Source organism: Prunus avium, chromosome 2 (genome assembly GCF_965620075.1).
Source record: "Prunus avium chromosome 2, drPruAviu1.hap1.1, whole genome shotgun sequence".
NCBI classification, from domain to species: Eukaryota; Viridiplantae; Streptophyta; class Magnoliopsida; order Rosales; family Rosaceae; genus Prunus; species Prunus avium.
This window is the reverse complement of record NC_142285.1, coordinates 5,919,133-5,981,325: the sequence shown is the minus strand read 5'-3', so window position 1 is coordinate 5,981,325 and position 62,193 is coordinate 5,919,133. Positions and strand designations below refer to the sequence as shown.

Genomic DNA, 62,193 nt, shown 5'->3' with positions numbered 1-62,193 from the left:
CAAGCAGGATATCCGCCACCGTTGTTGCTTGGAGGTCTGGGTCTATTGGGTTTGGTATTGGGATTGTAAATAGAATTACAACTGGGACTGGGATAATAATTATAATCATCATAGGGATAAAGAGCGGCAGGATATCCGCCACCGTTGTTGCATGGGGGTATGGGTCCATTGGGATTGAGATAATAACTATAATCATCATAGTGACCAAGAGGAATAGGTGGCTGTGGGCGATTCATTTGGGCATTCAAGATAGCAGAACGCGCGGAGGGATTTAGCATTGTGGGATCAGTTGGAGAGGGGGAGAGGCTCGAAAGGTAAGAGATAGCAGCTAGGTTATATATGAATTAGTTTGTCTTCATTTGCCCACTTATATAGATGATCGAAGTGAAGGGAAGAATACTAATAATGATAATAATGACAGCTTGTTTGCGAAGCTACCCATGCCCTCCGTCCGAATGTGAATTGTTTTCCTTAGTGCTACACTTTGGATTCAGTCAACATATAATATAATATAATATAATTGTGAGAATGTGAAGGTAAAGAGTCCCACATTGGAAAGTTAGAAAACCTTTCAAGGGCTTATAAGGAGTTGGGCTACTCCCCCCATTGCCAATTGGTTTTGGGGTGGAACCTCAACTTCCTTCATGGTATCAGAGCAAGGCTTCACGTGTTGGGCTCAATGGCCACACGTACTCCCACGTCACCCAATATGTGTTGTCCACGTGTTAGGCTTGAAGTTTGCCACACGTGCGGGGGCATGTTGAGAGTGTTTGTCCCACATTGAAATGTTAAGGGACCTAGCCTGGGTTTCTAAGGAGTTGGGCTACTCCCCCCATTGCCAATTGGTTTTGGGGTGGAACCTCAACTTCCTTCAATAATATTCCCAGGTTCTTTCCGAGTCAGTGTTGTCAACAAGTGCACGTATTTCCTTGTTCAAATGGGATAAGAACCTTGTTTCACTACCATAACTAGTGCTTTAAGGAAGAACCCTATAAGATAAGAACCTTGTTTCACTACCATCAGTAGTGCATATAAGGAACAGCCCTGTTCAAATGGATAAGAACCTTGTTTCACTAGCAGAAGTAGTGCTTTAGGAATTTTCCGAATTCAGATAAGAACCTTGTTCTTTCCAAAGCCTTTAAAGACCAGAAGGTTGATAAATGGAGCATTTCAGCTTTTGAGTGTGCTTGACCAGATTCCTATTAATCGTTTTCGAATGGGGCCAAGAAATACCACATTTGTGTACTACAGATTTACTATATGATGTATGAACTATAACTTGTACTAGTGATGCCAATTACAAAATTTTATCTTCTTAGATGTTGATTGTATATGCATCTCTTATCGTATATATCATGTGGTATTAAATTGAGGTACAAAGTCAAATGAGACCTAAATAACCACTTCATCCATTTACTTTATCATGATGCTTTGCTCCTTCTCTTTGTTAACAACTCGTAACTTTGATTTAACTAATCTGGTTGGGTTGTGATTCTCCAAAAGGGGATGGACTAGAGTTATATCGGTTAAATAGATCTACAATTCTTATTCTTCTTTTATCTTTATCAAACAGGGAGAGGAAATTTAACCACAAGGTGCGGTGCGGTTGACAAACTACCACACCTCTAGCTGGCGAGCTACCTAGTGCTTCAATGGTAAGGGTTCGAAAGCTGTTGGAAGAATTTTGTGGCTAGAGGCAAACCGAACCCCAAGCAGGAATTAATCCCATGAAAAAGGAAAACTAAGCGGCGACATCAAATGGTTAGGTGAATAAGAGGCTAAATCGGATTACTAGTGGCGAATTCATTGTCCTAGTGCTTTTATCAATTTGAATTTCTCATCCTTGTGTTTCGTGACTTTCTACTTATTTTGTCTTTTAATTTCGTTGTAATTAAATCATTCTTTCAAAAACTCCTTTGTGTTTACGTGAGTATGCTACGTGTTTAATTTCTTGTTTATATAATTAGAGTAGTTAAAGTATTTTGTGAAGTAAATTAGGTTAGACTAATTGGAAGTTGAACTCAATCCTCGTGGGAATGACCTCGTATTTGCCATACTATATTACGATTGACCTTGTGCACTTGCAAGTACAATTTGTGTTTAGACTAATCTTTATAATCTCCATTTTTCAGGTTATATAAAATTCACAACATCTCTCATCAACCTTAGCGGCTTGGTCCAGTTAACTCTCCAATTTCGTAGTAGCGATCTAGAAAGACTCGTCGAAATCTATCGCACAAGCCACTTCAGGCCCATGGTTGTCGTCACCACTTCAGGCACTTGTCCCTCGCACTCCTCTAAAGGTCCAAGCCCTATAATTGTCCTAATCTCCTAATAATTGTGTAGATCGAAACCCTAGCATCCTACCTTTCGAAAGGTTTGATTTGAAAGTCACCTAATCTCTCAATACCCTTCTATATCTTGCTAGTGAATTCGAGATTAGTCTATTTGTGTTTCTGGTATGTTCTTTGTCTCCCTGATTTGAGATTTTCTATCTCTCTTGATTTGTCTGGTTTGTTTACATTTTTTTTTTTTTTTCTGATTTCTTTTTGGATTTTCTGATTTGGTTCTCAGGAGATGAGGAGGAAGCTTGGGATCAACTAGTTACTGAGATTGGGGGACATATAACAACTTTATGAAACAATTGAGCATACAAGGTCGGTTTGCAAAGCTAGATTGACTGGCTTTTTCAAGTTTTTCTCAATTTTTTCTTCTTGGTCTTTATTGGTTTTGTAAATAATAAATGTCTGTTGAACAGACTTAGAAAATGGAGAGATTATCTGTTGAAATTAATTGCGCTTTGCTTTTATTTGGTTTTTTCCACCACCATTATGAAGAGACTCAAAAAATGAAGAGATTGCTAAGGGAATTAGGAGAACAAGTGTTGGAGCGACAATTTTGCCAAAATATTGCAAAATGTTTTAAGTTACTTTCATTTCATGGTTAGAATTTCATATTGTACTGATTCTTCTTTCGGAGAAATTTTTGTCCCTACTCTAAGTCTTGCTTTGGCTTCTTATGCTTATGCAGTCACTTCGCCGGTCGTGCTAGGAAACCGATTGTGAAATGGACGGAGGTTGCACATTTCATTCACTCTCTCTTCCTTTACTTTTATTGCAGTATAATACCATGATATTCTTGTTACTATTGTTACCATAAGGTGTCCTTGATTAATCATTTTTAGAGCCCTACTCTGTTGCAATTGTCTTAGGTGCAAAGTTGGTTGCAGAATAGAGCGCAAGAGTTGCCAAACGTATCCAAAATATCTCTGAGCAATAGGGAATTCGCCCTTCGAATAAGGCACTCGGAAGTTCTGAAGTACCTAAAGGTGCTTCTCATAACCTCTTATTGCTTTTATGTCTAGGCTGTAGTAATATGCAAGCTTGTAAGGCTTTTTGCAAACTGGTTAAATCTGATTAAATCTGATTGTGAAACAACCTGTTTAAATCGAATTAAACATAAAATCAGTGAATAACTAAAATAGCATTATTAAGTTTGTATCTGATGTGGCAGGTGCTTAAACAAACTGTTCTTTAAACCACACTGTCTCAAGCTTCATTTGTAAAGATTGATGTTAATTTTACAAGCCAAGAAGAGACATGTTGTTGCTGATACTGCTACAGGGGAGGGGAATACAACATGGAAAATGTGCAAGAAGACAGAGCTAACTCACACACTCAAGAACAAATTGATGTTCATATCGAATTGGTAGAATTTGTGAGCAATCACATGTAGCTTCATTATTTAGATTAATGTTATCGATGTGGTAGGAAGTATATGTGGTAGGAATAAAGATTGGTTAACTATGTAATAACTATTGAAACTTCAAGTTTTATGAAAGAAACAATTTTTGAGTGTATATATTAATTAATAAAGCATTATGGTTAGTTTTCTAGTAAAAATAGTTGTATAGAATCATAGGAAACAAAAAAACTAAAATATAACAACCTAGGAATTTATTAGACAACTAAACTAAATTGTAATCAACGATGGTTTTATTTTAAAAACCATCGTCTTTACATACAATCAACGATGATTTTTAACCAAAAACCGTTGTCTTTACATACATTTTTTAACAAAAAACCATCATCTTTCTATACAATGAAGGACGGTTTTAAATAAAAACCGTCGTATTTTGCCTACAATTAACGACGATTTTAACATAAATGTCGTCCTTACCTCTAAACAACGACAATTTTTTGTCACAAACCGTCGTCTATATAACAAAATGACAGTTCTTTCAAAAAACGGTTGTCTTTACATCTAATAGACGACAATTCTTTCAAAAAACTTGTCATCTTTACATCTAATAAACGATGGTTTTGAGTAAAAGCGTCATCTTTACAGATAATAGACGACGGGGATTTACTGTCGTGGTTTTATGCATCAAAAGATGTCGGTCAATTTCACGATGGTTGAAAAACCGGATACACGACGGTGGATTACCGTCGTATATTGCGATTTTTGTAGTAGTGATTTTAAGCACTAGAATTAGGACAGCTATTAACTACATTCAAAATTGAGTTTTTTATAATGGTTGAAAAATAGATGAGTTCTTTTTTCTTTTTCTTTTTTTATAATCGAAAGAGATTTCATTAAAGCCCGATAAAGGCAGGCAAAAGAGCAACAAGGGACAAACAAACTAAACCACAAACCAGCAGACACCAACAGCAAAGAGCCCAGACCATATCTACCAAGCCAGGTAAAGACTCAAGGAGGGGCTGGGAGACCATCTCTCGACAAGATAGAAACCAGGGAGAGGTGGGGGTGTATTAACCCAATTGCAAAAGCACAACCTCCTTTTGGCTAGCTTGTCAGCGGCATCAGCAGCACTGTTAGCATCACGACGGACGCAATTCCAAAAAATAGATGAATTTATGTCTAGAATATAAGAATTATAAGGCCTATCTATGAACCCTAGTTGAGCGTCAGATGCAGCATCAACTCTTATTTTAGTGTAGATATTTTAGTACATACATATTCAACTGCATGCAGGCATGCAGCGAGAGATTGTCATTGGTTTGGTTCACAGGCAGGCACTCTTCTTCCTGCTCAGTAGTACCGGTTGCCAAGTGTATTAAATCCTTTCACCTTGCCCTGGTTCCCCTTGATTTCGTTGTCCTCGTCCTCATCGTCCTCGTCCTCATCATCCTCGTCCTCGTCCTCGTCCTCGTCCTCGCCCTCTTCCTCGCCCTCGTCCTCGTCCTCTTCCTCGCCCTCGTCCTCGTCCTCGTCCTCGTCCTCGTCCTCGTCCTCGTCCTCGTCGTCGTCCTCATCATTGTCCTCGTGGTGCTTATTCCCGTAGTTGTTCAATCCCTGCTTCTCCTCCGAAGTCACTAGTGCTCGTCCTTGAGTTCTCTGCTTCTCCTCCCAAGTGAATTCATTCACTAGTGCTCGTCCTTGAGTTCCGCCTCCCCTAGTTTCATTCTCTAGTGATCTTCCGCGGATAACGACAACTTTCTTCCCAGCACCAGCAGGATTTTTGCTACCCTTGTTGCTTGTTGAGCTGCATCTCTTGGGCTTACGATTCGATTTGAGCTTGGGCTTAGGACATTTGTGATTGGGATTAGGATTATAATTGGGATTGGGATTGGGATTATAATAATTATTGGGATTGTGATTATAATTATAGCTGGGATTGGGATTGGGATTGGGATTATAATTATAGCTGGGATTGGGATTATGATTATAGTTGGGATTGGGATTACTATACCAATCCCAACGAGGAGGAGGCCGCAATATAAAAACACGGTTCGGTTCAACACGGTTCCGTTCCAACCCATTCAAGTAACCGAGAAGGTAAGACATCTCCATTATGGGATATCAGTTGGATTGGAGAGGGATATACTCAAAAGGGAAGAGCTAGCTAGGTTACGAGTTAATTAGCCTTCATTTGCTCACTTATATAGATTATCAAAGTGAAGGGAAGGGTTCGACCAACAAAAAAGTGAAGGGAAGAATATCACTAGCTTGTTTCCCGAACTTACTTATATGCCCTCCGAATGTGAATATATATATGATAAATACGAATGTGAATATATATTATTTCTTGATAAGTTCGAATGTGAATTGTTTCCTTCGTGATAGAGTTTGGATTCTGTTTCCGTCAACATATAATATAATATTACCTGTATTTTGTTTGGACGAATCTACTTCTTCAGCCTTCTGAAGGAAGTATAATATGCCCACTTTATATGAGATAACCAAGATCAGGAGGAATATCATTGATCAATCCTTAGCTTAATCACCAAATTAATAAATATATTGGTACCACTGTGACAAATTTTACTTTAGAAAACAACACATTTTGCATCCACAAAAGTGAAAACAAATGTTGTTAGTATATTAGGCATCATTTTTATAAATAATAAAACTAAGTGGTAGTTTGCGTTTTCGGGGCTAGAATCGCTTGTATTGAAAATTGTACTTTCTTATCTAGTTTGGTAAAGAAAGTGGAATGTGTGCCACTCAACGTACGTGATTTGAAGAAGCGGCTAAAGGGATGATTATGATTTCCGCTTTCATGGAAACCAAATAAGGAACCGGTGGAGTTTGATGAATTTTTATGAAACACCCATAATACCCTTATTAATTTTTCTAATTTATCTCATCACTACAACAAAAAAAAGGCTAATAGGCATCAGGGAAAAATGATGCATTTTACTATTACATATCGATGCCTCTTAAGGTGATACTAAAGGGACGGTGTAAAAGGCGTCAGGAACCAATGCCTTTTACAGAAACAACATCCGCTTCTTCAACCAAAATGATGTCTTATGAGCTTCAGTTGTTGACTTTCATCCAAATTATGTTGATTTTCGATGTCTTTGACTACAACAACAACGGTTCTCTATATACCACTGAAACTATTTCACTAATTACTTTTGATTGGAAGGAATATCACGTACTTAGTGGAAGTGCTTAAAGTAATGGTTGCGTGTTTGCTGAATAGTTATAGAGTCTGCATGTCTTAAGTTGTTGAGTAATTGTATGTAGGAGTCAAGTTGGTCTCTTCCATAGTGGAGATGTCTTAGGAAAGTGTTTTCCTTTTTTTAGGACCTTTCTTAATGAGAGGGGTGATAACATATTAAACTCACACACACTACACGGATATTAGAACTCAAACTCATGACCTTTTCTGAGAGAGCAAATGCTCCAAACCACAGCACTAGTGAGTCTTTGCAGTGTTTTCCTATTTATATGCTTTAAGTTAGAGTCTTTGTTTGTATAAATTTCACTGGATTTTCATTAACGGATATAAAATATTATCCCATATTGTTAGTTTGTCTAACTTGGAGGTTATTGGGCTCCCTCGATGCAGCCCATATCATTGCTCTTCCACTTCTTTGTTTGTCTCTAAATCATTAGCTTCAATCACAATTTACCATTTAGAAAAGTAATTTATTAATTAATTGATACAGACGTATATTTACATTGAAGGCTAGGTGAACAAGGAATCCACGTAAACAAAACAAACAACCAAATAAATCAAGTAACAACTCCAAAAAAAGAAAAAAAGAAAAATTCATGAAAAAACGCTGCATCTCAATCAACATGAATGAAATGCACTCATGTTCACACACTGGACGGCATAAAAAAAAGCATTCTTGTTCACACCTTCAATTGGCTAGTTATTCTCACATGTTGTCAATCAAGTCGTCAGTTATTAAAAACACTCAACTTAACAATTTTCTTTCCCTTTTTCTCTGATTTTTTCGGGAACCAAACAGAAGATAGAGCTACAGAGAAGGTTTTGGCTCATCAGATTTCTAGTGGCACTCGTTCGATCTCTATTTAATTTTGACTTCCCGAATTCCAATCTCATGACTTCAAATACAATTGATGAATACGATTTAAATAAATAAATAAATAAATACAGAAAACAGTTTCTAAAATAATAAAAAGCACAACTACAACACAAAACTCCGAGACTACACATTTTGAAAAATTCAAATTTCAAGCATGTCTTTGAAAATCTTAGATAGATACCAAAAAGAGAGAGCCTATTATCGTAACCAAAATCAACAAGGCCCGATGTCTATGGGTGTGCAAGTGGGACGAAATCTGAAAATATTCACTCATGTAAAGATAATAGATTTTTTTGCGCTAGTTTGGCGATGTTCTCTAAGTGGGTTGAAAGCATTTTTGCTGACATTTGGCAAAGATAGTTAACTATAAGTACTGATAAGGATGCCAATGGCGTCTAGCCCAATGAAAAAATATATTGATTTATAGACAAATGATCTAAGGTTCGAAATGTCGTGGCACCTTGTAACCTTGTTAGTGTGTGAGTGCGCATGAAAAACTTCCCATCCAAACTCCCAAACAAGCCATATGTGAAATGGTATTTAGCTATCAAAAACTACAACTATTATTGATTCAAGTCGCCAAAATTTAGAATTAGATATGTGCCATGCACGTGGTTTAGTATACATCGATCTTCGGATGCACGCTTGAAAGCTGTCCTTTTGTCTAAGGTAGAGACTCATGGCCAGCATTTAGCGTACAAAACAGAATTCCAAAGGATTCCACAATAAACAAGACAAATCCGATGGGTGTCATGTGAACTCAAATTTGACTACCATCCCCAATCAATGGGCTATAGTATTGCTATAGCACTAGCACAAAAACAAAACCAAGTTGATAAATAGCAGATTGGGGCCTTTGTTTATGTTTAACTACAAACTGTAGCTCAGATTTCATTTGGGTTATTTTTCTTCAAGTCTTCAAGCAAGGAGATATTGTCAAAGGGTTCAATAATTATATACACCCCAAAAACCTAGACCATTGAAAGGCCTAGAGTAGAAAAACTTGGGTGAAACAAGGATATTATTGTTTTGCTATTCTGGCCAATCACAGCATACCAAGTGGAAAAGTTATTATGTATGGCATATCGTAATTGGTCGAAAATATCAAAACAGTGCTATCACATATTTATTATGATCAAAACCAGATAAACTGCTAAATGATAGCTGAAAGCTAATAATATTGCATGGCAGCTTTTGACCCCATTTCAACTTTTGACAACATCCAGGCTTCATTCAATTTTCAGTTGTCACGCCCTAAAGTCAGGACACGTGACATCGACATGTACCTCGAGGATTCCAAAAATATAATACATAAATTCCAAGGGTTATACTCCCAGAATTCTCGAAATATGCTAAGCCCTTTTATTTAAATTAAAATGGGTTGGATCAGAGTTTTTAACTACAGTGAAAAAGTAAATAAAATATTATTCAAAATGTATATTTGAGAATTAAACCAACCCCAAAGGTCAAGGAATAGTACCAACAACCTCAGAAGTTATTTTACTATCCAATAATGAAAATATAACAACCATCCAGAATTTATATTTATACAGCTGAAGTAAATTATGATCAGCTGTGAGGAATAATGGTTCACAACTTGACAAACGATGTGAGACACGACTTAGATGTTGACAAGTGAGGAAGTCACACCAAGACATCACCCATGAGTGGAATCTACAACAAAAGTAGGGGTAAGCATCATATACATTCATTTGCCTAGCAGGGGGCTCCCGATCAGGTTTGAAAATAAATAACAAACATAATAATAATAATAATATAATGAGATCTTGATTTGAGATCTCGATTTGATTTAGAAAACAGTGAAAGAATATGCACAAACACAAACCGTATCCATTTATTGTGGATCCAAAACAAATTGGCATGCTCAAGCACTTTCGCAAACATTTTTCGAAGCTCATGTATCTGCTTGTCTGACAACCAATCCTTATAGGCCAACTACCCTTACCAGAATTCATAAATAAATCCAACTCACTTGATACAGTAGCGAGAGTCTCCATTTCTACAGTTACATCTCGTCGACTATACCTCACCTGTAGGGTATTGGTAAAGTCTGTTTGCATAACCCCTCTGAAGGTTTAGGGGATCGAAACCCAGGGAAGTCGCTATGTCCCCATCACCCTCTGGTCATCGAGGATAATGTCTGTAGGCGTATACCCTTCGAACTTTGGAGAACCAAAGTCAAGCATCCATAAAACCAAGCATATATGGCAATCACAACCAGTGCAGTTTTCGCACACAACAATACGTACTATATCATACATACACAAAATACAAGTTTGAGAATGAGTCCCCCAACCTAGTATCCAAGCCAAACACAAGCCTCACCAACACCACGATCAAACTCTGGTGTCACGGTATCTGCAATCCCTAGTCCAAAAGTAAAAAGAAGAAAAAGTCTCGACAGCCTTCACATGTAAACAATAGTTAACAGTAGCTTTTTTATTATTTTTTTTAAAACAAAATTATGCTGCCACATGTCACTTCACGATTGGTCCAATTTTGTAAATTACTTAAAAATTCATCCAAGCTCCGAAAAATACCACATGCTCGTAGCGACGTACACTATGTGTCTGTCCAAAAATCATAATTTTCCCACTTCAATTTCTTGAACACTTTTGAAAAATCACAAACAAAATGTAAGGGCATTTTAGTTCAAATTGAAATTAAACACTCTTACATCCAATACTTATACACCCAACCAACTTCATTAAATGTGCACCTTATGTGATATTTTGAGAACATTTATCCAAAAAATTTAGGTTGTTACATCAGCCGTTTCTTTGATTCTACTCAACCTTTACACAAGTGATTGGTTTTTGGGAAGCAGAGTTCGCAAATTGCTACACCACCTAATATTAAGGCCTAAAGAGTCAGGTCAAAAAGAAAAGACTGGTATTGGCAATGGTGAAGAGAAGGGAGTATTTTTAAGAAGCAAAAGAGGTGATAGCAGGATATATATGCACTATGGTGGGTGATAGCAGGATATATGTACTATGCAGACGGCTGCAGGTATGGCTTTCAAGTAAAAGGTTTGGTTATTATGTAAGTGTTTTGAATGTACAATGATAAACTAATTAAACAATTAGGTACATAATTGCATAGAATGACATTCAATTATATAGTTGGTTGAAGACAAAGTAAAGAATGATTCTATAATTTAATTGTTGGTTTTACCTTGAATAATATTAACTTATCTGAATTGTGATTTTTTGGTAGAAAGAACTATGTGTGGCTTGATTCCTTAGTAAGGGTACATAGGCAACCAAGGCTAACCTAGGTGCAGCCACAAGTTGATTTTGCTAATTGGTGTGTGATTTATACCTTGTGCTTGCTGAATGCTTGGGAAATAACTGTGTTTGTTGTGCAGGTAGATTTTTGGGTTTTGAGCCAGTTTCAAGGGAGGCTTTGCCAATTTTCCTGTAGAAGTGAAGCCCTGTTTTGGAATTAGGGCAAGAATAGTATTTTTGTAGTTTGGACTGACACATGCCTGGTGTCGGATAAGGAGAGGATTTGTCACGAATTCCAAGGGGGAATTTGGGGCGGGTCCTTTCACTCCGAATTTGGCTTGGGGAAAAGGGGTTGTGCAAATTTGGCTGGGGTGTGGAAGGCATCGCCTTTTGGGGATAAATTTGGGCAGTGCACGTATAGTCATGCAATTGCACATATAGTCATACAAATTCTTATCATCTTTGCCCAAATTCTAATCATTAGCTCCCTTATATATTACTATGCAATGCAATGTGGCGTTACACTCGAGTTTAATTCTTCTCCCCACACATTAAAGTAATTTACCCTATTTTCTGACACACAAAAAAGGCTTATTTGTTGAAATACCCCTTGTGGTTTTCAGTTTGCCCCCTGACGTTTTAAATGACTCAATCTCCCCACTAAACTTCCATTCCGTGACCAAAGTTGTCTTATTCTGTTAGGGCCAGTTTGGCATTGCTGTGCTGTGAAAATAATCGCTGTCAGATTTGCTGTGAGAGAAATCAGCTGTGAGAGAAAGCAGTTTGGCGTTTGGTAAACTTTTTGTTATAAGTGTTGTTTGTACAATAATCAGTTTCTGAGTGTTTGGTAAATTTGTTTGTAAAAGTGCTGTGAGCTATGTATAATGACTAAAAAGGGCATTATGCTGAAATGACTTTTCTGTTCAAGTGTTTGGTAAAAGGAAAAGCACTTTCACTTTAGCTTATATAATTTTTTTAAAATTAAATATGTTTCCATCACACCCTAAAAATTATTTTAATTATAAAATAAATAAAGTATTCCATTAAAAATAAATATATTGTCAATAATATGGTTATAACAAAAATTAAACTAGTCCTAAACAAGCAATCATATACATTTCTAAGCAGATGAACTCATTAAACTTGCGGCTATATTATTTCTCAATGCCTCCATTTCTTGTGTTACAGGACCATCTTCTTGTTGTGCATCAACCTCTCTCTCAATCTCTTCATCTTGAGTACCATTTAGGTCATCTTCACTTTCATCAAAATGACAATCACGTTTGGCATGTCTTCTTATATAGTTATGAAGTGCCATGGTTGCAGTAACTATTTTGACTTGTTTTGCAAAAGGATAACTAGGCATGTCTCGTAAAATACTCCATCTCTTTTTCCATACTTCAAAAGTGCGTTGAATAACACTTCTAAGGGAAGAGTGTGCATGATTGAATACCTCTTTATGACCAATCGGTTGAACACCCCTACGAAAATCAGGAAGATGATATCTTTCACCTTTATATGGTCCTAAGTAGCCTCTCATTTGTGGGTATCCCGCATCTACTAGATAATATTTTCCTAACACAAAATTTTATAGATTATTCACAATGTAAAAAACTGAAATATAAATTATATGAATTTTTTTTCTTTAGATAGAAATAGTACCATTTGGAGGTTTAGGAAAATTCAAACTTTGATCACGTAAAGCTGATAGAAATATCCTTGTGTCATGGGCCGTGCCTTCCCATCCGGCACATGCAAATATAAATTGCATGTCAAAATTGCATGCAGCCATCACATTTTGGGTAGGTATCCCTTTTCTACCAATAAATGGTATTTGATTAGAAGGAGATACTACAGCTTGCACATGAACACCATCTATAGCACCAATACAATCCTACAAGTGATAAAAAGACAAACATAATATTAATTATAACATAATAAAACATAGACAAATATTTAATAGTATATGCAATAGTTACCTTGAAATGAGGCATATATCTAGAATCCTGTAGGATTTCCTTTGGAGTGTTGTTAAACGCATTTTCCAATGGTTTAATTACATCCACAGCCAAACGACATACAACATCAAGTAAGATACTAAAATATCTGCTCACAGTCTCACCAGAATGTTGAAAGCGATCTTGTGCTTGCCTATTTGCAGAACCATGTCCTAAGATGTTCAAGAACATCCCTAACATCTCAGCAGCACTCATTCTTCTTGAACCCTTTAATCCATAATTGTTTTGCAATTCATCACACAATCTTAGAAATACATATTTGTCCATCCTAAACATATCATGGCAACGACTTTCATTTCCTTGTAATACTCCCATCAACCAAATATTTCCTGTTTGATGGTCATTCATACACGGGGTCTTATGAATATATTTCACGTAATAAAGTTCAATAAGACGAGCAGTGACACATATAATTTGGTTGATCTCCTCCTCGTCTTCTAGAATGGACATGTTCTAAAATAACCTGCAAATGTGTTTATTTCCTTCAAATATCATTTTCACTATGCATGCATGTTTTAAATATCACTCACAAATTCAAATAAATGATCATCCAACATTAACTCAAATATCATTCACAAATTCAAATAAATTAACAACATAACAACGAAATATAAATTAAAGTCACTAAACTATCAAATTCTAGTTTTCAGCTAACTCATGATTAAGGAATTGAAGCTTGAGGTCAGGATCTTCCATGACAACAAACATCTCTCTCTTCTCTTGAGCACAAAACAATTTAGTTGCAAACCACCACAACTTGCTACCACGTTCTGCCCCAGGTAAAGTTGCAACATCTTTCATCACTTCAGCAATACTAGTTCCTTGTGAAACTATATTAGCCATTGATGATGTTCCAGTACTCCTACTCTCAACCACCTCAACAAGACGTTCAATTTGTAGTGATAATTTTGTAGCACCTCCCATTTTCCCCCCTCCTTTACCTTTCTTCTCATTATTATCTTGAATTTCAAGTGATTGATTAGTTCTCTTTTTTGGCACATTGTTTGTAGTTTGAGTGGTTTCAATTGGCACAGCCTCATTTGAATCACCATTAACTTCAAGTTGGTTGACATCATCATCACTTTCAATTGGAAGTACACCAGATGAAGGTGCCCAAGAATGCTTACCAGTGGCTGTGACATTCAAAAACATCATATCTAACTTATCCTCCATCTCAGGACTAATACCCTCAAATTGGAATCTTGCATATTTGGGTTCTGCCTGCATTATGACATATACAAATATTATAATGAATTTTTAAACATAGTTTAAAAAAAATGGATATCTATACTATATCAAAAACAAGAACAAAAAATTAAAATACCTTAATTTTATCTTGCCACCATTCATCAGATGCATCAACGGTATTCTTAGCGACATTCCACCCAAGACCAGTTTCCTTCCCTTTTAGATCTTTCCATAATTTCCATTCTTTTTTTAGTAAATCCCACTTGTTTTTCAATTGTAATTTTTCATACGGTCTTCCTATCTCTTTACTAATATTTGTAACCAACCTTGCCCATCCAACTTTATTAAAGTGAGTACCGGGACGATTGCCTAGATCCACCTCCTTGATACAAAGGTCAATGAAGATGGCTATAGTTTGAGCATTCCACAATGCTGACAATTTTCTGGATCCACTTGCAACATTTTCAGTTGTGGTGAAGTTACTATTCTTCTTTGACATCTTATTGCAACAAAGACATTATATATAAGCACAAAAGAAAATAATAGGAATACAAGCGAATTACAAAACAAACCAAACTAGCCACAACTCAAATGCAGTGCATAGATGTTTATCTAATCTAAACAGTGCATAGATGGTTCAAACTAGCAAAAAGATAAAATTAAGGAGAACTATGAATACAACTTTGCTAATAAAAATTAAAGAGGAAAGTTTCATACTGTGAAATATGTAGGAATTTTAGGAATCACAATCTTGAATTACTCAGGAGATAGACCCTGTCATATAATTAAAGTAAAAATTGGGTAAACCACATTGTCAAAAGAAATCTTATAATAAACTGACAAGTAAATGTATTCCAGCAATAAAAGTTCCCAAAACAGTGACCACATTTTGGAAAGCATGCTCTGTGTGAAACGGCGCACTGATATAAATTATAATCCAAAAGTCTCATACTCTCCTTCAATCATTTTGTTTTTTAGGATACGAAATACATAGTATTTCATAAATATCCAAGTTCTTATTTACACTGCTAGTATTTCATAAATATCCAAGTTCTTATTTACACTGCTAGTATTTCATAAATATCCAAAACTCTTATATAATTAACAGTATTAACAAGAAATAGAAAGCCTCTTGAACTGTGGCAACACTTGACTTTCTTTATCTCTATCTCTAAACTAATAAAAAGAATTCACCTAACCAACTTGCAACCCAATAAGATACCAAATAACAATGGCTCATACAAATGCTTTTTTTCTGTGAAAACCTTCGAGGCTTTTGTATTGACTCTGCTCAAACCAAGATTTTAATGCTGGCTTATTTCAGAATGGATAAAAATAACAGAATGCAGAAATGCCACAGCTCAAAGCTGCAATCTAGGATTGAACTGTTGTATATCACATTGTGGTAATCAAAATGGGCACATTGTATACAGAATGATATATTTTATTCCATTTCTTTATATCAACCATAACCAAAACGTAGGTGATAGCTAGATTTATGGGAGCTAATTAAAAATCTGATAGAGCTCGATACATTATCTCTTCCCTATCAATGAAACGCTCCAGCAACTCTTTCTCTTGCAAGACCCAAAATTCATCTAGAACCCAAAATTCCAAAATGAAAACATAACCAATGAATCAATGATAGTTTTTCAGCATACATATATTAGGGAGACAAACAAAACAAGACCATAACAAAATCTGTCATATTAACACGAATGCAAGCATTTCAGACCCTTACAGTGAAATATAAAAAGATTTAAAACCACTGAGAGGGGTTTAGAGCTTTATTCTCTGCTCAAACCAAGATTTTAATGCTGGCTTATTTCAGAATGGATAAAAATAATAGAATGCAGAAATGCCACAGCTCAAAGCTACAATCTAGGATTGAACTGTTGTATCACATTGTGGTAATCAAAATGGGCACATTGTATACAGAATGATATATTTTATTCCATTTCTTTATATCAACCATAACCAAAACGTAGGTGATAGCTAGATTTATGGGAGCTAATTAAAAATCTGATAGAGCTCGATACATTATCTCTTCCCCATCAATGAAACGCTCCAGCAACTCTTTCTTTTGCAAGACCCAAAATTCATCTAGAACCCAAAATTCCAAAATGAAAACATAACATAGGTGATGTGCATTGTTGCTGTTGGTTTTCTATATCACGTATTGGCATGAGAATGACATTTTTCCATTTGGGAAGATAGTTAAAACCCTAGAAATTAAAGAGAAAGAGGGAAGATTGAAATTGAAAAAAAATAAACATAATATGCGTCTCTTACCTGAGTCTTGTGGCTCAGCAGTGAGCTTCAATGGATCCAACAACAAAAAACCGTAGGCAGAATGGAAGAGAAGGAGAAGAGTGGGCTCTGTGAAGAGATTGTGTGAAGAAGCAACGTGATGTGAGGGAAGGAGGAAGAGAGAGCGTGAAAATAGATTGGGGTATTTTCGGAAGTTGTAAAATTCATTAAAACCCAGCGCTCTCTCAAATCTGATTACCGTATAATCAGAAAATGAAAGCAGGTCATTAGCTGCTTTCATTTATTGCTTTCTCTCACAGCAATTTTTAACAATAAGTGATTTTCTTATAGGTTACCAAACGGGCTGGGCTTCCCGAAATTTTTTAAAAATCACTTATTACCCCAAATAAGCAATGCCAAACGGGTACTTAGTTTTTAGATAAAAATCATTAAATCCGCTAATGTGGCATAGGTATTTTGATAATTTTAACTATTAAAAATTGAAATATAAAAATAAATATAAAAAAATTACTTGAAATTATTCAAAATCAAATATGTAAAATAATAAAATAACATAAAAATAAATAATAAATAAAAAAATAATTAACACAACCCCAAAGTTCTACATCATCTTCTTCAGCTCCATCGCACCACCACCCCACTGTACACCTAACCACATCAGCAGCCGCCCACACCTCCCACCCCACCCACAACCACCAAACTCATCTTCCCACACAAACCCAATCGTCTCCTCTCCCTCTCCCCCTCTCTCTCTCTCTCTCTCTAAAGCTCTCCTTCTTCTTCAACCCCTCTCGCTCCCTGTCTAAACTTTTGGTTTCCAGTATCAGAAACCAAGAAAATAAATTTCCAAAATGAATTACCGTATTTTTCATCAAGAACAACGAAACCATCACCAACCCAAGTATTCAAAGAAAAGCAAACGAATTTTGAAACATGGCTGAAAGTGGCCCATCTTCTGTTGAGAGTATTTGTCCCACATTGAAATGTTAAGAGACCTAGCCTGGGTTTATAAGGAGTTGGGCTACTCCCCCCATTGCCAATTGGTTTTGGGGTGGAACCTCAACTTCCTTCATGGTATCAGAGCCAGGTTGCGGGCCCGTACTTGCCACGTGATGGGTGGGTCCCCATTTGGCCCCGCGCGATGGGTGAGTCCCCGTTTGGCTCCACGTAGGCCAAAAGTGCCACGTGATGGGTGGGTCCCCGTTTGGCCCCGTGCGATGGGTGAGTCCCTACATGGCTCCACGTGGTTGCCGATGTGGATCTCCACGTGTGACCCATAAAAATGGGGTCTCACGTGCGGGGGAGTGTTGGAACTCATTGTTGTCCCACATCGGCCAGAGGGCCAAAGAGAAAGTAGTTTAAATAGAAATACCCCTCTCTAACTAACACCGAGGCCTTTTGTGATAAAACTCCACACCTGAGGATTGTGCAGTTGTTGGAGTGGGCCCTCGGCCCGTTAACCTGGAAAATTTGACATGGTATCAGAGCAATCGATCCTCGGTTGTCTCTAAATTTTCATATCAAAATTTCTCCTCCCCTCCTCTTCAAGGGGGGGAGGGGGAGTGAAAAAGGATATGTTTTTTATTCTCATGGAGATTTTGCCTCTTTCTTGACTTCGACATACCCTTCTCTTTAGAGGGAGAAGAGAATTGAAGAGAAGTTTCTGTGTCCTTTAGCCGTGTTCACAGGGTTTCTGTGTCCTTTAGCCGTGTTCACAGGGTTTCTATGTTCCTTAGCCGTGTTCGCAGGGTTTCTGTGTCCTTTAGCCGTGTTCACAGGGTTTCTGTGTCCTTTAGCCGTGTTCACAGGGTTTCTGTGTCCTTTAACCGAATTCACAGGGTTTCTGTGTTCTTAGCCGTGTTCACAGGGTTTCTGTGTTCTTTACATTCCTCGTATCGTATCCCTCATATCCTCGTATCATATCCTTGTATCCTAAATCAAATTCCTCGTATCCTCGTATTGTATTCCTCATACCGCCTTGTTCAGATTCAGATCTTCATACCCACATCCTCATATACTTTTATCCCGAAACCCTAAACACATCTTTTTTCTCTTATTTTTAAATCATTCCGCTGCCATGGATATCGTTTCCCAACCCAAATCCGAATCCGAATCCGAATCCCAACCTTCCAACCGGAATCCAAATCCAAATCCAAATCTGAATCCGAATATGAATCCCAACCTTCCAACCTGAATCCGAATCCGAATTTGAATCCCAACCTTCCAACCTGAATCCGAATTCATACATCAAATTCCTCAAATCAAGTTCCTAAATCAAATGGTCGATCGCCAGTGGAAAGCGACCCGCCCCCCCCCCCCCCTTTAGTTCTTTGAACACGGAGAATCTGCTTCAAAACTACCGATCGCCAGTGGAAAGCGACTGGTAGCCAAAGAAGCTGTTTCAAACCGACCGACTGCCAAAATCCAGCGACTGGTCACCAGAGGAAAACGATCAGTTCTCTCCACGCTGTCAAAATCAAGAGGAGGAAATTGAACCGTCTTATGAGATTTTTTCCGCTTCAGTCATCTCCCTGCCATCACACTTAGGAGGAGAAAATTGAGGAGTTTGTGCCCGCTCTGGAGAATTCTTTAGCTCCAGTACCACACCAATCACCTGCTGAGGACGTCATTCAGAAGGCACAGAGCCTGCATATCAGATTCTAAAAAAAGGAAGAATCGTGGTAAACCTCCAGTTCACTACGAAGAAGATCTTAATGCAAATGGAAAATATCCCATCAACAATTATGTATCCCTCAACAGATTATCAGAGTCACGGGTACACTTTGTGAAGCAGTTAGCCGACATACCTGTTCCCAATAGTGTAATTGAAGCACTAGAAGACCAAAAAATGGAAAGAAGTCAAGAATGAAGAAATTTGAGCTCTCCAGAAGAATGGCACATGGGCACAGTGTGTCTCATAGGAATGCAGTTGATCGAATCTTAAGGTACTTAAAGTTAACCCTTGGAAAAGGATTAATGTTCTCAAAAAAATTTCATGGATTATCGACTTGGGTGCTACGAATTTCTTGACTCACTTACCAAGTTGGGCATTTGTGACGTATATGCACCAACTTGAGGAGGAGTGTTGAAGTGAGTCTCCTAATTAATCAAGGAGATTTATTTCCTTGATTAATTAGGGGATTTACTTTCCTATTTTATAGATTTATTTCCTTTGGTTAATTAAGGGATTTACTTTCCTATTTTATAGAGTTGTCAAATCATTGTATAATTAGGAGATACTTTCCTAATCCTTTACTGGATCTAATTCCTTGTAAAGCTCTCATGTAAACTCTTATATATACCTCCTTATGGAGAAGAATAAAAATAAGAATCTGAACATATTCAAAACCATATTCATATTTTAGCATCTTCATCCCCAAAACTCCTGCAACCCTCAACCACCAACAACATTGACCCAACGACAACAGCCACAAATATTATAATTAATCAAAACCCATCAAACTCTTCCTCAAACCCACCAATTCTATCCCCTTCAGCTCTCTCCCAATCTCCTCAAATCTCATCCCCTATTTTGCCCAATATATCTCTCCCTCAAAACCAACATATTACACCCACTGTTGGACTAGATTACACACAAAGTGAGGGACGAAGAAGATCACCGATCAGGCTTGGCCATTTTATAAATGGATTAAACCTCTAAGGTTTCGGTTCAGGCTGACGGACGAAGAGCTCATCAACCACTACCTGAAGCTCAAGATCAACGGTCGTAATTCCGAGGTGGGGCGACTAGATCTCACAATTCAAGACTTTCTTTTTGGTTTTTTTTTATAATTTTACATATTTGATTTTGAATAATTTCAAGCCTTTTTTTTATATTCAATTTGACTTTTTTAATTTTTAATAGTTAAAATTAACATCATAACCATGCCACATAAGCAGTTTAATGGTTTTTAATTTGAAAACTAACGGAATGGGGCAACCTTGGTCACGGAATGAAAGTTCAAGGGGGAGATTGAGTCATTTAAAATGTCAAGGGGCAAACTGAGAAGATTTGGAAACCACATGGGGCATTTCAACAAATAAGCCAAAAAAAGAAAGTAATTTACACTATTTCCTTGTCGAAATTGATTTATTTTAATTAATCAATCATCTGGTAATTAATATTACGTTCAAGGTATGTGTTGAGCTATTTTGTTTCATTGGGTAATTACTATTTAAACATGTCTTTTACTTTCTAAATACTAGCCCCTTGCCACACGCTCACGCGTGTGCCAATTGGTTTTCAGTTTTTAGTTTTTAGAATTAAGAAAAGAAAAAATGAGTAGTTATTTTCCATAAAAATAGGATCAATTATTTGATTTTGTTTTTAATTTTAATTTTGTTTAATATGAAAAAATGTGAATTTACCATATTATCCTCATTTAATTAATAATTTCAATTCTTATTGTTTGAAGTAACCAAGGGCATTTTATGGTATTTTGAATGTTTCACCATTCTCTGTCTTTTGCTTTATATATATAGATCATCCTGCATTCACGAAGTAAAGGAACCGTTTAAATAGTATCTCACTATTTAAATTTAGAAACATATTTGAATTTGAATTGAGATTTCAATTTAAATATTTGATTTTGAGTTGCCGACCCCTCTCAAGCTATTCCCTGTAGTAAAAAAAACCAAAAAACAAGCTTATGATGCATGGTCTCATTTTAAGAAAATTAATCTTTAGTAGGCCCGACTCATTGGCCCCGCCATAAGCCCGAAAATGTTAGGTCCATTAGTAAGGCCTGGGCTTTGTATATTTGACATAGGACATTTCCGACCCGGCCCGTAACTCTTTAGGGTTGAAAAGGCCCTAAGCCCGGCCCGATAACTTCGTAAAACCTAATTGAACTCATCTTCTTTCCAGCCGCCTCTTCACTGTTCTATCGTCTTCTCTTCTTATATTCATTGTTGTTTTTTCGGTACTTGCTTTGCTCTCTCATCACAGTATCAGGTATATCTCATCTTTCGTCTGTATCTGAGTTATGATTTTTTCTCTGATTTTGCCTGTATAATTATTGATGCCCTCTCCATTTGCTATTTGATGTTCCTTCTTTCTAGTTTTTCAGTTTTTTTAGTATTTAAATCCTATTTGCATTTGTTCTCTGTGGTTCGACATGTTATATTCATTGTTTAGGGCTATCTAGCACAGGTAAAAGAATTGCCTTTACTGTTTTTTTTGTAATATTTGCCTTCATTGTTGTTTATATTCTCATGGATTTTCCGAAGCTTTTTTCGGCTCAAAACTTGCATAATTTGGATGTGGATGTTCTGTATTGGAAGATAAGGAATTTCTCTCTTTTATTTTCTTTCTCTAGTGCGAGAGAGACCTCGACCTTCTTTGTTTGCCGCCGTCTCTTCCTCTAGTCGTCAGCTCAACTTCGCAACCATGGTATTTCTCTATCCAATTCTCTGTTTGTTTCCTGTGAAACTGAAATGAAAATGAAAAAGAAAAAGAAAAGTTTGTTTGTTTATGGTTCTGATCTGTTACATTTGGTTTTTTCTATCCTAGATCATCCCAGAGAAGAACAGGAGAGAAATCTCCAAATACCTATTCCAAGGTACACACAAAAAGCTTGGATTTTTATTTATTCTCAATGAAATTTGGTTCTTCGTTTCCATTTTTTTGTTAAAATTTATTGAATTTAATTTCAACAGAGGGAGTGTGCTATGCAAAGAAGGACTATAACTTGGCAAAGCACCCAGAAATCGATGTGCCAAATCTGCAGGTGATTAAGCTGATGCAGAGCTTCAAATCCAAGGAGTATGTGAGAGAAACTTTCGCTTGGATGCACTACTACTGGTACCTGACCAATGATGGTATTGAGTTTTTGAGGAACTACCTCAACCTTCCATCTGAGATTGTCCCTGCAACTTTGAAGAAGCAGGCCAAGCCTCCTGGTCGCCCCTTGGGCCCATCTGGTGACCGCCCACGGTAAATGATTTATTTCATCGTCTTTATTGGTTATTGGATCTTTTGATTTTTGTAACTGGGATTGTTTCTTTGAGTGTTTTTCGAACTGCGTTTGATTATTTGAATAACTTATGGTAGCGACTTGTAACTGTGGCCTTATTTGAAGGAGTTCTGTGGTTCTTTGTTCTAATTGTAAATGGCTATTCAAATAGGTGGTTTGTGTTATTTGGTTTAGCTGATAAGTTGGTATGCACATGTAATTTGTACAGGAAGTCATTAATTTGGTAAACTGCTTCAACAATCATTTTGTTTTTGGAGTTCTGAAAGAAACTGCAAGACGGTTTGAAATTAGATTTTTTTGAATACTGTAATTGATTGAAATGTGGTTTGGTTGATGGAATGTTTGAGAAGTTTGTTAGAAAGCTTGGATTTTATTTGGGTTTAATTTAAAGTTCTAGAGTATGTGATATTGATCATTTAGGACGAAGTTATTTAACTGATTTGTGTAAGTAAACTGTGACAGATATGTGCTTCCTTTTCTAGTTCGGTTGTTCAACCCTTTGATTGGTTGGAATGTAATGTGGATGTTTTGATAATGTGAACAGTGGCCCACCTCGCTTTGATGGAGGAGAACGCAGATTTGGTGACAGGGATGGGTACCGTTCTGGTCCTCGTGCACCAGGGGGTGATTTTGGTGACAAGGGTGGAGCACCTGCTGACTACAGACCTTCTTTCGGGGTAATATTTCTGTTGTCAAGTAGTTTGTTTTATATTTCTCATTTAGGTACTATGTCTTTTTACCATTTATTGGGTTGGAGATCAATTGCCTTTCGATGATATTCTATTCTTCTTTGCATTTTGCAATTGTATTCTATCTGATCCCATGTACCTTTGTTACTGAGGACTTGACAAACTTATATATACTGCCCACTTAAATGTGTTGTATGATTAGAAGATTTCCTCACTTTGGAAAAATGATGCATTTGTTAACTCGTTATGCTTCTTTCTCCTGAAATATCAGGGTAGTAGGCCTGGCTTTGGTCGTGGTGCTGGTGGATCTGGTGGAGCTGGTGGTTTTGGTGCTGGCCCAGCAAGCTCTGATCTCTCCTAAGGAAATGGTTTACTTAGACACCGTTTGGTTTCCTAAGTTTGCATTTAAGAGCGGATGACATTCTGTATTATGAGACAATAGCAGTTTTGTTTGCCCAGCAGTCTTGGGATTGTATTAGATGTTTGTTTTCATTCTATATGGTATTTTGAATCGCACTTTGCAAAATTTATTTTATCTGTCATCTATATATGTCGTTGAGAAATTTTGTAGATGTTTAATAATTATTTTCTTGCGTTTTTTGACACTCATTTTTGTGCGACCTTCAGTAGCTTGTCATAGTTTAGCTTGGCATTAGCTTGATCATTTTTGGACCTTATGCATCATGGTTTAGCTTTAATAAGGATAAATACCAATGAGCACTGATGTGCTTAGCACGATGACAGGCGGTGCGGCCTCCTTTATCCTTACTCTTTATATGCACCTATCTTTAGGCCTTTAATGTGTTGACATGTAGTAGAAAACAGTCTTAATTTGCAGATGAGTGATGTCAAGTTCGAACATTCATGGCACTTTGGCAATGTATTTGTGAGAAAATGGTCACGCTTCATCCTAACTTTACCCACACAAAAAAGAAGCTTGAGGCTAAAGAGATTCATTTTCCTTAATTTTGTGAAGTAATCAATTGGTGGATATTTTGATAAGGGCGATTTCCAATATCATGTCCACAATTTGGAGGCTTTGGTGGCGGCTGATACCAATATCATGTTCGCCAAAGTCAGAGAGTCTCTTGACCTTCATTTCGGTAACAAGCCCGAGTTTTTCTTGGATGGACTCAAGCTCCTGAAAAGTTCGACAGTGATGGCAACTTGGTTGATGCACAGGACAAGGAGAGGTTGAAGGAAATTCTTCTGACTTCGCAGGAATTCACTTTGAGGCTTCAAACAAAGTGATGAGAGGCGCTCTTTCGTGTTTCGAACCACTGACTTCTAGGGCACAATAGAGGTTGCAGGTTTCAAGGTGCTTAAGTTGTTGTATTGCAAGAGTTTGAGGGGTTTTTTTTGGTCCACAAGAGATTTATTTGTTTATGGCTTTGGACTGCCTCTAGAGTTGGAACTTAGACCTAATTGATTTGTGTTATTATCTATTGTGACCCAAAAAGCAGACCAGTTCTCTTTATCGAAGAAGCTCACAGAAAATGGTTGCTGTGTACCACTTGTCCAATATCTACAAAATATGCACAAGGTCTCCCTGGACAGTCTTTGATCCCACAAAATATATTGCAACTTAACCACTTATAAGAAGCATTTCCAGCCTCCAGTAGAAAATTTCGAACAGAAAAATCATTGCGAATCTTTATGTAATTCATGAATTTTCCATTGCACTTGAGATATGTTGAAAGTCTATTGACTCAGCAGCAGACAGTTGAAGGCTGATGTTCTGTCTCAAATGATGATGAAGTGAAAGAGCCATACCATGTATGAACATGCTTGGTCTGTTCCTAGAAGTTCAAATTCGAATCATATAAATAAATTGATGGAAATAGGATTCTAAATGAACCATATTAAATCTTGCTGAAAAATTAATCTACATAGACCCTTTTAGAGAAAGGCATTTACATTGAAGTAAGCAGTTAAGGTGACATCTATGATTGCAGCATCAGCATCAACTCGGAAATCATGCATGGTTGCCTACACACGTTGTTTTGTCCTCCAGACATGGGATAATTTCTCAAGTCTGCAAGTACACATCTCAAGTCTCATGAAATAGAACTTTGCAGCTAAAGGAATGATTTGTGGGACGTCAAAAAGGAGAAAATCATTTGCACATAAGATATTATAAATGCAATATGTATGCCAATTACCATAAGAATACCTCAATCATGTTGGAAGACACTACTTCTGGAAATAAGGAATTAGGCTCTAAGAACAGGTTAACTGATTCTTAGTTGATACTTACCCTCTAGATATGTAATATGCCTTCAACTTATAGTCCTATTTCTGTATCTTTGTAAATTGTGCATATGTACAAAATTTATTCGTTTAAAAAAAAAATGAGAAACACAACTTTCAGTAAAAAAATAATAGAACAATAGCAAAGTATCCACCATTAGCAAGCCAAAACAAAGTATCTCGTTGGTGCGCGATCTGTAAATTCCTACGTAAATTCATACCGGTGGCAGCTGTCAGTTGGGTGCCATGCGTAAGTCCTTCCGGCTCAAGGTTGTGGGTACGCCCTAGTGCTAGTGGTGAGAGTAGCCAATCTCCCCCTCAACTTTTTTTCATCAAAATGAGAAAACCATTACTGAACAACTCAAACACCAAATGAGCAAAACAGAAGCATTCCATCAAAAAGATCTAAATTACAGCTGCTTACCTATTTGAATAGATGACAGAGAAAGAAAACTCCCTGAACCCTCTTCCACAACTGATCCACACTACCTCTCACTTCATATCATCAAAGACCCTCCTATGCCTATTACACCAAACAGCCCAGTAAATTGTCATTACATCATATCTCCCAAAACCGTAGTCCACTTCTTTCCTCTAAAAAATTTAAGCTTCACAAACAACAATGCATTACACAAAGCAGGGTTAATCCAGCTCAATCTTACCTCCTTAACCCGCCGCAACCATATAGATAAAGCTGCTAGGCAATGAAGCAGCAGACGGACCAGGCAGATAGGGAAAATAAATTCCTTCATTGTTGAAGAACAATGGGATGAATGAACACTTTTGAAAAATTGTATGAAATAAGATGGCTCCCATCCTTACTTTTTATTCCGTGTGGCCGACTCCTTTTAACAGTACAAAAACAAAAAGAGAATAATTAATTACATAATAGAGTCATAAAGGCCCCAGTTGATGCTGCTATTAATCTAAAGTCTCATATAAAATCAACCAATATGCTCTGGATCACATTTTCTATTCTGAACTCAGTTCCTTTGCAGTTGAACAAAATCTTTTGGTATGTAATGTAAGTACATGTCATTCTATACTATATACACTAACCACCCACAAGAAATTGTTTTTGTTACTACTGTTTTTATATATAGAAAGTACCACCAAATAGGAGAACTATCCTACAAACGTGCAAAGCATGTCTTAGACTATCATTAGGAAAGAAAAAATATTACATTCCACAAAACCAAGGACAAGTTATCTACTGGATAAGCTAGACCAAAAATGCTGTACACTCCGTGCCTGTATGTAGGAATGTGTCAATTGAATATTGCAGGTGAACCTTTACGTTTCTCCACGTCGTGACAATTGTTTTTGTAGAAAAACAAAAGGCTATATACCAGTTAAAGCAGTTATTTGAAGTACATACCTTTGTTTGATTTGAGAGTTGAGAGTGAAATATTGAAAAGCAATATCATTTATGTCGAGGCAAGGAATGTGAGATATGTTGGCCCAATCTTGTCCAATCTTTCTTATTCTCACACCTTTTCTACAGGCCAGAACAGTTGGAGATTCTCATAAACGAAAGGAATGGCGGGAAACCCTCTTCTGGCAGGAATTGGATACTGTCACACTCACTAATATAGAGCTCTTGAAGAGAAGTGAGGTGTCCAAGTCCCTTTCCGTCCAAAGATTTCAGACTTGAAAGTCCCCAGATGTGAAGAGAGTGAAGAGTGGGAGTAGCTGTTCCTTGAGCAACGTCTCCAAGAAATCGTCACTTCCCCTGCCACCAATTGAAAAGTGTTGAAGGGAGAAGAGGCCTTGCAAACCCCAGTACTCTCCCACTGAAGCCCCAGTCTGTCAAAATTTTGAATGCAGAAATAAACCGCCTTCTGCAAATGACACTAAATTTGGAAGTTCAGTCATCTCCAGTGCTGTGAGGGTGTGAATGCATTGGGAAAAAGACACCAGTTCTGGACAGTCATTGATAGACAAGGTACTGAGATGACTGAGATTCTCATCAACTCCTTCTTCAATGGAAAGGGATTCTAGATTCTCACACTCCCAAATTATAAGAACCGAGAGTTTAGGGAAAAGGCTCAACGGGAACGACCTCATTGAATCACAGCTATTTTGTACACACAAAAACTCGAGTGATGTCAATTTGACCAACATCTCGTGAGGTGGAATTCTAATCTCCTACATTGGTATGTCACTTTTGGACACAACGCAATAATGTCATAAGCTTCTGAGAAATTGTCGGTGAACTTCAAATTCGGCGTTTGAGACATACAAGCTAAAAGTGACAGTGATTAGAGGTCCCCAACATTGATACCTGCCCATAAAACAAGACAGAATCAAAGAATGGCATGGCCAACCGTTATCCCAAGTGATTAGAGGTCCCCAACTTTAAATTGTCGGTAAATGACAACCGTTATTCCAATTGCTAATGGCAAAGTTTAAGACCCTCCAGAAATTAAAGGCAAAGAAAAGATCATGCACAGAGCTTTACCTTCATGTGTTTTCTGATACATAATGTGTTCAGGTTCAGCATCCGATTGTGAAATCCTGTTTCTTCTCACCACTATTCAATATGGATGTTAACCAAAGTGCTTTCTGTTTCCATACCTCAGCTCAGCAAGATACTTCCAAATGCAAAGAAAAAGAAATTAGAAGGTGTTGCAATCATCAGGAAATCTGAAAAGAAAATATTATTGCGAAAACTCTTCGAGAAGAAATCATGTGGAATACTTTTAATATATGTACGCATGCATTTACTGGATTCTCATATTTGAAAACACCTCTGAAAGTTCAAAAGAGCACCAAATAAACAACAATAGAGGAATGTGTCAATCCAGATACTCCAGGTGAACCTTTCCATCTCCCCTGGTTGTGACAATTGCTTTTGTAGAAAAACAAAAGTCTATGAACAATGGTAAACCCTACCTTGGAAATGACACGTAAAGGAACCTTGCAAATGAAAAGCTTTCCAAGAGAAGGTGCTGTCCTGCAAAAAGAGTATTAATTATTCAGCATTTGAGACTTACTATAGGATATAAGTTGTGAAGAAATTGAGTAAATAGAGGGAGAGAATTTATTGAGCAAAATAATAATAGAAATCAGATTGAGTTTTTGTGTGTTTTTCTGGAAAATGATTTTGATCAGAAAATAGCATATGAGACCAGTATAAAATTTTGATCCAATGGCTGAAATTATGGGAATGCGAGCTTCAATCTCCTGAATGCATACAATCTCTTGAAATGTTTCCTAGCTCAATAGTAACTGAAGATTCGATTATTGACAGAGTATGCCTACGGTGTGGTTATAAGCCAAAAATGAATATGAATTATAAAATAATAAAAAAGTGATGAACAACAGAAAGCATGATCTGGGAAGAAGCATTCGATCAAAATTCTATGTATTTTGGCAACTGCAAAAGTGAATTGGATGCAAAATTGATGGCAAATTTAGGGCAATTCAACAAATTTGGGGACATAAAAATAGTTAAATTAAAATGTGTATTTCGGTTTATTTGGACAGTGAATTTCAGTTTTTGTAATGAATTAGAAGAAAAGCAGTTACAGCGGTTATTTGAAGTAGATACCTGACCTGAGTTTGATTTGAGAGTTGAGAGTGAGATATCGAAACGCACTATGTGAGAGAGAGAGAGAGAGAGAGAGAGAGAGAGAGAGAGAGAGCTCATATCATATGATGATGACTTCATCATTTATTCGGATGCTAGGAATGTGAGATATGCTGGCCCAATGATCTCGTCCCGTCTTATTCTGATACCTTTTCTCCAGGGCAGAACAATTGGAGATGCTCAGATAAGAAAGAGATGGCGGCAGACCCTCTTCTGGCAGGAATTGGAGACTCGGACAGTCATAAATATATAGCTCTTGAAGAGAAGTGAGGTGTTGAAGTGTCTCTCCTGGCAGGAATTGGAGATTGTCACACCCTCCGATATTTAGACTTCGAAGAAAAGTAAGGTGTGCAAGTCCCTTTCCATCCAAAGATTTCAGAGTTGAAAGTTCAGTGATCCAGAGAGTGCGAAGAGTGGTAGGGAGCAGCTGTTGCTTGAGCAACGTCTCCATGATTTCATCACTTCCCCTGCCACCAATTGAAAAACGTTCAAGGGAGACAAGTGCTTGCAAACCCCAGTTACAGTAGTCTCCCACTGATGAAGATGAAGCCCTCAGTCTCTCACAATTCTGAATGCTAAAATATCGGAGGTTGGGAGGCAAACCCCCATCTTCTGCAATTGACTCCAGATTTGGAAGATGGCGTATATGCAAACTTCCAAGGGCTGTGAGGGTGTGAATGCGTTTAGGTAATGACTTCAACTTCTTACACTCATCAACTTGCAGACAAGTCAGGTTAGGAGTGGGCAATCCTCCCTGGGGAAAACACACCAGATTTCGACAACCAGAGACCCACATTCTATTTAGATGACTGAGAACCGCTCCTTCTTCAATCAAGCAAAGCGATATCAGATTGTCACAACAACCAATTTCAAGTGTCGTCAATTTGGGAAAAATGCCCAAGGGGAAGGACCTCATTGAATGACAGCTTTTATGTATCCTCAAAGAGTCGAGCGATGTTAATTTGGCCAACATCTCTTGAGGTAGGAATTCTAATATCCTACAACCGACTATTGTAAGTGATGTCAACGAAGTGGGTAGGCCATCTTCAGGGAACGATGACAGCATTGGACAATTCAAGAGAATCAATTTTTGAAGACGATTGATGTTGGGCAAGCACTGTATGCCATTAAAACAACTAATGTCAAGTACGGACAGGAGCTTTGTCTCTAGTAATGATAACAGACCAGCTTTGTCTCTAATATTCAATTCTTCAAGAGAATTGTAGTTGAGACTAGTACTACTACTAGTAGTCGCAGTGGCCCTTTGATCATGCAAAACCCCACACCCAGCCACTCTAAGCTTCTTCAAGCAAGGCAGATCACAAGGCAAGCTTCCTCTCAACTTCGGACACTGTTCTAGAATCAGCTCCTGGAGACGAGGACAGGCTAGACCTCCACTTCCACTTGGTACCCATTCCTCCCACTCTGCCATCCCCCGAAACTCCAGCTTCTCCAGTGATTGAAATGGCTGAATTAGAGACGCTCCATTTCTGCCATAGAACTCAACACTAATTATCTTAACAAAGTTCATCCTTTCTATATAAAGCTCTTTGAGAGCAGGTAACCCCCCAACTGGTGGCAGCGACCAACAATATTTACAATCGCTAAGACGCATGACTTGTATGTTAGAGAAGCATGAGTCTCCTAACCAATTCGGGAAGTTGGTTCCACCGTAGAATTGGATGGTCAGTTTCTCCAAACTAATTGAAGGCTGGAGCTTGTCAAGTACATCTCTCACTTTTTCGGAATCATTCGAGTCTTCATCGCCCCATCCGAACTTTAACTCCTTCAGATCCTTCTTATTCTTCAAATTGGCATGCACGGCATCCTTAGCATCAACTACATTTTGCAGATTTAGAATTGAAAGTTTTCCTCGAAGATGTGGAAGCTCCCCCAACTCCCCAATGGTCGACCCAGTAGATTTCCCCACAACAAAAGCAGTCAAAGTTCTCAAACTTTTTAGTCTACTCATTTGCGATGGCATCTCTGTAATTTTAGTTCCACTCACATCAAGATGATACAAACTAATCAATTCTGTAACATCGACGGGCAATTTAGTAAGAGATATACAATCTTCCAACATTAAGCTCTGTAAATTTATCAATTTTCTCATGTCAGCAGGGAATTCAACGAGTGAGTAACAGCTTGACAATCGTAACGTCTGCAAATTGTACAAACTGCAAAGTACACCAGGTAACCTTTCAATTGCAGTATGAGAGAGATCCAAATAGCGCAAGTGAATAAGATTTTTAATAGAATCAGGTAGCTGAGTGACATTCTTATAACATGACAATGATAACACCCGTAAACATTTGTGTGACGACAACAAATCTTGTACAACCTTTTTACTTAGATTATACTCTTGATAAGAGTAATATGGATTTAAGGAGGTAGGTAGAAAGGTACGTAAACACTTAGCCCCCTTTAATGGCTCAAATTTAAGAGCAACATCAAAATCTTCCCTAGCATATGACAAATGGCGAACTCTTTCTACTTCATGTGATTCCCTCCCTTCCCACCTGGAACAAAATCCTTTAGACATGAACACAGCCAAGTCATTGATGAGATCATGCATAACGAAACTTGATTTCCCCGATGTTTGAAACAATGATCGGGATAACAGTTCATCAAAATATTCCTTAGCCACTTCTTCCATGTTGTACCCATTCTCCGCTTGGGGAATTAAACCTTCCGCCATCCAAAGAAAAACAACGTCTTCTACCTTGAATTCATAGTCTTTTGGAAAAATTGAACAATAAATAAAGCATCGCTTTAACTTAGCTGGAAGATAATGATAACTCAATCCTAGAGCAGGAAGAATGTCACTTTTCTCGGAAGGTAACTCCCAAATGCTGTTGTTTAGTACTCTGTTCCAAACCTCGGAGTCTAGCCTGGAACGTAACAAACCGCCAAGTGTTTGTGCAGCTAAAGGCAACCCATTGCACTTTCGTGCAATTTTCTTGCCGATTTCTTCCAAGCTTGGATATGCACTACAGCTTACATTTCGAAACGCATGTTTTGCAAGTAACAACCAACAATGTTCATGTGACAATGGTTCCAAGGGTTGAGTGGGAACATTTTGCATAAAAGATGCTACATTTTTGTTCCGTGTTGTTACGATAACTTTACTTCCCCTTGCCCCTGAAGTAAAAGGAGTTTGGAGGCAGTTCCAATCAGTATATTTCTCATTCCAAAGGTCATCCAATACAAACAAAAATTTCTTCCCCCTCAGTTGTTCTCTTAGTTCAACTTGAAGCAAATTGAGATCTGTCGTATTACAAGGTTTTGAAGTGACTGACTCAAGAAGAGTTTTAGTTACCCTGATAGCATCGTAGTCTTCTGAAACACAAGCCCAAGCTTTAAATGTAAAATGCTCTTTCACCTTATCGTCATTGTAAAGCATTCGAGCAAGGGTTGTCTTGCCAACCCCACCCATTCCAACAATGGTGATGACAGACACATCCTCCTTGCTTGCATCATCAGAGAACAACACTTTGGATAAATTTTCTTTGACTTCATCTCTACCATATACAAAAGGTTCATGAACCAAGGAAGTTGTTGGAGTTCTTTGTGAAACCTTCCTCCCAACAACTTCTGTCAAACCAAGAGCACCCTTCAGTTGTACAAAGTCTTCTAGTTTTTGTAACAACTCTTGTATCTTAACATTCATGCTTTGATAAAACTTATTACGAGAAGTAGGGAGGAAGTTCCACACCTTGGTGGTAAATTTGTCCGCATTTTGAGCTTCACCTTCGAGCTTGCATCGCAATGCTTCATAGTTGATCTCATCCAGCAAGTCCTCAGCATCAAAGACCGCATGTTTAAGGTCGTCAAGCCACTCTCTCACAGCTGGTTTCTCAATTTGCTTCTCCTCTGCATCATCCAGCACTGCGTTCAAGGTCAACAGGGTCCTCTTCAGTTTCATGAGGAGAGGTTGATCGAGTTTCTTGTGCCGAAATAAGTCGATGAACTCGGGTGAAGCAATTCTGTCACAAATCACCTGGATGGAAGCAGAAATAAAGGCCTCTCCGATCAAAGCTCCAGCCATTTTTCTCTTCTTTTCTTTGCAAAGGAATTGGATGAAGTAATATTCCAAGGTTCGCAGATAGCTCAGCTAGCACAAATTGGAAATACAGGTAAGGAAGTATGAAAGCTTTTGTGATTGTAATGATACAAATGCTGTTGATTGGCTGTCTTGTCAGTGTTCGAGTGTTTTAGCGCAAGTGATGATAATTTAAATTAATTTTTAAAAATGTCTTTCTCTGGGGTGACGAGTTTTTTAAACTCTTCTTTGCCCTCAAATGGGAAATGGGTCATCACCATTAATTAATTAATTCAAATTGGGTTGGTGGGTGGACGCACATGGCCTAAGGAATAATACACTGGTTTGGACTGTTGGAGACTGGAGGATGACAAGACAAGAACGACAATTCATCGGTCCTCAAGTTGACCAGACCCGTTGATCTCTTTGTGAATCTACGGCTCTTAAACAGATTTCAAAAGGTGAGGCTGTATGAAAGCTTTTTGTGATTGTAATCCGTAATGAAGAAAGCCCCTATTGCCAGTGATTATTCTCTTGGGGGGACAAAGTTTCCAAACTTCTGTGGCTAAGAATAGTCACAGGAGTAAAAAGAATAGCATCTTTTGAAGATATCCCCCATGATTCTTTAGACTATTCTCTTTGATGGACTAAAAAGAGGGGTTAAGTTTTTAATGAGTCATACGAAGGACTTGAGAAGATAATTGATCAAATTCGGGTTACCATGATGTTGAACTTAAACTTATTGAGTAATTTTCCTTTTTTATTTATTATGTATCAGTGGGAGAAGATAATTGATCAAAGTTACACGCAAAAAGAGATTGATGAAATGTGTGGTGAAGGAGCAGAATTTCTAAGGGGGTTATACATAGACCTTAGAAGTGAGTTTTATGGGTAACTTTGAAGAATTCTTTCGTATTTTGGTTAACTTGAGGACAAAAATTTATGCTCAACAGATGCTTGTGATGAATTCTTTTGTATTTTGGACCATATTTCGTCGTATGAGATCACATTTGATTACATGTTTTAATTGAAATATTTTGAAACATATTTTGAGAATTGAAATTTTCTATTAATTGCAAATGAAACAACCCAAAAAAAACAAGGAGGATATAAACCTACAAATACCATTACAAAATATCACCACTTAGGTGACGGTAACGAAATTATACTATCATCTAATTACCATTAAGACTATAAAAAATAACAAATCGGGAACGGTGATTAATTGTCGTCTGAATTGATAAATAGACAATAGTGATCTTGTAAAACCATTGTCTAAATAGTTAACAGATAATGATAAATCACCGTCGTCTAAAGTGCCACAATACATAGGTCTTCGTCTACTTTTTTTCTAGTTAATAGCATAAATTAATGGTGAAGGGGTATTAAATCAGATATGATGCAGTGGCTAATGTATGCATAGCACGTCAGTTAACCTTTAATATATAATAACCAATCAAAGATGCTTAAAGTTGAAAACCTTGAAGTATTTTCATATTAGGTCAGTACATGCATTTGAAAGTTGTCAGATGAGAGAGAGAGAAGTAATTTTGCTTGGCATGTTATTTATTTATTTATTTTGTTATGAAGTCTGACATTCGCATGATTTTTTATATTTTTATATTTGCATTGGATGCGTTTTTTTTTTTCTTTTTTATTGATGGCTTGCTTTGTAATTGTAGCCGTTGCTTCTCCCTTTCACATGGGGTGACCTTCCTTCTCAACAGAGGACCAGCCGGTCGTGCTGGTCTCGTCAAAACAATTTGTCGTTGTGCTTTTCAAACGTCCCCGAGTCGATTGGGACAAGTGGTTTGGCCAGTGGCCGCAGGAGATTGAGGGGCGCCCTGGGCAGTTGGCCACAGTAGAGTTTGGTGTAATTATCACTTCACGTGATGGATACTATCGAAAACACCACTTTATAAACTTTTTGACCTGATTGCATATTTGGCATGACAATATAAATATTTTATAATGAAATCATTAAAAGGAAGAAATATCTTATCTTTTGCATCGCACTCCACGCCCATGGTGGAGACAGTAGCTTGCGCATCTCTCCCACTTTTTTTTTTTCCTTCACTATTGCCTTTGGTCTGCCGCGTTTCATTTCTTTGTTGTAGTATCCTGGCATTGATACTGATGGTGAAGTCATTTAAGAGCAGTTCCAGCAGCAAGGGCTGGCCCGGGCAGGAGGTGGGGGCCACGAGATTGGGCTGGCTTGAGGGCAAGGCGAGCCTGAGGTCTAGCCTGAGTTTTGGGATGATCGTCAGCCCTTGAATTTGTTTTTTTGTTTTTTTTTTTGCAATAAAATAATGAAAAAAATTTGTCGTCAAGATATTTATTTGTTTATGCCTTTGGGCATGCATTGTGCTAATAAAACGTATTTATTGCCCAGGAAAGTCAATATATTTGTAATAATTAGAAAAAACGTATGTACTATAAGATTTGCAAACGTTAGCAATGTTATCTATTGTGACAAAAAAAGCAGACCAATTCGCTTTATCGAAGAAGCACACAGAAAATGGCTGCTCTGTACCACTCAGGGCTCGTTTGTTACACCTTCTTGGCTTGGATTGGACTAGACACATTTTTATCCCATGTTTGTTTACACTTAGTTCTAGCTTTAAGTGGGACTGTTAATACTGGCCCCACCAAAAACACCTTCTTAGGTGTTCTTAGTGAGTCCCGTGTGGAATGGGGGGACAACATAGTCCCGACCCAAGTGCTTGCAACCACCGACCATCCAAGCGCCATCCACAACCACCGAGTACCCAAGCTCCTGCAATCGATCCAAACCCCCCACCATCACAACAACCTCAATCCACCACCGCAGCAACCTCATAAAATAAAGAAAAATTGTTCCTCCTTCATCCCTGTTTCCCTCTTTTCGGCCGGGTAGGCCGATTGAAGGAGTCTTTGGTCCTTCTTCTTTTTTGAGTGCGGGGCGTCCCACCACTAAGCCCCGAATTTGGGCTTGAATGGAATGTGAGTAGATGGATGTGTTGCGTCCGAGATCTGACTTTAATCAAACGATTGTTCGGCCGAGCAAGGAACCTCCTCACGGCCTAGGTTCTTTCACTACCTCGGAGTCAAGGCTTTATGTGAGCAACCAAATGATGTGGAGTGGGTGGAGATGAAGATTGAAGGTGAAATGCAATGAAACGAAGAACACGTGCGTAAAGTAAAAGGTGCTTGAATTTAAATATAATTAAAAGACAAGTGCGGAAAGTAAAGTGCGTAAAATAAATAATTTAAAGACGAGTGCGTAATTTAAAGTGCGTAAAATAAAGAATGTAAAGACGATTGCGTAATGTAAATTGCATAAATTAAATAATTAAAATACGAGTGCGTAAAGCAAATTGCATAAATTAAATAATTGAAATGCGAGTGCGTAAAGTAAAGGGCGGAAAGTAAACTAGATTACGAAGAACAGTAAAGATAACATGAATTGAAATTACTGTAATTAAAATAGAATTGAAAAACAAGAACAAGAATGTAAAGGCATAATTGAAATATACGGAAACTAGAGCGGAAAAAATAAGAACTAGGCTATGGCTACATTATGCTACTCCTAGGATAGAAATTGAAGAGAATGTAAAATGACAAGTTGTGTGTTGTGTCAGGGGTCCTTTCTCTCTTCTATAAGCTTGGTATTTATAGGGGCTTCGGCGCATCTCAATTTGGTCAGTCGTCAATTGGCCTTCAAATCAATCATAAATGCTCCAGAATATCTTCAATCCCTTGTCTCATGCGTGTGATTTAATGTGAATAATAACATTTGATTTGATTTTCCTTCCATCTTGAGCTCTCCCAGCAATAACTTCAGTTGACCATCAAGCTGGCATAATTCCTTCCATATTTGAATTGTAACCTATGAGAAAATCCTCATACGGATTATCTCTCTCCTTATTTAAACATTGGCTGATTTCATGTATTCGGCTGCTTTTAGTTATTCGACCGTATCTACACTTTCGGCCGCTTTTAGTCATTCGACCGTATCTACACTTTCGGCCGCATATAGGCTTTCGACCACTTTTATGCTCTCGGCCGTATTGATATGCTCGGCCAGATTAATGTATGCAGCCACATGTAGATATTCTGCCACCTTTATGATTTTGGGCTTCTATCCGACTTTATTGATTAGGTCCACTGGTTGGGCTCAATGTTAATTTAATTGTCGGATCTTGGGACTGACCCGGTCAAATTTCAACCAGGCCCAAACAATCCCAAACAAACCCAGATACCCCTCCTTCCCTCGTAGCTTTCGAGTAGTATGAGAAAGCTGGGTCTGGAGCGGCTTTGCCTTTCTCTCATCTTCTCCATTCAACAGCCACTGACCCCGCCCACTTCATCCCTTCCCTCTCTCCAACAGCCACTAACCCAAGCCCATTAATTGAATCAATCCTTAGCCAGACAACTTTCCTTCTCTTTCAATTAACCAAACCCCCAAAAAAAAAAGTTATTGTATTTCTTCAACTCATCAAACTCAATTTCTCCTTTTCAATTATCGAAACCCAGTCAAACAAAAATAATTAAATTGAAGAAACCCAGCAAATGACCTCCACACGATTCTCTCCTTTGAGCAACGCAGAGATCTCATGGCGCCAATCAAACCAAAGATTTTGACTCGTCATCGCCGACTCGCTTTGAGATTTGTTGCGGAGGGTGGGGTTGTTGGAGGTCCAAGAAGAGGAAGGGGGTTGAGGGAGATCTCGACAGAGATAAGAAAAGTTTAAAAAAATATTTTTTAAAACTTACTTTTCAAGAAAAATATTTTAAAATAATTTAGTCCTAGTCCAATCAAACATATACCAAACGTAGTACAAGTGTTATTAGTTTAGGCCATGCCAAGCTAATCCAAGCCAATCCAAGAATTTAATCCAGTCCATGACAATCCCCCATACCAAATGAGCCCTCAAGGTCTTTCTCTTTTTGCACTTGTCCAATATCTACAAAATATGCACAAGGTCTCTCTGGACAGCCTTTGATTCTACAAAATATATTGCAACTTAACCAATTATAAGAAGCATTTCCAGCCTCCAGTAGAAAATTTCGAACAGAAAAATCATTGCGAATCTTTATGTAACTCATGAATTTTCCATTGCACTTGAGATATGTTGAAAGTCTATTGACTCAGCAGACAGTTGAAGGCTGATGTTCTGTCTCAAATGATGATGAAGTGAGCGAGCCACCCCATGTATGAACATGCTTGGTCTGTCGGGAGAGGTGATTTCTTAGTTTGCTATTTACAGGGTACCGCTGGACGGCTTTACTCTAAAATATTCTTTTTTGGGGGTATAGCCGTCCGGCTATACTATTAAGATATTATATTTTTAGAGTAGAGCCGAACGGCGGTACTTATTCTAAATGTATCGCCGTGCGGCTATTGATCGGTGCATATTTACATATCATTTTGTACCCTTCTAGCTTATGATTTGGTTATGTTTTTGAGTTAAACTTGTGCTTTTAATCCTTTTTGTGTTTATCTTTCAGTTCATTGAGCTTTAGGTAATAATGAGGGCTTTGGATAGTAAATGATGCAATCCATGCATGTTAGGGCCTAATTTGGATGAATGGATGAAGAGCTTAAAGACAAACTCAATTTTGGCTACAGTCCCCTGCCAGCCCAGTTTCGTAGGTCATATTGCAAGCTTTGTTTCAGCAACCTACATAGCTCGGATGAGGCCACATTCTTCATGAAAGTTGTTCCAATGGGTGTTTAATATAACATATCCAAAATTCAGCCCCATTGGATAAATATGGAGTCTGTTACCTAGCAAACACAGAGCCATGCTCAGGATGGATTTTATCAGCGCGCAAAATGAGTTAGCAATTTGTTTTGGCCTTAACTTCCTCCTCCGACCTTGGATTGGCCCAAATGATATATGGCTGGAAAGAAGACATTCTGAACTTCAAGTTTGAGTGCTTAAAGTCTTAATTTGCTTAAGGGAAGCCCAATTCGTAAGCCCTTGAAGTTGCTGGTCATGCTGACCTCAGGATGAGCTATTATTTCTGGTTGGAAGCTTGGTCATGGTGACATGAAGATGAGCTAGGGCTGCTGGTGGGATTTATTAGTGAAGTGCATCAACCATTTCAGATTTTATAATGGAAGTGTTGTATGCATTAGTGAAGTGCATCAACCATTTCAGATTTTATAAAACAAAGTGTTGTATGCATTAGCCATACTTAATTCAGATTTTCAGCTTCCTTAGGCCTATATATAGTGAGGTTTCCCAAGCTTGTAAACACACCCCAAGGGGGGGAGCTCTCAAACACTTCTCTAGAGCTCCCTTCCCTTCTCTCCCTCAAATTCTCTTAGTTTCTCTTTCTAGTTTTCAATTGTTATAATGAGATCTTTGTGCTGAAATTTTCCTTTAAGTCTTTCCAAGTTCTACTTTAATTTTCATTGTTATGTAAATTCTTTTCTTTAGTTTCAAGTTTGATTAGTTTCCAAGTTTCAATTATGATTTTTGTTCTTATTCATTATGCTTATAAGTTAATATGCTAGTTTGAATGATTGATCACCATTTAGGCTTGCATGTTAGCTATCTTGGTTTGAATTAAGAGTAGACACCATACTTTAATTCGAATTGAACTATGAATAGGAAGAGTATGTATGGACATTCGACAACAGGGATTAGATACATGCTTGGTTGTTTAAATTGTTCTTCTATGCTTAATGGGTTCCTAATGCTTAATTTTAGGTTAGACAACAAATGATCAAATTAGGGAATTAGGAACACAAGGTTATGACCACACACCATGGCTTAATCATACATTAGCTAGAATCAATTCGTTAATCTAATTGAACTTGGGAACTTATCTGCTTGAGTTAGTTATTTTCTTTCTTCCTTGTTTTTATTTATTTCCCTTCTTTTTCATTTCTGTTTTGTGTAGGGAAAATGAATTGAATCATTCAATCACCAATCCTCGTGGGATCGACCTCGCACTTACATACGCTATACTACCGAACGGTTCGTGCACTTGCGAGTATCACAAGTTGAGGATGCAACTGAATCCATTTTGGTGAAGCTGTATCTACACAACAAGTTTTTGGCGCCGTTGCCGGGGATCGGTAACATTGTTTGATTCTATTTGGCTTTCCTACTTTATTTTTTTTTCTTAACTAGACAATTTCAAGTTTTAAAGTTAATGACGTTAATGGACAAGTTGTGTTTGTAGTCCAACAGAAAAGGACAATTGCCCAACAAGCAAGAGAACTGGGTTTAAGTCCCAGCTTACACAACCCATTGGTGCCTGTTACTTTGAAGCATGAAATTGGATGTGTGTTGATTTTCCTTTTCATTTTAGTTTTTATTTCCTAATCTTTTAACTCTGTTTCAAGTTTTCTATATTTGTTTTAAGCAATTTATGACAGCTTAATAAAAATGGAGAGAGATGGCAACCTCAATCATAAGAATGGGAAGTGTGGAGCAATGGGAGAAGTCGCGACCTCCAAGTGCATCACATTCGACCTAATCGCTTCAAGGGGGAGCATTTCAATCCTTTCTCTTCTTTGAATTCTGTTTATTTCCGTAGTTGTTTTTGCCTTTTGGTCCGCGCTGAGTTCTTTGTTTTTCTATGCTGAATCTAACCATATAAACAACGTGAAATTTGGACTTACGGTTGGAAAGTTATAGCCTAAAAACTGAACACAGGTCGAAGCTGAAAAACAGAGAAACGAATCTGTCCAAATGGTGATAAACGGGTGATAGAAAGTGTTGTTTGTGTTTTTCTTTGGTTTATTGGTTTGTTTCTTTTAGTACAACCATTTATGTTGTTTGTTTGAATTTGTTTAGAGTACTTAGTTCATTTTCGTTTATGGTTTGTTGTTCCATTTTATCTTAATTTGTTTTTGTTTCTTATCTTAAAAAATTTAAAAAGATTTTTCATATGAGCTGACTTATGGTAACTCCAGTGAGCACTTCCGTCAATACAGTGTCTAGGAGTTCTATAGGCGACACCTTCGGTGTCTAAGAAGTTTGGGTTTTAAGCGGGACCATTGTGACCCCTCCAACCTTCCCGGATCCCCTGGCTGTGTTTTCTGAGGCCCTTAACTGGTCATCCGTGAGTTGCTTGTATATTTGTGTGTTTTTAAATTAAGTTTTCTTTATTTTCTTTGTTTTCTTTTCTGTTGAGTCTTTGTTTTTGTTTTGTTACGTTAGTTTATTTATTTACGTGATATGGTTAGTTAGTTTATTTCTGAGTGTTAAAACACTTTTTTTTAATTTCAAACATTGCATTAAAAAAAAAAAAGAAACACAAAAACAAAAACAAAACAAAAATAAAAACAATAAAAATAAAAAAACAACATCATCATCATCTTCTTCTTCATCTTCTTCATCTTCTTCATCTCCATCATCATCATGGCTTGCCTCTATTTTCTCGCACTTGTAGAATCTGCAGCAGCTCCACATGGTCCTCATTTTTTCTCTGCAGTGCTTCCACGTGCTGATTGGCACAATAGAGCCGCTTCTGCAAGTCCGCCACCATAGCCTTCAAGGAAGCTATTTCCTCGCTCATCGCGGCACACTCTCGTGTTCTCGCCAGCAATCGCATACCCAAATTGGTAGCCGAGACCGCGTGGAGTACAGTTAAATTGTGGGACTCCTCCACCGCTGCCTTGTCAGACCTCTGTGCCACATGCAGATGATCTGTCGGTGTGAGCTTGTTACCAATCATGCCTCCCAGCAGCGCTGCTCTGTTCGGCATTGCCTCAGAAAAGTTCGGTATTATCTCAGCAAAGTTTGAGGCCGTACCGTGATGATATGTGGAGTTTGGGAAGACATGGTTTGGAGGAACCCTTATCTGCGCATTCGGTGGTGCAAGTGAGAGCTCAAGGTTGAGATCATCAAGGTGAGTGCATGAGGATGCCATTTGTTTTGCTTCTGAATTTTTTGATGTTTTTCCTTGAGTTTGCAGGAAGAAATGCTGGGTATCATCCGCTTGCAGAAATGTGGTTTAAATAGACATATGCTGATGAGAGAGAGCCAACACCATTTCGGATTTCCCGGGCATGCTCGACCTAATCGCTTCAAGGGGGAGCACCTTTACTTTACTTTATTTTTTTTCCTCCGTGTTTTCTGGTGTTTAATATTTTTGCCCGTTACTTTCATTTTCTAGAGCTTTGTGTTTTTGCTTTTCCCTTTCGGCTATCATCTTTAGTTTATTTTAGTTAGGGAAATGTGTTTTCTTTTCCGTTTGTCGTCTTTGTTTTATTTTAGTTGGGAAGTGTGTTTTCTTTTTCTTTTTTTCTTTTTCTTTCTGCAACCTTACTCTTTTATTTCCGAAACAAAATAACGAAAATACAAAAACAACAAAATAAAATAAAAACAACAATAATGCAGTAGGAAATCATTTCTTCTCGGTGCTTGGTGTCTCGACCATTTGAGCTTTGAGTTTGGCCCTCTGGCTGTCCTCTTCCGGGGCTTCACGCACAGCTTCTTGGGGCTCACCACTTGAGCTCCCAAAGATCGCAATCTTAGCTTGAGCATAACTACTCTCACGATCTGCTTGCTTGCGTTTACCCGGTCGGTCTAGGTCTTCCAGCTGTTTTCGCATGTCGCGAGAGTACAACTCTACCATTTTTGATAGGTTTCTATTCTCGTCCCGCAATACTTCTAGCTGGTGTCGATTCACCTCCACTATCCTTGACCTCTCCCTTTTCAAGCTTTTTATAGCAGTCTGACACTCCTCAACCATACTTCGCTCCGCCGCCAACTGACCTTTCAGCACCTCTACCTCATGGGACTTCGCAAGTAGGCGATGACCCAAACTTGCGACTGTTGCCGTACTCTGCACGCTCAGTGCCAGGGCATCGCTCACGACCCGGTTGTCATCCCTTGTCCCCAGAACACGTATATCTTTAGGAGTCACTAAATTTCTAGCCACTCCAATGGCAACATCGTTGTCCAGGAGTATTGAGTCAGTTACTGTCACAGGCCCCCGTGCGGAAGCAAAGTAGGGCATCCATACTGGTGCCGCTGCTTGGCCTCGTGTCTGAGTCGGTGGAGCTAGGTTGAGATCCAACGAAAATGGGTAGTTAGAGGCCATTTGATTTCTCACTCTCTTTTCTTCTTTCTTTTTTTTCTCTTTTGTGTGTTTCTGAGTTTGTGTTTTTTTTACCCTTTCTTTTTACCTTTTATAGACTTAGTCTGCTAAACCCTAGCCGCTGCGGTTCTGAGTTCTGTGCGGCCCTTACGGCTTATCTCTATATGTCGCCGCACCCGTTTCCCAACCCCCCTTAATTGCATTTTCACCTTTCACCACCTTCTAGTGAAAAGTCGTCCCGCTTCACCCAAGAAGCCAATAATTCTGGCTTGGGGGATGTGACAGCTGCTTCTGCGCGGCGACACGTCCCTCACCCCTTTCACCCGTGACTTCCCAGGAACCAAGGCATCAGGGACCACGCTCTTCCCTTTCAGAAATCACACTCTTTGCGCTCCCATTGCACGTTTTTTTTATAAAAAAAAAAAATTTAAATTAAATTAAAATAAATAAATAAATAAATAAAAATAATAACAAACGTGTGGGCTTCAGATTTCATTGTGGGTTAGGTTTTCACCGTTGTTAGGTTTCAAGGTGGGCTAACTTTCTTTTGGGTCGGGTTTTCACCGTTGTTTAGGTTTCAAGGTGGGTTAACTTTCTTTTGGGTTGGGCTTTCAATTGTTTTGGTTTGCGTAAGACTGTCTGTTTAGGGCTTACTGTTTTGTCTGTTTAGGGCTTTCTGTTTCGAGTGTTTTACTGTTTCTTTTTTTTGTTTATTTGTTTGTGTTGTTTTGTAATTTTTATTTTTGTAATTATTTTATTTTATTTGTGTTTTTTTTTTTGTGGTTTATATTTACTTTAGTACCTTTCATTTCTTGTTATGACATTGCTTGTTCCTAATTTTTAAACATTGAGGACAATGTTCATTTCTAGGTTTGGGGGTATTGGAGTTTAGCAAGTAAACTTGGTTTTTCTTAAAATTAAAAAAAAAAAAAATTAAATTTCTTTCTTATTTTGAATCTTGTTTTGTTTAGTCACTTTCCGAACACATTTGATGAGATTGTGATAAATGTTTGCATGACTTAAATGAAAATTGGATTTCATATAAATAAATAATAAAAAAAAAAAATTGGCATTGTTCTAGCATGATATGCTTGAAACCTTCTTTGCACTTGCCATTTGTTTCATAATTCTCCAATTAAAGGATTTGCATGACCCAAAGAATTGTATCAAGCATAAATTAGACTTATATAACCATATAATGTGAGCTTTTGAGCCTTGTGCTTCATTTCATGAGTGTTATACACATACTCTTATTTTCTTGTCATCAAAGTTGTTGTTTGATCTCATTATTCATTGATTTGGTTGATCACTTAAAAGTCATTTATTCTTATGCAATTTGACTTCACGACATTTAAGAAGTGATATTAAGGCCCTCTTTGGATCGTTTGTGCCTTTCAAGCTAACCTTATGCATGCTTAAGCATGATTTTCCATTGTTAACCATTTTGAGCCTACATGTAAACCTTTTCTTTCATTTTACCAATTATATTTCCTCTCCTTAGCCCGAAAAACAAGAATTTACCTTTCTAAGGAACTCATGAGCTCTAATTCGGATGTGTTTTTCATGCTAAGTTTGGGAAGGGATATTACATAAAGAAAAAAAAAAAATTCACTCAATTGGTGAAAGAAAAGAAAAGAAAAGAGAAAAATTGTGATTAAGTGGTGGTTGAATGAAATTTCATTTTTGGGTTTCATTTTTGGGCCTTCAAAATAAATTGGTGGTTGTTCAGGAAAGGAGTGAATCAATGCAAATGAAGGTATAAGGAGTTTTGATCATGTAAAAGAAAAATAAATTCTCATTGTGATGATTCGAAGTCTTGTAAACAATTGTTTTATGCTCTTATATTTTGAGTTCCTTGGACTTTGTTTTATCCATACCTTTCATTTCTTACTCACCTTACACCCTTGGCCCCATTACAACCTATGTTAAAGACCTAAATTGATCTTAAATGTCATGTGGTTGAATTGCATTCATTTTTCTACTTTTAAGTGTTTGGCATCCTTCTTGAGATCATATTAATGCAAGTTCTTCATCTTTCTATTTCGAGTTAAGTCTTTATGGTTTAACTCTAATCTCATGTTTATAACTGAGTGTTGCATTATAGCCATCTTCCGAGTGATTCATTTGTGAGAGGACAACTTTGGTGAGATTTGAAGTTGAACTTGTGCTTTGTATGATTTTTGAAATTGTCTGAAAACTAAGATTGGGGAATTTGTTGCATTTGGCTATCACACTACCACACTTTGAGCATATTATGTTTTGAACTTTGCCGCTTTGTGAATAATGTTTAAAATTGAGCTTTTATTGTTAAAACTTTTGAGTCATGTGCATGAGTCATTTCTCTTCAGAAAATGTTCAGAAAGATTGTTTTGAGTTCTTTTTATTTTTGTAATTTTTTTGTTTTGTTTTGTTTTGTTTTTGTTAATGTAATTATTTTTTGTTTTTTTTTTTGCTTAAGGACTAACAATCTTTTAAGTTTTCTAATTACCTTGTTTTACAGAGTCAGTAAAACGTTTGTGGGTATCGTATCTGTTAAACCCTCAGGAGACACAACTCCTCCTACTAGGGATGCCTAGAGGTTTAAAGGCTTGTTGCATATGCTCAATGCAATCGAGTTACCTACGAAAGTGGTCTAGTTAACTTCTTGTTTGTTTTTATCTTTGTTTTCCTTTTGTTTTGCTCGAGGACTAGCAAAATCTAGGTTTGGGGGTATTTGATCGGTGCATATTTACATATCATTTTGTACCCTTCTAGCTTATGATTTGGTTATGTTTTTGAGTTAAACTTGTGCTTTTAATCCTTTTTGTGTTTATCTTTCAGTTCATTGAGCTTTAGGTAATAATGAGGGCTTTGGATAGTAAATGATGCAATCCATGCATGTTAGGGCCTAATTTGGATGAATGGATGAAGAGCTTAAAGACAAACTCAATTTTGGCTACAGTCCCCTGCCAGCCCAGTTTCGTAGGTCATATTGCAAGCTTTGTTTCAGCAACCTACATAGCTCGGATGAGGCCACATTCTTCATGAAAGTTGTTCCAATGGGTGTTTAATATAACATATCCAAAATTCAGCCCCATTGGATAAATATGGAGTCTGTTACCTAGCAAACACAGAGCCATGCTCAGGATGGATTTTATCAGCGCGCAAAATGAGTTAGCAATTTGTTTTGGCCTTAACTTCCTCCTCCGACCTTGGATTGGCCCAAATGATATATGGCTGGAAAGAAGACATTCTGAACTTCAAGTTTGAGTGCTTAAAGTCTTAATTTGCTTAAGGGAAGCCCAATTCGTAAGCCCTTGAAGTTGCTGGTCATGCTGACCTCAGGATGAGCTATTATTTCTGGTTGGAAGCTTGGTCATGGTGACATGAAGATGAGCTAGGGCTGCTGGTGGGATTTATTAGTGAAGTGCATCAACCATTTCAGATTTTATAATGGAAGTGTTGTATGCATTAGTGAAGTGCATCAACCATTTCAGATTTTATAAAACAAAGTGTTGTATGCATTAGCCATACTTAATTCAGATTTTCAGCTTCCTTAGGCCTATATATAGTGAGGTTTCCCAAGCTTGTAAACACACCCCAAGGGGGGGAGCTCTCAAACACTTCTCTAGAGCTCCCTTCCCTTCTCTCCCTCAAATTCTCTTAGTTTCTCTTTCTAGTTTTCAATTGTTATAATGAGATCTTTGTGCTGAAATTTTCCTTTAAGTCTTTCCAAGTTCTACTTTAATTTTCATTGTTATGTAAATTCTTTTCTTTAGTTTCAAGTTTGATTAGTTTCCAAGTTTCAATTATGATTTTTGTTCTTATTCATTATGCTTATAAGTTAATATGCTAGTTTGAATGATTGATCACCATTTAGGCTTGCATGTTAGCTATCTTGGTTTGAATTAAGAGTAGACACCATACTTTAATTCGAATTGAACTATGAATAGGAAGAGTATGTATGGACATTCGACAACAGGGATTAGATACATGCTTGGTTGTTTAAATTGTTCTTCTATGCTTAATGGGTTCCTAATGCTTAATTTTAGGTTAGACAACAAATGATCAAATTAGGGAATTAGGAACACAAGGTTATGACCACACACCATGGCTTAATCATACATTAGCTAGAATCAATTCGTTAATCTAATTGAACTTGGGAACTTATCTGCTTGAGTTAGTTATTTTCTTTCTTCCTTGTTTTTATTTATTTCCCTTCTTTTTCATTTCTGTTTTGTGTAGGGAAAATGAATTGAATCATTCAATCACCAATCCTCGTGGGATCGACCTCGCACTTACATACGCTATACTACCGAACGGTTCGTGCACTTGCGAGTATCACAAGTTGAGGATGCAACTGAATCCATTTTGGTGAAGCTGTATCTACACAACAAGTTTATACCGTTAAAATATTATATTATAATTAAGGCTTATAACCACGCGGCTATACTATTCAAAGGTATAGAATAGTAAATAGAATATTTTAAAGGTATAGCCGTTGAATATATTATGTTTTAATTACTTTTATTTATTTAGTGAAGAATTAGTATTTAAATATTTGAATTCATTTCATAAAACTTACTTAATAAATATTAATTAATTATATTTAATGATCTTAAAGAATTTTGTGGAATGTAAAATTATTTTAAAAATAGTTTTATTTATTTAAAAAATCTATAAAATTATTTTGTTATTCTAAAAATGGAATTTTAGTCTCCAGACCAAAAATCCAAGACTCAAAACAAAAAACATAGCTTTTGAACTTGTTCCAAAACTGTTCACAAGCCTCGAACCCTAACTGTAAACCTATTGTAGGGCACTTAGGACTCGATTAGGTTGGATAATCACATAACTCGACCAAGGGCTTTACGATTTAGGTTTCACTCTCAATCTTGGGCTCTGGAAATATTTAATTAAGACACCCAAACGAAAATGAGTAATTTATTTTTTCGTTTTTGCACAGAAGAATTAAATCAGTAACATATTTAAATATTCAATAAAGAAATAATAATTAATGCGTAATTACTAATTAAAGTGATTCAAAAAGACTAGATATTACTTAATCACATATATTAAATTAAAGAAGTTGGCCAAAAAACAAAAGTGAAGAAACTAATTTTAAAATTTTAAAATTAAAAAAAAAAAACCTCTCTCGACGATATTTCATCAGCAAAGGTTACATTTGTCGGGAGAAGTCTAATCCAACAAACATTTGCCACTTGTGCCGACGAAAATTTGTCGGGCGAGGTGTTTTCTTAGTTTGACTGCTATACTTTAAAATATTCATTTTTTTTTTGTATAGCCGAGATATTATATTTTTAGCATATAGCCGACTGGCTGGACTTAAAAATATTCTAAATATAATATTTTGGAGAATAGCCGTGCAGCGATAATCCAAAGTATTATATTCAAGGGCATATAGCCGCGCGGCTATACTATTTAAAGGTATAGAATAGTAAATAGAATATTTTAAAGGTATATCCGTTGAATATATTTTGTTTTAATTACTTTTATTTATTTAGTGAAGAATTAGTATTTAAATATTTGAATTAATTTCATAAAAATTACTTAATAATTAATAATTAATTATATTTAATGATCTTAAAGAATTTTGTGGAATGTCAAATTATTTTAAAAATAGTTTCAATTATTTAAAAATTCTAGAAAATTATTTTATTATTCTAAAAATGGAATTTTAGTCTCCAAACCAAAAATCCAAGTCTCGAAACAAAAACCATAACTTTCGAACTTATCCGAACTTGTTCCAAAACCGTTCGCTAGCCTCGAACCCTAACTGTAAATCTATTGTAGGGCACTGAGGACCCAATTAGGGTTGGATAATCATGTAACTCGACCGAGGGCTTTACAATTTAGGTTTGCTCTCAATCTTGGGCTCTGAGAAGGTTTAATTAAGATTCCTAAACGAAAATGAGTAATTTATTTTTTCATTCTTGCACAGTAGAATTAAATCAGAAACATATTTAAATATTCACTAAAGAAATAATAATTAATACATAACTACTAATTAAAGTGATTCAAAAAGGCTAAGATATTACTTAATCACATATATTAAATTAAATAATTTGGCCAAAAAACTAATTATATATTTTTAAAATTCAAAAAAAAACAAAAACAAAAAAAAAACAAAAAAAAAAAAAAAAACTTTCCCGACGAAATTAAGATGGACCAGGCAGATAGGGAAAATAAGTTCCTCCATTGTTGAAGAACAATAGGATGAATGAACACTTTTGAAAAATTGCATGAAATAAGATGGCTCCCATTCTTACTTTTTATTCCGTGTGGCTGACTCTTTTTAACAGTACAAAAACAAAAAGAGAATAATTAATTACATAATAGGGTCATAACGGCCCCAGTTGATGCTGCTATTCATCTAAAGAGTCATATAAAATCAACCAATATGCTCTGGTGAACCTTTCCATTTCTCCACGTCGTGACAATTGTTTTTGTAGAAAAACAAAGGCTATATGCAGTGGTAAACCCTCTTCTGGAAACGAGGCACAAAGAAGCCTTGCAAATGAAAAGCTCTCGAAGAGAAGGCATGTTGTCCTGAAAACAGAACACTCTTAAAATTACTCAGCATTTTCAACTTAAATAGGATATAGGTTATGGTTAGCTGAACAACACTTTACAGAGAAATAAAGTAAATAGAACGACACTTCACAGAGAAAAATAATAATGGGAATCAGATTGAGTTTTTGTGTTAAGCACAAATTGTTTTTCTTGAAAATTATTATGATCAGAAAATTAATTGACTGTCAGAATGTAATTATAGGCTAGAAATGAAGAACATAATTCTGGGAAGCAGCATTAAATCAAAATCAATGGCAAATCCCGTTCCAGAAAGACTTGGTTATTCTCTGATATCTAAATAAGAAATACAATTTGGGCCAACTCAACAAATGTGGGGACATAAAAAATAGTTTAAAATGTGTATTTTGGTTTACTTTAACATTTAATTTGGGTTTTTTGAAAAGAAAAATAATGTATTTTGGGTGTTGGATTCAATTAGAAGAAAACCAGTTAAAGCAGTTATTCTCAGATTCTCAGAAACGAAAGAAATGGCGGGAAACCCTCTTCTGGCAGGAATTGGATACTGTCACACTCACTAATATATAGCTCTTCAAGAGAAGTGAGGTGTCCAAGTCCCTTTCTGTCCAAAGATTTCAGACTTGAAAGTCCCCAGATGCGAAGAGAGTGAAGAGTGGAAGGGAGCAGCTGTTCCTTGAGCAACGTCTCCAAGAAATCGTCACTTCCCCTGCCACCCATTGAAAAGTGTTCAAGGGAGATGAGGCCTTGCAAACCCCAGTACTCTCCCACTGAAGCCCTCAGTCTGTCTAAATTTTGAATGCAGAAATAAACCGCCTTCTGCAAATGACACTAAATTTGGAAGTTCAGTGCTGTGAGGGTGTGAGTGCGTTGGGAAAAAGACACCAGTTCTGGACAGTCATTGATAGACAAGGTACTGAGATGACTGAGATTCTCATCAACTCCTTCTTCAATGGAAAAGGATTCCAGATTCTCACACTCCCAAATTATAAGAACCGAGAGTTTGGGAAAAAGGCTCAACGGGAACGACCTCATTGAATCACAGCTATTTTGTACACACAAACTCGAGCCATGTCAACTTGACCAACATCTAGTGAGGTGGGAATTCTAGTCTCCTACAATGGTACGTCAAGCTTCTGAGAAATTGTCGGTGAACTTCAAATTGTATGGGTGAAACCTTGCAAATAAGCTCTTGTAAATAAACGTTGCAAATAAAAAGAACTCTCATAAGCTTCTGAGAAATATGGTCGATGAACTTCAAATTAGAGGTCCCCAACATTGATACCTGCCAAATATAGTGTAATTGAGAGAGTTGAGAATGTAGAACAAGAAGAACAAGATAGGTTTTGCAGAGAATTCAAATCTGCCAATTGAATTACTTACTTGGTGAAGGGTTAGATATACAAGTATACAAGGTGATTATTAGTTACAAACAATGCACAAGACATGGAGGGAAACATGGAGAGTTTCCATCCCTAAAACAAGGAAAAAGAAAACAAGGAAAAGTAACAAGGTGGTAGACAAGCCATTTAGGGATGTCTATGTTTTGTCTTTGTCTTTACTAACAATACCTGCCCATAAAACAAGACAGAATCAAAGAATGGCATGGCCAACGGTTATCCCAAGTGATTAGAGGTCCCCAACTTTAAATTGTCGGTAAATGACAACTGTTATTCCAATTGCTCATGGCAAAATTTAAGACCCCTCCAGAAATTAAAGGCAAAGAAAAGATCATGCACAGAGCTTTACCTTCATGTGTTTTCTGATACATTATGTGTTCAGGTTCAGCATCCGATTTTGAAATCCTGTTTCTTCTCACCGCTATTCAATATGGATGTTAACCAAAGTGCTTTCTGTTTCCATACCTCAGCTCAGCAAGATACTTCTAAATGCAAAGAAAAAGAAATTAGAAGGTGTTTCAATCATCAGGAAATCTGAAAAGAAAATATTATTGATAAAATTCTTCGAGAAGAAATCATGTGGAATACTTTTAATAAATGTACGCATGCATTTACTGGATTCTCAAATTTGAAAACACCTCTGAAAGTCAAAAGAGCACCAAATAAACAACAATAGAGGAATGTGTCAATCCAGATACTCCAGGTGAACCTTTCCATCTCCCCTCGTTGTGACAATCGCTTTTGTAGAAAAACAAAAGTCTATGAACAATGGTAAACCCTACCCTGGAAATGACACGTAAAGGAACCTTGCAAATGAAAAGCTTTCCAAGAGAAGGTGTTGTCCTGCAAAAAGAGTATTAATTATTCAGCATTTGAGACTTACTATAGGATATAAGTTGTGAAGAAATTGAGTAAATAGAAGGAGAGAATTTATTGAGCAAAATAATAATAGAAATCAGATTGAGTTTTTGTGTGTTTTTCTGGAAAATCATTTTGATCAGAAAATAGCATATGAGACCAGTAAAAGCAGCAGTGACAAACAAAAAGCTGTGAGTATAAAATTTTGATCCAATGGCTGAAATTATTTAACCATTATGGGAATGCGAGCTTCAATCTCCTGAATGCATACAATCTCTTGAAATGTTTCCTAGCTCAATAGTAACTGAAGATTCGATTATTGACAGAGTATGCCTACGGTGTGGGAAAAGTGCTGAACAACAGAAAGCATGATCTGGGAAGAAGCATTCGATCAAAATGCTATGTATTTTGGCAACTGTAAAAGTTAATTGGATGCAAAATTGATGGCAAATTTGGGGCAATTCAACAAATTTGTGGACATAAAAAGTATTTCGGTTTATTTGGACAGTGAATTTCAGTTTTTTTTATTGAATTAGAAGAAAAGCAGTTAAAGCGGTTATTTGAAATACATACCTGACCTGAGTCTGATTTGAGAGTTGAGAGTGAAATATCCAAAAGCAATAGAATACTTTGTTTGACTCTATGAGAGAGAGAGAGAGAGAGAGAGAGCTCATATCATATGGACTTCATCATTTATGTCGATGCGAGGAATGTGAGATATCTTGGCCCAAAGGTCTCGTCCTGTCTTATTCTGATACCTTTTCTCCAGGGCAGAACATCTGAAGATCTTCAGATAAGAAAGAGATGGTGGCAGACCCTCTTCTGGCAGGAATTGGAGACTCGGGCAGTCATAAATACATAGCTGTTGAAGAGAAGTGAGGTGTTGAAGTGCCTCTCCTGGCAGGAATTGGAGATTGTCACACCTACCAATTTTTAGAGTTTGAAGAAAAGTAAGGTGTGCAAGTCCCTTTCCATCCAAAGATTTCAGAGTCAAAAGTTCTGCGATGCAGAGAGTGCGAAGAGTGGTAGGGAGCAGCTGTTGCTTTAGCAACATCTCCAATATTTCATCACTTTCCCTGCTACCAATTGTAAAATGTTCAAGGGAGCCAAGTGCTTGCAAACCCCAGTTACAGTAGTCTCCCACTGATGAAGATGAAGCCCTCAGTCTCTCACAATTCTTAATGCTAAAATCTTGCAGGTTGGGAGGCAAAACCCCATCTTCTGCAATTGACTCCAGATTTGGAAGATTGCTTATATTCAAAGTTCCAAGGGCTGTGAGGGTGTGAATGTGTTCAGGTAATAACTTCAACTTCTCGCATCCAAAGAATTCCAATCGAGTCAGGTTGGGAGTGGGCAATCCTCCCTCAGGAAAACACACCAGATTTGGACAATTATAGACATGCAGGCTATTTAGATGACTGAGAACCGCTCCTTCTTCAATCAAGCAAAGCGATTCCAGATTGTCACAATTACCAATATCAAGTGTCGTCAATTTGGGAAAAATGCCCAAGGGGAAGGACCTCATTGAATCACAACTATTATGTATAAACAAATAGTCGAGTGATGTTAATTTGGCCAACATCTCTTGAGGTACGAATTCTAATATCCTACAACTAACTATTATAAGTGATGTCAACGAAGTGGGTAGGCCATCTTCAGGGAACGACAACAGCGTTGGACAATTCCAGAGAGTCAATCTTTGAAGACGATTGATGTTGGGCAAGCACTGTATGTCATCAAAATCAGCTCCTGGAGACGAGGAAAGTCTGGACCTCTACTTCCACTTGGTACCCATTCCTCCCACTCTGCCATTTCCTTAAACTCCAGCTTCTCCAGTGATTGAAATGGCTGAATTAGAGACGCTCCATTTCTGCCGTAGAACTCAACACAAATTGTCTTAACAAAGTTCATCCTTTCTATATAGAGCTCTTTGAGAGCAGGTAGCCCCCCAACTGGTGGCAGCGACCAACAATATTTACAATCTCTAAGACGCATGACTTGTATGTTAGAGAAGCATGAGTCTCCTACCCAATTCGGGAAGTTGGTTCCACCGTAGAATTGGATGGTCAGTTTCTCCAAACTAATTGAAGGCTGGAGCTTGTCAAGTACATCTCTCACTTTTTCGGAATCATCTGAGTCTTCAACGCCCCATCTGAACTTTAACTCCTTCAGATCCTTCTTATTCTTCAAATTGGCTTGCACGACATCCTTAGCATCAACTACATTTTGCAGTTTTAGAATTGAAATTTTTCCTCGAAGATGTGGAAGCTCCCCCAATTCCCCAATGGTCGACCCAGTAGATTTCCCCACAATAAAAGCAGTCAACGTTCTCAAACTTTTTAGTCTACTCATTTGTGCTGGCATCTCTGCAATTTTAGTTCCACTCACATCAAGATGATGCAAACTAATTAATTCCCACAGGTCTACGGGCAATTTAGCAAGAGATGCACAACCTCCCAGCATTAATTTCTGTAAATTTATCAATTTTCTCAAGTCTGCAGGTAATTCAACAAGAGAGGAACAATTTGACAATAGTAACGTCTGCAAATTGTAAAAACGGCAAAGTACACAAGGTAACCTTTTAATTGCAGTATAGGAGAGATCCAAATAGCGTAAGTGAATGAGATTTTTAATAGAATCAGGTAAATCAGTGACATTCCTGTAACCTGACAATGATAACACCCGTAAACATCTGTGCGATGGCAACAAATCTTGTACAAACTGTTTACTTAGATAATACTGTTGATAAGTATTTGAATAGGCGGGTAGGAAGGTCCGCAAACACTTAGCCCCCTTTAATGGCTCAAATTTAAGAGCAACATTATATTTTCTCCTAGAATATGACAAATGGCGAACTCGTTCTACTTCACGTGATTCCCTACCACCTTCCAACCTGGAACAAAATCCTTTAGACATGAACACAGCCAAGTCATTGATGAGATCATGCATAATGAAACTTGATTTCCCTGACGTTTGAAATAATGATCGGGATAACAGTTCATCAAAATATTCCTTAGCCACCTCTTCCATGTTGTCCCCATTCTCAGCTTGTGGAATTAAACCTTCCGCCATCCAAAGAAAAACAACATCTTCTACCTTGAATTCATAGTCCTTTGGAAAAATTGAACAATAAATAAAGCATCGCTTTAACTTAGCTAGAAGATAATGATAACTCAATCCTAGAGCGGGAAGAATGTCACTTTTCTCGTAAGGTAACTCCCAAATACTGTTGTTTAGTACTCTGTTCCATACCTCAATGTCTAGCCTGGAACGTAACAGACCGCCAAGTGTTTGTGCAGCTAAAGGCAACCCATTGCACTTTCGTGCAATTTTCTTGCCGATTTCTTCCAAGCTTGGATATGCACTACAACTTACATTTCGAAACGCATGTTTTGCAAGTAATGACCAACAATCTTCATGCGACAATGGTTCCAAGGGTTGAGTAGGAACATTTTGCATGAAAGATGCTACATTTTTGTTCCGTGTTGTTACGATGACTTTACTTCCCCTTGCCCCTGAAGTAAAAGGAGTTTGGAGGCAGTTCCAATCAGTATATTTCTCATTCCAAAGGTCATCCAATACAAACAAAAATTTCTTCCCCCTTAGTTGTTCTCTTAGTTCAACTTGAAGCAAATTGAGATCTGTCGTTTTACAAGGTTTTGAAGTGACTGACTCAAGAAGAGTTTTAGTTACCCTGATAGCATCATAGTCTTCTAAAACACAAGCCCAAGCTTGAAATGTAAAATGCCCTTTCACCTTATCATCATTGTAAAGCATGCGGGCAAGGGTTGTCTTGCCAACCCCACCCATTCCAACAATGGTAATCACGGACACATACTCCTTGCTTGCATCATCAGAGAACAACACTTTTGATAAATTTTCTTTGACTTCATCTCTACCATATACAAAAGGTTCATGAACCAAGGAAGTTGTTGGAGTTCTTTGTGAAACCTTCCTCCCAACAACTTCTGTCAAACCAAGAGCACCTTTCAGTTGTACAAAGTCTTCTAGTTTTCGTAACAACTCTTGTATCTTAACATTCATGCTTTGATAAAACTTATTACGAGAAGTAGGGAGGAAGTTCCACACCTTGTTGGTTAATTTGTCGGCTGTTTGAGCTTCACCTTCCAGCTTGTATCGCAAAGCTTCATAGTTGATCTCATCCAGCAAGTCCTCAGCATCAAAGACTGCATATTTGAGGTCGTCAAGACACTCTCTCACAGCTGGTTTCTCAATTTGCTTCTCCTCTGCATCATCCAGCACTGCGTTCAAGGTCAACAGGGTCCTCTTCAGTTTCATGAGGAGAGGTTGATCAAGTTTCTTGTGCCGAAATAAGTCACTGAACTCGGGTGAAGCAATTCTTTCACAAATCACGTGGATGGAAGCAGAAATAAAGGCCTCTCCGATCAAAGCTCCAGCCATTTTTCTCTTCTTTTCTTTGCAAGGGAATTGGATGAACGTAACTTGGAAATACAGGTAAGGCAGTATGAAAGCTTTTTATGTATTTATCTAAGTTCCGTTGTGTGGCTGTGAGTGAGTGTTTGAGTTTGTTAGCCTAAGTGATCATAATTAACTTATAATTAGCCAGCAATATTAACTTTTTAAAAATCTCTTTCACGTTCAAGGACTATTCTTTTGGGGGGGACAAAATTTTCAAACTTTTCTGTGGCTTCACATGGGGGATGGGGTCCTCATCACCAATCTGTACACGCAAAGTTGGCCATCGCTGAGAAACTTCAAATAGTGTTGGTGTGTGGGACTGTTAGAGGATGACAAGACAACAACAACAATAATTCTACTGTCCGCAAGTGGAACGATGAACCAGACTCCAGTGCCACTTTGTATATCTACGTCTATTAACAGATTTCAAAACGTACAGTAAGCGGTTACCAAAAAAGTAAAAAAGAGTATGATTTAAAAAAAAAGACCATTACAAAGTTGTTAGAGTATTCACAATGGTCATCTCTATATTTGATTTTTCTTCGGTGTTCATATGTATTAAGTGTATATATCAATTGCTTTGAGTGATTTATTTTTAAATGATTCAACGATTGTGAGTTCATGACCCAGTGACATGCTTTTTTTTTTAATTACGGGAATAAATTCGTTATACTCAATAAACTGTAAAATATTAAGGATATAGTGAATAAGGTAGTTTTGTTTTAGGCTTAGTGCCCGTTTGGCATTGCTTATTTGGGGTGATAAGTGATTTTAAAAAAAATTTGAGAAGTCCAGTCCGTTTGGTAAACTGTGAGAAAATCACTTGTTGTTAAAAATTGCTGTGAGAGAAAGCTATAAGGGAAAGCAGCTAATGAGGTGCTTTCATTTTCTAATTATGTAGGAATCAGTTTTGAAGAGGCGCTGTGTTTAATGATTATGCCACAATCATTTTCTGATTAAGAGGAAATCAATACCAATAACACTTTTAACAAAAAATTTACCAAACGCCAAACTGTTTTCCCTCACAGCTGATTTCTCTCACAGCAAATCTGACAGCGATTATTTTTACAGCACATCAATGCCAAAACTGGCCCTTAGTCAATTGTTTTTATATTTTTCTTAAGTTAAGGTCAATGGGTCTTGCAAGGTGCCTCAGGGCCTGCTTAATTTGTATTTGTAATGACTTTTCAACCGGTTTGTTTATTTAACGTGCTTTGTTCTTCATTTCTTCCGAAAAGTAAACAAAGGAGGCTTGTGGTGCAGAGGCTCGAGGGCTGGGATCTGGTGCGGGAGGCTACAGATGGAGACGAGGTACTGGAGAAAGAGGACAAATGGACGATGAAGATTAGGCCGAAGGGATCAAAGGTCAAGGTTGGGGCCTTGAGCTCTCTCAGGCGTGTTGTTGTCAAGCAGAACTTTACTAGAGAGGTCAAGGCTTCTTCCGAAGAGAGCGTCGTTGGAATCGGTGGACGACTTCCTAAAGCGATGTCAGTAGTAGGGCGATGCCGCATATCGTGCCTTGAGGCCCGAATGCAAGCTCAGATCTTCCTCACGGATAGGGCTGACCCGAGGCCCGATTTTATAGGGGGCACAAAATTTTATACCTAGCCTATTTCCTTCTTTGTTGATCGCTATTATTTTTGTTGTTATTGATTTCTTTATTATAAAAATTGATTAATATTTCCTAAGAGAAACTGTTTGACATTCTCAAATGCGGATGAAGATTTAAGTAAATGAAATTAATTAGTTGATAAAAAAAAATGTAATGTTTTGCAGTCTTAGTAATTGGGGCGTAATTTTAATTTTCAATTAGGTAGTCTAAAGGGTGGGCGCGGTGCGGTTTATATGAAGAATGAGTTTATAGAATTTTCTATTATTGTCTACATTGAAAAAGAACTTGCTGATAATATCAATTCATACACAATAACAAAAGATTTCAATTCTCTCAAGGATTATATGGCACAACTTGAAAATGTACAATTTCAATTATGTTGTTGTACATATTCTCATTTTGATACTATGTGTTTTTTTGGGTGCATTTCACATGCATTTTTTTTATTATTATTATGTTAAAGCTTATTGTAAAGTAATCAATGGAGCTATGAACTAGCATGATTTATATACTTTAATATATATTTTATTTTATAGAAAAACAATAAAGTACAAGAAAAATTATCATTAGAATTTAAGCCAATAACTTTAGCTAGCCCACCAGTTGAAAAATTCCTAGTTCCCCCCTTGCACATAATGAATGGGTAATTCGGTCTGCATGGACATCCCTTTGTTCACATGGCATCCTTTTATTAGCGTGTAAATATTTGCTCTCACAGAACAACTTCAACAAAGGGTTACTATTCTTGAGAATATAATTTGCCAAATTGGAGACCGATTTGGAAATGGAGTGGGCACAGAATATCAATTGATAATTCACCTCCACTTTGTGGTGGCACTCAATCTCTATTTTTACATCCCGAATTCCCATTTCATGACTACAATTGATGAATAAAATAAAAATAAATAAATAAAGACAGACTTCAAAATGCTATAATAAGGAACAATATGTGAACTGGAAAATGGTTTCTGAAATGCTCCAAGAGATGCAACTAAAACAACAAGCACAGCTACAACACAAAACTCCGAGACTACACATTTTGAGAAATTCAAATTTCAAGCATATCTTCGAAAATCTTAAGTATGCTTTATTTAAAGTTTTTTCGATATATACATGGTGAAACTATTTTGGTCTAAGTAAATTTTGTTAAACATAGGCTGCCTTCTCCATATACAGTTTCTTGATCAAGTTGGCATAGAGATACTTTACCTTAGATGATTGTTCTTTTTTTTTTTTTTCGGGTTGATAAAATAGATGATTGTTCATTTTGATTACAAGACCAACATGTTTGACTTGTTCCTATAGTTCAAGCTCATGCACGGATAGACAGATACCCAAAAAGAGAGAGGCCTATTATCGTAACCTAAGTAAACAAGGCCCAGTATCTATGGGTGTGCCAGTGGAATATCTGGCCTGGGAACACCCGAAATCAGAAAATATTCAATCATGTATAGAGAATACATTTTGGGCTAGTTTGGCAATGTTCTCTAAGTGGGTTAAAAGCATTTTTGGTTGACATAAGTGCTGATAAGGATGCGAAAGGAGTCAAAAAGGTATTGATCTGCAAACAAACGATCTAAGGATCGAACTTTCATGACACCTTATTAGTATGTGTGTACGTGAAAAATTCCCCTCTCCAAACTCCCAAAGAAGCCATATGTGAAGTGGTATTTAGCTATCAAAAACTACAACTATTATATTGATTCAAGTGGCCAAATTTTAGAATTAGATAGGTGGCATGCACTTGGTTTAGTATTCATCTATCGGATGCACACTTTTAAGCTGTCATTTTGTCCAAGGTAGAGATTGACGGCCAGCATTTAGCGTACAAAACAGGGTTCCAAAGGATTCCACAATCTTGACCAAAAAAAAAAAGGATTCCACAATAAACAAGACAAATCTGATGGGTGTCATGTGAACTCAAACTTGACCACCATCCCCAATCAATCCCAATCAATGGGCTATACTATTACTATAGCACTAGCACAAAAACAAAACCAAGTTGATAATTAGCAGATTGGGGGCTTTGTTTATGTTTTACTACAAAATCTAGCTCAGATTTCATTTGGGTTATTTTTCTTCGGGTCTTCAAGCAAGAAGATATTGTCAAAGGGCTCAATAATTATACACCCCAAAAATCTAGAGCATTGAAAGGCCTAGAGTGAGTGGTAAAACTTGGGTAAAACAAGAATATCATTGTTTTTTATCCCGGCCAATCACGGTATGCGAAATAGAAAAATTATTACGATATCGTGATTTGTCGAAAATAACAAAACAGTGCTATCTCCAAACAATATAGATTCAATATTTATTATGACCAAAACCAGATAAACTACCAAATGATAGCTGAAAACTGATAATACTGCATTCCAACGGAAAAAAACTTGCCTGCACCGGGTACAGTCCTATCCCCCTCCAATCGCAGCCCGCCATGTGTCCAATTTTGTCAGAAAATGGACAAGTGGCGGGCTGCGAGTGGAGGGGAGTCCTATCCCGGTGCAGGAAAGTTTTTCTCCTGCTTTTGACCTCATTTCAGCTTTTCACATCAATATCCAGGCTTCATTCAATTTCAGCCGTATCTTGGATTCTACTCAACCTTACAAAAGTGATTGGTTTTGGGAAGCAGAGTTCTGCAAACTGCTACGCCGCCTAAACAAGGCCTGAACAGTCTGAGGCCAAAAGGAAAAGACTGGTATTGGTAATGGTGAAGAGAAAGGAGTTTCTTTTTAGAAGTAAAAGAGGTTTCCATATTTGGTGAAGCTTGTCAGCGTCACTTTTTTCTTCAGACTTTCCTTGTTAACCTTAATAATCTCCAAAAATTTGGTCTACTCGCAAGCAAACCAACGCCCCCCCTCCCACCGCCGCGCGCCTCTCTCTCTCTCTCTCTCTCTCTCTCTCTCTCTCAAATCCTAGATATTTAGATATTTGTTTTTTTCTTTCATATTTTTTATGGCATGGAAGACTTTAGAGTAAACTATATGTATTATGTAAATTAAGATGTTTTATGCCCATGAGGGTTTATACTTATAGCAACTCCATGCAAACTAACAAATGTTCGAGGCAAAGGTAATTTGTTATCCTATGTGACACTTTGCCTTGAATATTTTCCAAGTAATATTGATTTGGATTAATTAGTATTTTAAAAGTTGATAATGCAATATTCTAAACTACCAGAAAGAGGAATTCAAACTCATGTACAATAGGGGCGGAGCTAGAATTGTAAAGTTTGAAGGGCTAAAGTAGAAAATACAAATATAAAAAACAATTAAGTATTCAACAATTACATATTTAGAGCTAAACATTTTTAATTTAGTCATGTTTAAATCGCGCTAGAGGAAGGGCCAGGGCCGGCCACTCAAGGCCTATATCTTAATTTTTGTTTTGTTTAGAGAAAGAATCCGTGATTCTAGGTCCCAATGCTGTATATGCTGTCTCCTATAAGCCTATTCCTATTTCATAATGCTTTTGTTGGCATACTGAAATAGCTTCAACTCTTATAGGTCAAAGTTTTGTTTTACTAATCTCCTCCCATTTCAAGAAATGATTAATGAGGAGCTCTTCTTCTTCTTGCTCATCCTAAGTGGTCTCCTACACATAAGATATGCAATCTTGTCATCAACAGCGGATTGTTCCACATACGTTCTTGTGAGAATCCGACGGGATGTGCATATGGTAATTTTATTGTAATGCTATAATATAATAGCACCACTCTTCAAATTGCAAGTATTCTAATTAGTACTTCTTTTCTTGATGACAATAACATTTTCTATTTTCACTTAAATTTTTCGAGGAAATTTGAGGAAATTTGGCTCCTATATATTCAAATTAATCATGTTTTTCCTTTATTAATTATTTTTTAAAGCAAACTCAATTTATAATTTTTTTAATACCAACGATAATAAATGTAGAGAAATTCGAACAAAAGACTTGAAGTGCATCGGTAACTGATGGAAATGTTTGAATTGTCTATAGACACAATAAACGCAATGCATTGAATAATATTGAAGGTCGCATAATTCTCTTTCTCAATATGAAATTATGTCCTTGGATCAATTCGTATATGTCGTGGCTACCAACTATCTTACTTATAAGCTACTTAATTTCAAAATTAATTATAAAGATGATGATTCCTTTGGCTTGGCTTGAAAAATAACATCCCATCTTTCCCTATAGCCGCCCTATCATTTGATAAATAATAGTTTTTTT

At 37.2% G+C, this 62,193-nt stretch overlaps 2 protein-coding genes, 1 long non-coding RNA gene and 3 pseudogenes across 8 annotated transcripts; 1 reads left to right on the top strand and 5 right to left on the bottom strand.

Annotated features, from left to right (window-relative positions):
- Positions 1–13,597: 13,597 nt before the first annotated feature.
- LOC148296338 (L10-interacting MYB domain-containing protein-like) lies at positions 13,598–16,673 on the bottom strand. 2 transcript variants are annotated; one of them, XM_088249396.1, is made up of 4 exons: positions 16,555–16,673; positions 14,980–15,036; positions 14,399–14,761; positions 13,598–14,295 (listed from the first exon to the last, which is right to left on the bottom strand). In XM_088249396.1, exons 3-4 carry the CDS (start codon positions 14,759–14,761, stop codon positions 13,714–13,716), a joined length of 945 nt encoding a protein of 314 aa, XP_088105522.1. In that variant the 5' UTR covers positions 14,980–15,036; positions 16,555–16,673; the 3' UTR covers positions 13,598–13,713. The 2 variants fall into 2 exon arrangements, with proteins under 2 accessions (XP_088105522.1, XP_088105523.1); XM_088249397.1 differs by lacking the exon at positions 14,980–15,036.
- A 5,154-nt stretch (positions 16,674–21,827) lies between these two features.
- LOC110747324 (small ribosomal subunit protein eS10z-like) lies at positions 21,828–23,760 on the top strand. The gene is made up of 5 exons (XM_088249049.1): positions 21,828–21,925; positions 22,046–22,094; positions 22,192–22,468; positions 23,053–23,185; positions 23,469–23,760. Exons 1-5 carry the CDS (start codon positions 21,923–21,925, stop codon positions 23,556–23,558), a joined length of 552 nt encoding a protein of 183 aa, XP_088105175.1. The 5' UTR covers positions 21,828–21,922; the 3' UTR covers positions 23,559–23,760.
- Positions 23,761–24,688: 928 nt separating this feature from the next.
- On the bottom strand, positions 24,689–26,292 carry LOC110765220 (uncharacterized). Of its 3 annotated transcripts, none has more exons than XR_015833823.1 (5): positions 26,110–26,292; positions 25,872–25,970; positions 25,669–25,769; positions 25,115–25,232; positions 24,689–24,996 (listed from the first exon to the last, which is right to left on the bottom strand). It is a non-coding gene; the product is annotated as an uncharacterized LOC110765220 (long non-coding RNA). The 3 variants fall into 3 exon arrangements; XR_015833824.1 differs by having other exon boundaries at positions 24,689–24,990; XR_015833825.1 differs by having other exon boundaries at positions 25,669–25,764.
- Positions 26,293–26,788: 496 nt separating this feature from the next.
- Positions 26,789–28,040, bottom strand: LOC110747322 (putative disease resistance protein At3g14460; annotated as a pseudogene). Its single transcript, XR_015833698.1, has 2 exons — positions 27,909–28,040; positions 26,789–27,731 (listed from the first exon to the last, which is right to left on the bottom strand). The product of XR_015833698.1 is annotated as a putative disease resistance protein At3g14460 (transcript).
- Positions 28,041–29,047: 1,007 nt separating this feature from the next.
- Positions 29,048–33,257, bottom strand: LOC110765219 (putative disease resistance RPP13-like protein 1 pseudogene; annotated as a pseudogene).
- Positions 33,258–51,655: 18,398 nt separating this feature from the next.
- Positions 51,656–56,357, bottom strand: LOC110770834 (putative disease resistance RPP13-like protein 1 pseudogene; annotated as a pseudogene). Its single transcript, XR_015833822.1, has 2 exons — positions 52,509–56,357; positions 51,656–51,920 (listed from the first exon to the last, which is right to left on the bottom strand). The product of XR_015833822.1 is annotated as a putative disease resistance RPP13-like protein 1 pseudogene (transcript).
- Between the last annotated feature and the right edge of the window lie 5,836 nt (positions 56,358–62,193).

Coding starts and splice junctions, on each gene's coding strand:
- LOC110747324 (XM_088249049.1), top strand. Junction 22,095..22,191: donor CTCCAAATACCTATTCCAAG/GTACACACAAAA, acceptor TAATTTCAACAG/AGGGAGTGTGCTATGCAAAG. Junction 23,186..23,468: donor ACTACAGACCTTCTTTCGGG/GTAATATTTCTG, acceptor CTGAAATATCAG/GGTAGTAGGCCTGGCTTTGG.
- LOC148296338 (XM_088249396.1), bottom strand. CDS start 14,761: ATGTCAAAGAAGAATAGTAACTTCACCACAACTGAAAATGTTGCAAGT. Junction 14,296..14,398: donor GGTGGCAAGATAAAATTAAG/GTATTTTAATTT, acceptor GTCATAATGCAG/GCAGAACCCAAATATGCAAG.